The 72089-nt window shown below is 38.1% G+C and overlaps 1 pseudogene; it reads left to right on the top strand.

Moving 5' to 3' along the window:
- Nucleotides 1–21350: 21350 nt before the first annotated feature.
- On the top strand, nucleotides 21351–52671 carry LOC132430299 (suppressor of SWI4 1 homolog pseudogene; annotated as a pseudogene).
- Nucleotides 52672–72089: the final 19418 nt, after the last annotated feature.

The following is a 72089-nucleotide window of genomic DNA, read 5'->3' on the forward strand; positions in this document are numbered from 1 at the left end:
CCATGGCTGGGTATGAAAGTAAACTGACAGACTACCAGGAGAAAACCATACATATTTATTTAGATAAGTTTTATGGGACAAGGATCCTTCATAAGGAAATGAAGAACCAAAGAGACAGACTTTGTATTTTTGTGCTAGGTTTGACGAGGAGTGGATAGTCATGGAAGAATATGATAGGTTAAGGAGTATTAGGTCATTGTAATAAACTGGGGGAACCTTAGAAAGACTTATTTGTTAGGATTCTTCTTTTATGTCCCTACTCCCTTCCTCTGGGTATAGGGAGGGTCCCTCTCACATGAGGATTTTATGATCCATTTCAGAGAAATAGGGTAAGGGAGGGATAGGAGAACAAAGAGACCTTTCTGCTTCTACCATTTCCCCAAACTCCTTCAGCTTAAGACATTCAGTATGCCAAGCTGCCCTATTTTGGGGTTGTATATCCTGAGCCCCAACTGCCTCTTCATTCTTTGAGTCTCCTCCCTCTGTGTTGCCCAGTTGGGACTACTGCTATAACTCCTAGGGAGTATTCTGGTGCTTAACTGGGAAGGCAGTGGAAGTATTCTTTACACCATGGACATATTAAAGGGCTTACTGGATGGATTGAATTTAACAGTGGTTAATAGCTGGATAGGAAAAAAGTCTCAGTAGGTTCACTGTAATTAAATGCATTAGGAAAAACTGTAAACTAGGTATCCACTTGGTGCATGGCTAAGGGACACAAGTGGTTATTAGATCATCGTTAATTTCCATCCCTCACCGAGATCCTAAGAGTCTACCTTGGGCTTTTAGTGACTCACTATTAGTTCTTCAACTCTCCTGTCCTTTACCCTGCTATGCCTGCTCCCCCAACCCAGAAACCTACTTAAGTCGACTTTTCAACATAGTTTCCCTCCTGGCTAGCAGACGTGTTTAGACAGTTAAATGAAACCTACCCCTGCAAAAGTATCCTCTAAAGAAGATACTGACAATTTAAAAGTTTTAGTAATTAAGACTGTTTTAAGATCCGAAGGAATAACTCCTAAAGGGCACTTTGGGTACTGTGGAAGAGGGAGGAAGGGGTTTTGAGGGGACTTCATGGCATACCTCATCCCGCATGTAGCCATCTTCCTGTCTAGAAGGTTAACTGTACAGCGGAGAATGAAACTGAGCCATGATTTCTTTTCGGTGCGGTGCCTCGTTACATATTTTTCCCTTAGGCTGAGTCTTCAATTTTATGCAGAGCCAGGTGTTTTCCAGCGGGTTGAAGTAACAAATCAACCCATTTGAGCTTTTGAAAATACTAATTTGCCTTCGGATATCTTTAATCCGGCTGTATATATCCCCCTTTCACAGCATTTCTGAATTTAAACACTATCCAAAACAACATGTGGCAGTTTCTCTAATTACTTATGATTAACAAAAAAAGCCAAGTCGGCCCCTCAAGGCATCAACACTTTGCCATTTTCCTGGAGAAATGAATGCTGCAGAGCAAAGCAGCTTGAAAATGAACGCGCGGCACAACACAGGACAGCAGTGCAGGATCGCATTTCTTTCCCGCACTGTATTTCAGAAATGTTTCACACAACAGGAAAAGGGGGGAACAAACAGCAGATGGAATCAGTTATAACAGCCATTGAAAACAATGGTGCAAAGACATTTCTGGGCGGTAAAAACCTCATCAAAATTGTCAGTCACTGAGTCTGTGGCAGAGTGAATGAGAGAATAGATGAAGAGCAGAAATAAAAATAGAGCTGTTTTGATATGGACCCTAGAAAATGACAGAAACATGGTTGAAAAAATTGAGAAGGGTGTGTCAACTGTTAGAAGTACCATGTGGAGTTTCTCCTTAACAAAAAACCATAGTAGAGAAACACATTTATTTTGAAAACCTATGGTAATATTTTTTCAGGTCTTTCCTTAAGAAGTGATTTGTAATTTGTTTTCCCCTTAATGAGTAATTTATTCTTACTGAATTTGGGGGAAAATATTTCTCCTACTTGGTGGAAAAAAGTTTACCCTATTTGTCTATCAAAAGCTGAAGGTACAGAAGTGAATGCCAAAGATCAGCCTGGCAGCTGACTCAGGGCAAAATGTAGCAAAAGGCTTAAAGTGGATAATTAGCAGTTTTATAATTCCTGGAATAAGGACTCTTGGTATATTTTACTGTATAATTTTTCAAGTTCAGCAAGGTTGCTCTTGTAATTCTAGAAATGATCTCTACTGACCAGCAAGTCTTTCCCCTTACCTTTGAATAGACCTGGTTTCTTTAACATTTGCCACACTCCCCAATCACTTAGTAAAATTCTATTCTTGCATCTACAAAGGACCACACTCCATCTTCAAGGTGCATAAGGGTTTATGGGGTACCCAGGGGAAGAAATACCCCGTGAAACTCTGTTCTCTAAAATATTATTTATTTGCCTTGCAAATACTTCCATGGTCATCATAAGTGATGCGCTGTCATAAACTTGTCTTGTCAGAGACGAGAATCTTTGACATGTTTAGCGACATTTCATAGGATTAAAGGAAACAAAGCTTAGAGAGTTCTCATAGCATAGCCTCATAAATGATAAGGATAAACAGAAATGCCATCAGTAGCAGCTATAGAGGACGTTGAGCTGTATGACTTAGGCACTGTAATGGCTTCCTTGCTTTCGTGCAATGTTTATATCCTTTTTTTTGAACAGGGGGGTTGAGCCCCCAAAGTGAAATAAATGTGACACAGGAAATGGTGTGGATTAAAATCTGACAAGTATCAAAGAACGCTGATTGAGGTGAAGAGGAGCCTCAGGCAAAGTGTAAATACTGCTAAGAACTTTAAGACCAAACAAAATAAACTTAACCGTTCTTAAGTTACAAAGTGAAGCAGACAGAACATCTAAGATCTGAAAGAAACTCATTAAAGTAGCACTTAAAGTTAACTTTGAGTCAGGGCAAGTGTAAAGATTAAATTTTTTCTGCAAACAGAGTATACTCTGCAATAAGGAAGTGACCAATCCGAACATGGATGCCTTGAGACAAGTATGGAATAGGACCACTGTCCATTCTGGTGTGGGATATGGCAGAGGATCACACTTGGAAGAAGAGGATCTCCATGGAGACCAGAAGTTTTCCTTTCACCATCCTGAATGCGAGACTATTACCTGGGCCGTATTGAATTGTGCTTGTGGCACGTTCAAATATAGAACTAACTGTAGAATTGGTTTCTTTTATTGAGTCGGTTGAGCAGTTTTTAAACATCCCTTGCAGGCTTCAAAAAGCCCTAAATTATTCATTATGTTATGGTACTAGTGTACCTAATATGAATAATGTTACCTGACATTTATTTTGCACTTATTTGGCATCACTTCAGGCACCCTGCAATCGTCAACTTTTACTCCTCACGGAAACCTTTTTGGGATATGATTAGCCTTGTTTTAAAGATGGGAAAACTCAGGTACAAAGAATGTAAGAAATTTTGCTCAGTAGCAGAGAGAGAATCTGAGCGCCCGCAGTGGCTGCTAGATTTTACTGTCGGAACCTCTACGCTGTAGTGCCTCAAGGTGTGTAGTGATCTGATGGGTTGTCCCTTTTATTCTCACTCTTTTTAATTCTTTCTCCCTTTCTTATTGCTCCCTCAGTATACTTAACTCCTTTTCAGAAATCTGCTGGTTCTGAAAAGCATTATGACTAGAAACAGCTGGGCTGGTACACATGTCATTCTCTTCAAGCCAGGATCTTCTCTCATGACTGGTTAAGAACACTTTTCTCTAAAATGTGATAAATGTACCAGGTGGGATAAATGAACATGATTTTAGTGGCAATGGAGTAATTTTTAAATTTAGTTTCATATTTATCTTAATGTGTATTAGAAACTTATAACCAGCACATATATACCTTTTGAATTCACTGACACTATTACCGAAGATGAGACATCATAGTATTAAACGTAAACAAAGAAAAATGCTTAAGTAATATTTGTACCAATGGTGCAGAGACATTGCAAAATAAGTGTAGGTGTTACAAGAAATGACTAAAAAGTAGAAAAGGCCTAACTTAACCTTTGGTCCCATGTTCATTCCAGTGTGTCCCTCCCTCATTACCAGGACCACTTACCTTTAGACATCTCTTGTCCTGACTCTCAGCTGGCTGTCAAACAACTCCCACAAAGGTGCTAAGGGTTAAGCACTGCTGTCTAAAAGCATCTGTTTTTATACCTCACATTCTTGCAAAAAGGATTTAGAGTAGCTTAAGATAAAAACCGAAAACACAAGACAGAAACAGCTAAAGACCACACACACACACACACACACACACACAAGTACGTGTCAAACTACCATTGGTTAATTAATTTTCCAGATTCTGTTCGTGATCCCTTCTCCTTATACTTTAAGCCTACGCTCTTAGAACTCCATGATTTTGCTATTCCTCTTGCCAGGAATTTCCTTGTCCACCTACTAAGACTTAAATTTTAGATTTCGGCTCAAATCTTGCTTCCTCTGGTTCCCTTGGCCAAGATTAAATTCTCCTTCCTTCATGCTTGCATACCTTTCTACCTATAGCCATCATAAAAATCAACACACTGCACTGCAATAATCCGTGTGTGTCCCTTCCTCCCCTGTGAGGATCCTGAAAGCAAGAGGGAAGAGATATGGGAACATATGTATATGTATAACTGATTCACTTTGTTATGAAGCAGAATTATATTCCAATAAAAATGTAAAAAAAAAAAAAAACATGCTCTATTAGGAGCTTCTGCAGTCTGCCACATTGGGGGAAATAGTGATAATAACTAACTTATTGTACAAAATTTTTAATATATTAACTTACTTAATATTTCCAGTGACCTCAAAATGTATGTTCCAGTATAATCCCCATGTTATACTGAGGCACTGTGATTATCTAAATTGCTTAAGTTTGAGACATAAGAAAATGGCACAGTTTAGATTTTTAAATCTAAACAAACACTAGGGTCAACTTGCTTAATTCTACTTTGACCCTCAATAACTATAATGACAGAATTGTTAAAGAGTCCTATAATAACATTTAAAGAAGTGACTCATAGTTAAAAAACTTAATATACAATAAAAATTGACCATGATATTTGCGGGGCCACGAGCCTATTTCCCAAGCCAGGGAGTAAAATGAAGATGTTTCTCTTTGAAGACAGGCCCAGAAACTGGTCACTGCCATGTACCTTTCAGTAGATGGGTGACAGAACAGATTTTCTTCGGAACTTTAAATCTCTTCCTACCCCATCCCTACTTTAGGGCGATGATTTCCATTGAACATCAAAGACTTGAGAGAACTGCAAAGGAGGTATTCAGAAGAGCTGAGAAAATTATGCCATGAAATTAAAGAGGTGAGCAGGAATTGAAACGAACTGTACAACTAGAGCAGCAAGGAACTGTATTTTCAGGGGGAAATGAAGAACAGAGACTGTAATGAGAGCGGAGAAAGGACCCTAAGTTCTTAATAGAAAATGAAGATATACCAGTCAGGACATTATAGGTTATATGCTAGTAGCAAACAACCCCCATATCTCGGTATCCTAATAAAAGTTTATTTCTCTCTCCTGTCCAAAGTGGGTGGACAGGGTGTTCTACTCATTATGGTCACTTAGGATTCAGGCCAACAGAAAGGCCTAATATCAAAGGGGGCAGGGAATTTGGGGGAGTGGAATAATATCAATTGCCCAGGAGGTGGATGGCAAGAAACATCTGGTGAATAGCACTAATTACTACTCCAGGAGTTAATGATAGTTTCTAGTCCCTGGGGTTTCTGTGTGTATTTAATGAGATCATGCTTAGAGAGTACCAGTCACATAGCAAGTGTTAGCTATTAATGACAGTAATAAGCAGACCTATTTTCTCACAAGTTTTTTTTCCCCTAACGAGGAAAAATATAATAGAACACATTATACACAGCATGTCAAATTGGCACTCAGGCCGATCAAATTTAATTTGTGATTGGAAGTATTATCCCTAGGCCTTTTAACACAATTATAAATTGACTCTTGGCCACTGAGGACTAAGTTTTTTAAAGGCCTAAAGAATATCATAATAAATGTACCATATTTGCTAGGTTTAAGGTACTTTTTACTTCTTAACATTTTAATATTTCTTAGTCTGTGTTGTATTTTATAATCAATAGAATGTAAATACAATACACCTTTTCCATTTAAAAATTTTTGTTCCTGAAAACCTGCTAATAAATGATCGGTATATCTTAAAAATTTTGGTGTTCTTGAACTAAGAAAAAAAAGAGTTGAAAAAATGAGTTAATGTCAAAAGAAATGAAGTAGCTTTCACTACAATGCTCCTTATGAAATGATAAGCCCATGCAGGATTTGGACTTCAGATGTGTAACTATGTGCATTCGATCATTCTTTCCCTTCTTGTTATTATACCAAGTTTCTTTGCTTCACAAGAAATGCGATGCAAAAATGGTTATTTTTGCCATACTGAGAAATGTCTCCCAGTGGAATTTTTTTAAAAGGTAGCTATTGTGTTCTGAATCATCAGCTGACAGCAGCAAAGAAACTTAGAGTGCAGCAAAGAAACAGCTTCCTCTCACTGGTGTGCAAAAGGGAAACAGCAGGGATTTCCACATGCAGCGTCAGTCTAAGTAAATGACACCTGTTATAAAATTGTATCTGTGACCAAGACATCCATTAATGGATTCAGGCACACCTCAACTACAGAAGGCAGCTGCCTGATATAGCAGCAGGGTTCGCCAGCTACAACAGAATCAGTAACAGCAGTAATTTCTGAATTACATCAAATTAAAACTGCAAACCTTGTGGCTGACTTAGAAGCTTCTTTAACATGCCCTAGCCTAAGTTTTCTCACTGTTAGTTGATTGAGGAAACACTGAAGGGGCTGGCTTGTCCAAAGAAAATCCAAATGCATAACAATTGACTGTGCTAGGGGAGCACACCTAACCTGGAAGATACCAAAGCAACTGCTCTGCTCTGTGGGTAAGATGAAGGCCAGGCAGCTCCACATCACGGTGGGTTAGTGAACAGGGAGACATCGCCAGCACTTTTGTCTGTGACTTTTCTGTTGCCTCACTGGGAAAGAAACTTTTCGGACCATTTAAGTCTTAACCTAGGACAATGAATCTCAAATGTTGTTGTGCAAAACATTAGTCTGGGGAATTTATTAAATTTCCTAGGGCCTACCCTTGGACATTCCAATTCACTGGCACTAAAGTTGAGTCTCAGGTAGAAAGTAAGTGAGCTCTTCTGTGATGAACAAGGCCCCCCAGTCAGATTTATTGGTTCTTCAGCAGGAAATCAACTGTGAAGCTAACTAAAATTACTCTTGGTTTTGTTCCACCCTTAGAAGGTCACAAGACTCAGTGGCCATAGGCATTTGTGTTTAAAAAAAATGCAAAGATGATTCTGATGCATACTTTATAAGGGATGGTTATAAATGAACAATCCATATTATAGAACCAAGTTATATAATCCATGAAAGATCATGGGTTACGTGACGTGAATCATCATAGAACAAATCAGAAGACCAGCTAGTATTACCGAAGCTCTGCTATTTAACTCTTTCTTGGTTTGCAGTGTAGTGTCATAATTAAGAGCCCTAGTTTTAGGGAAACAGATTGCCTGGGTTTGAATGCTGGCCCAATTATTTTCTAGATATGTGAAACTGAGCAGGAAACTTCTGCTTTATTTTCCTTATGTATAAAGTGGATAACATAGGGTCATTGTATTAAGAGTGTCAACCAAGAAAAATAATTAGAACACACCTATCACAGAGCAGATGTTCAATGATTCTTAGCTGTTGATACTACTATGTGACAGACACTTGATTGTATCATTGAATTCTTAACAATTTAATAATGTAGAAACTGGAGATCAGTCAAGATGGTGGAGTAGAAAGACCCTGAGCTCACCTTCCTCTCATGAGCACACCAAAATCACAATGATTTGCAGAACAGCCATTGATGAAAAAGACCAGAACCTACCAGAAAAGATCTTCTACAAACAAAGACAAAAAAGGGACCACAAAGAGATGGGTAGGAGGGGTGGACTCACGATATAATCAGGTTTCAGGTGGGCCACCCGCAAACTGCAGAATAATTATATTGCAGAGGCTCTCACACAGGAATGAGAGTTCTGAGCCCTACACTGGGCTCCCTGGCTTGGTGGTCCTGCACCAGGAAGACAAGCACCCAGGGTATTTGGCTTTCAAGGCCAGTGGGGCTTAATTTCTGGGGGAAATAGAGACTGCACTCTTAAAGGGCACACAAAAAATCTCACACTCTCCAGGACCCAGGACAAAAGAAATAACTTGATAGGAGACTGGGCCAAACCTACATCTTGGAGAGTCTCCTAGAGAGGTGTGTATGGGGCGGGGGGGTGCCGTGGCTCACTCTGGGAACACAGACACTGGCAGCAGCCATTCTGGGGAGCTTATTCGACCACATGGACAATGGTGCTGGAGGCTGCCATTGTGGAATTCTCCTTCTAGCTCATTAGTGCCTAGACCTGGTCCTACCCAACAACCTGTAGGCACCAGTTTGGGGACGCTTCAAGCCAAGCAACTAACTGGGCAGGGATGTAGCCCCACCATCAGCAGACAGGCTGCTAAGACCTCCTGAGCCCACAGCTTTGTCTAGACACAGCCCTGCCCACCAGAGGGCCAGGACCCAGCTCCATCCACCAGTGGAGAGGAACTGGCTCTGCCCTCCACAAAACCTCCTCTAGCCTCTGGACCAGCTTCACCCACAAGGGGGCAGATGCCAGATGCAAGAAAACCACACTCCCACAGCTTGAGGACCCAGCCTGTGCACAGCAGGCCAGACACTGCCCTGGGACCAACTGGCTCACAGCCTTGCCCACTTGCAGGCCAACACAAGCTCCAGGACACCCCGGACCTCTGCATCACCTGTGTCAAGAACCAACCCCCCCCCCAGCAATCTGACAGCTCTGGGATGCCCGGGTCCTGCAGCCAGACTCCAGGTGCCAGCTCTGCCTGCAGTAGTCTGGCACCAACCACCCCAGGACCTGGATTCACCCAACAGTGGGCGGGCAACAGCCCCAGAGTCTTCTGGACCCAACTCTGCCCAAACAATGAGCCAGCACTAGTCCCAGAGCCTCCAGGGGTTCTGCAGTAATCTGCACCCTGGCTAGGTCTTACCAACCAACAGCCGGCAGCCTCTGCACAAGGCAGGGTCTGGCAACCAACCGGACCAGGGTCCAACCAAGTCTACCAGACTGTACACGTAGTCAGCCTACCAAAACAGAAGGACGCACTCAGCCCTCACAGGGGTAACACCTAGAGCATATAGCTTGGGTTAGGAGAGGGCAGTACACTGCTGGGACACATAAGATATCTCTTATAAAAAGCACTTCTTCAAGTGGAGAAATATAACTAACCTATCACATATATAAAAATAAAAATAGCAACTTAGGCAAAATGAGGTGAAAGAGGAACATGTTTCAGACGAGGAATGAAATAAAACCCCAGAAGAACAACTAAGTGAAATGGAGACAACCTACCCAAGAAAGAGCTTGGGGTAATGATCATAAAGATGATCAAAGAACTCGTGACCACCTAGAGGGGTGGGAGGGGGGAGGGAGAGAGAAGCAAGAGGGAGGAGATATGGAGATGTATGTATATGTATAGCTGATTCACTTTGTTATAAAGCAGAAAATAACACACCACTGTAAAGCAATTATACTCCAATAAAGATGTTAAAATTTTTTTTTTTTTTAAATAAAATAAAGGATAGCTAAACAGACAGCAGAATCACACCGTCAAGCCTAATACTGGTCCACTTTGGCATTATTAACCCTGGGAAATGCATCACTGCTTTGAAAAAATAGAGAAGACATATTTATTAAAGTCTAAAAATAAACTCTTAAGAAGTGACCACTTAAAAAAGTTAAAAAAAAAAAAAAGAACTCAGAAGAATAGATGCACAGATCGAGAAGTCAGAATTTTTTAACAGAGAGTTAGAAAATATAAAGAACAGCCAAACAGAGATGAAGAATACAATAACTGAAATAAAAAATATACTAGAAGGAATCAACAGTGTACGAAAAGATACAGAGAAATGGATCAGTGAGCTGGAAGACAGAGTAGTGGAAATCACTGACACTGAAAATAAAAGAAAAAAGAATAAAAAGAAATGAGGACAATTTAAGAGACGTCTTAAATTGATCAAGTGCACTAATATTTGCATTACATGGTCTCAGAAGGAGAACAGAGAGAAAGGGACTGAGAACATACTAGAAGAGATAATAGCTGAAAACTTCCCTAACATGGGAAAGGAAACTTTCACCCAAGTCCAGGAAGCACAGAGTCCCATACAGGATTAACCCAAGGAGGAGCACAACAAGATACACTGAAATTAAAATGATGAAAATTAAAGATAAAGAGAGAGTATTAAATGCAGCAAGTGAAAGGCAACAAGTAACATACAAGGGAACTCCCATAAGGCTATTAGCTGATTTTTCAACAGAAACTCTGCAGGCCAGAAGGGAGTAGCATGATATGTTTAAAGTCATAATAGGGAAAAACCTACAACCAAGAATACTCTACCCATCAATGCTCTCATTCAGATTTTATAGAGAAATCAAAAGCTTTACAGATAAGCAAAAGATAAAAGAGCTCAGCACCACAAATCAGTTTTATAACAAGTGTTAAAGGAACTTCTCTAAGTGAAAAAGAAAAGGCCACAACTAGAAATAAGAAAATTATGAAATGAAAAAGCTCACCAGTAAAGGCAAACATATAGTAAACATAGGAAAACATCCACACACAAAGCTAGTAGGAGGGTTAAAGTAAAAGTAGTGAAATCATCTATATCCACAATCAGCAGCTAAGGGATACAAAAAGCAATTCAATGTAAAATATGAGAGCAAAAGCAGTAATCATGAGGAGAGGAGAGTATGAATGGAGGGTTTTTAAAATGCATTTGGAATTAAGGGATCAGCAACTTAAAACTACCACATTTATATACAGAGTGCTATGTAAAACCTCATGGTAATGACAAACCAAAAATCAATGATATACCCACAAAAAAGAAAAAGGAATCCAAACATAAAACTAAATAATAAAATAAGAATGGAAAAGACCTACAAAAACAAGCCCAAAACAATTAACAAAATGGCAACAGGAACATACATATCTATAATTACCTTAAATGGAGATGGACCAAGTGCTACAATCAAAAGACAGAGTGGCTGAATAGATACAAAAACAAGACCCATATATATGCTGTCTACAAGAGATTCACTTCAGATCTAAAGACACAAAAAGACTGGAAGTGAGAGAATGGAAAAAGGTATTCTACACAAATGGAAATCAAAAGAAAGCTGGAGTAGCAATACTTATATCACACAAAATAGACTTAAAAATAAATACTGTTATAAGAGACAAAGAAGGACCCTATTAAATGATAAAGGCATCATTCGAAGAAGGTATAATAATTGTAAATGTGTACCTAACACAGAAGCACCTCAATATATAAGGCAAATACTAACAGCCATAAAAGGAGAAACTGACAGTAACAGAATAACAGTTGCAGACCCTTAACACCCCATTTACATCAATGGACAGATAATTCAGACAGAAAATCAATAAGGAAACACAGGCCTTACATAACACATTAAATCAAAAAGACTTAATTGACATATATAGAGCATTCTATCTGAAAACAGCAGAATACACATTCTTTTCAAGTGTACATGGAACATTCTCCAGGATAGACCACATGCTAGGCCACAAAGGAAGCCTCAGTAAATTTATGAAAATTGAAATCATATCAAGCACCTTTTCCAAACACAATGCTATAAGACTAGAAATCAACTACATGAAAAAACTGCAAAAAACACAAACACATGGACACTAAAAATATTCTACTAAACAAACAAGGGGTCCCTAAGAAATCAAATAGAAAATAAGAAAATACCAAGAGACAAATGAAAACAAAAACATGACAATACAAAATCTATGGGATGCAGCAAAAGAAGTTCTAAGAGGGGAGTTTATAGAGATGCATGCTAACCTCTGGAAACAAGAAAAATCTCAAACAACCTAACCTTACACCTAAAGGAACCAGAGAAAGAAGAAACAAAACACAAAGTTAGAAGGAAAGAGATCATAAATATCATAGCAGAAATAGAGACTAAAAAAATAGAAAAGATCAATGAAAGTGAAAAGATAAACAAAACTTATAAACCTTTAGCCAGACTAATCAAGAAAATATGTAAGAGGGTTCATATCTACAAAATCAGAAATGAAAAAGGAGAAATTACAACCCACACCAAAGAAACACAAAAGATAACAGACTACTATGAACAACTATACGCCAATAAAATGGACAACCTAGAAACAATGGACAAATTCTTAGTAATGTACAATCTCCCAAGACAAAATTAGGAAGAAATAGATAATATGAACAGATCAATTACCAGTAATGAAATTGAAACAATGTTAAATAACTTCCAACAAACAAAGGTCCAGGAGCAGATGGCTTCACAGGTGAATTCTACCAAACATTTAGACAAGAATAAAAAACATATCCTTCTCAAACTATCTGAAAAAACTGCTGAGGAAGGAACACTTCTGAACTCTTTCTATGAGGCCAGCATCACCCTGATACCAAAACCAGTCAAGGTTATCACAAAAGAAGAAAATTACAGGCCAATATCACTGATGAACATAGATGCAAAAATCCTCAACAAAAGATTAGCAAACAAATCCAACAATACATTTAAAATGATCATACACCATGATCAAGTGGGATTTACCAACCAGGAGTGTAAGGATTTTTCAATATCTGCTAAGCAATCAATGTGATAGACCACCTTAACAAACTGAAGAGTAAAAACCATCTGATTCATTTGTCAATGGACACTTAGGCTGCTTCCATGTCCTGACTATTGTAAATAGTGCTGCAATGAATATTGTGGTACATGTCTCTTTTTGAATTATGGTTTTCATAATTCAAAAAGAGACATGCCCAGTAGTGGGACTGCTGGATCATATGGTAGTTCTATTTTTAATTTTTTAAGGAATCTCCATACTGTTCTCCATAGTGGCTGTATCAATTTATATGCAAGAAATATGACTCAGCCATAAAAAGAAACAAAATCGAGTTATTTGTAGTGAGGTGGATGGACCTAGAGTCTGTCACAGAGTGAAGTAAGTCAGAAAGAGAAAAACAAATACCGTATGCTAACACATATATATGGAATCTAAAAAAAAAAAAATTGTTCTGATGAACCTAGGGTCAGGACAGGAATAAAGATGCAGACATAGAGAATGGACTTGAGGATATGGGGAGGGGGAAGGGTAAGCTGGGACGAAGTGAGAGAGTAGCATTGACATATATACAATACCAAATGTAAAACAGCTAGTGGGAAGCAGCTGCATAGCACAGGGAGATCAGCTCAGTGCTTTGTGACTACCTAGAGGGGTGGGATAGGGAAGGTGGGAGGGAGGTGCAAAAGGGAGGGGATATGGGGATATATGTATGCATATAGATGATTCACTTTGTTATACAGCAGAAACTAACACAATATTGTAAAGCAATTATACTCCAATGAAGATGTAGAGGGGTGGGTTAGGGAGGGTGGGAGGGAGACACAAGAGGGAGGAGATATGGGGATATATGTGTATGTATAGCTGATTCACTTTGTTATAAAGCAGAAACTAACACACCATTGTGAGGCAATTATACTCCAATAAAGATGTTAAAAAAAAACATGATTATCTCAGTAGATGCAGAAAAAGCTTTTGATAAAATTCAGCATCCATTCATGATAAAAACTCTCCAGGAGTGAGCATAGAGGGAACATACCTTAACATAATAAAGGCCATATGTGACAAACCCACAGCTTACAGCCTATTCAATGGTCAGAAGCTGAAAGCATTTTCTCTAAGATCAGGAAAAATACAAGGATGCCCACTCTCACCACTTTTGTTTGACAGTATTTGAAGCCCTAGCCAAAGCCTTCAGAGAAGAAAAAAGAATTAAAAGGAATCCAAACTGGGAAGGAAGAAGTAAAACTGTCACTGTCTGCAGATGACATGATGCTATACATAGAAAATCCTAAGGACGCCACCAGAAAACTACTGGAGCTCAATGAATTTGGCATAGTTGTAGGATATAAAATTAATATACAGAAATCTTTTGCATTTCTCAACACTAAATATGAAGTATCATGAAGAGAAATTAAGGAAACAATCCCATTTACCATCGCATCAAAAAGAGTGAAAGACCTAGGAATAAACCTAACTAAGGAGGAAAAATACCTGTACTCAGAAAATAATAAGACACTGATGAAAGAAACTGAAGATGACACAGGTAGAAAGATATATCATATTCTTGGATCAGAGGAATTAATATTGTTAAAATGACCATACTACCCAAGGCAAACTACAAATTCAATGCAATCTCTATCAAAATACCAATAGCATTTTTCACAGAACTGGAACAAATAATTTGAAAATTTGTATGGAAATGCAAATGACCACGAATAGCCAAAACGCTCTTAAGAAAGAAGAACAGAGATGAAGAAATCAGACTCCCTGACTTCAGACTATACTAAAGAGCTACAGTAATAAAAACAGTATGGTACTGGACCCAAAGCAGACACATAGATAAACTGAGCAGAATAGGGAGCCCAGAAATAAAACCCACACACTTATGGTCAATCAATCTATAGTGAAAGAGGCAAGAATATACAATGGAGAAAAGACAGTCTCTTCAGTAAGTGATGATGGGAAAACTGGACAGCTACATGTAAAAGAATGAAAGGAAAACAGTCTCCAACACTGTATACAAAAATAAACTCAAAATGGATTAAAGACCTAAAAGTAAGACTGGAAACCATAAAACTCCTAGAGGAAACCATAGGCAGAACACTCTGACATTAATTGTAGCAATCTCTCATTGGATCTGTCTCCTAAAGCAAAGGAAATAAAAGCTAAAATAAACAAATGGGACGTAATTAAACTTAAAATCTTTTGCACAGCAAAGGAAACCACTGACTAAATGAAAAGGCAACCTACTGAATAGGAGAAAATACTTGCAAATGACATAAATGATAAGGGGTTAATACCCAAAGTATATAAACAGCTCACACAACTCAACATCAAAAAAACAAACAACCCAATTGAAAATGGGCAGACACTTGAATAGACATTTTTTCAAAGATGACATGCAGCTGGCCAACATGCACATGAAAAGATGCTCAACATCGGTATCATCAGGGAAATGGAAATCAAGACCACAATGAAATATCACCTCACACCTGTCAGAATGTCTGTCATCAAAATGAACACAAATAACAAATGTTGGCAAGGATGTGGAGAAAAAGGAACTCTCATACACTGTGGGTGGGAAGGTAAATCGGTGCATCCACTGTGGAAAACAGTATGGCAGTGTCTCAAAAAACTAAAAATAGAAGTATCATATGACCCAGCAATTTCACTCCTGGATATACACCTGAAAAAACCCCACTAATTAAAAAAGATACAGGCACCCCAATATTCATAGAAGCATTATTTACAATTGCCAAGACATGGAAGCCACCTACGTGTCTATCAACAGATGAATGGACAAAGAAGATGTGGTATATATGTACAATGGTATACTACTCAGCCATAAGAAAGAATGAAATTTTGCCATTTTCAACAACATGGATGGACTTGGAGGGTATTGTGCTAAGTGAAATAAGTCAGACAAAAACAAATACTGTATGATATCACTTACATGTGGAATCTAAAAAATACAACAAACTAGTGAATGTAACAAAAAAGAAGCAGACTCACAGATATAGAGAACAAACTAGTGGTTACCAGTGAGGGGGCAATATAGGGGTGGGGGAGTGGGAGGTACAAACTATTATGCATAAAATAAGCTACAAAGCTATACTGTATAACACAGGAAATATAGCCAATGTTTCATAATCACTATAATTGTAAATATAACCTTTAAAAATTGTAAATGTACTTTGTAAATGTTTTTCTTTTTTATTAAAGTATAGTTGATGTACAATATAGTGATACTGTACATCAACTATACTTTAATAAAAAAAGAAAAACAATGCAGTAAGTACATTTCAATTTCCTCATCTCATTTCCTCATCTCCCTTTCACAGATGAGGAAACTGAAACACAGAGATCACCAATCCAAAATCACAATATGAGTTCCATACACTTAGCTACTACACTAATGTAGAGCTGAAGAGAATTATAGGGTTTCTTAAATCTACCCCACATTTTTCTCAACGTCCTTCGATGGGTTAGTGGCAGTGTGGGCAATGGTTGACAGTAGAAGGTGACTGCATGTGGTTTTGGGGTAAGACCGAGGAGGCTCCTCTAGTATCTTCTTGTAGTGTGATTGTGGGCAAGTCACTTAGTATTTCTGTGACTCAGTATTTAAATAACCAACATTATCAGGATACTAATATTTGCTCCATGAGTATTTTCTGTGGAATAAATGGCAATGTGTGAATTTCCTAGTAGGTACTCAATAAATATTCATTGACTTCTGATTCTGATTGGCAGGATTAGAAAAAAATCGTTCATTATGTACATAGTTCTACACTAGGTGAAGTAGATAATATAAAAATAAAAGATGATGAACACTTATAAAATATAATATCAAACACAGTTCCTGCTTTAAGCTCATCATTTTGCACTGATAAGCACATGGGTAGACTCCTGGTACCTCTAATACTTCATGTGAAACTATGTCCCCAAAATGGACAACTGGATCAGTGCCAGGCTACTGACACAACTGGAGCCAATCAGATTCTCTACCCTAGAATCTGGAGTCAGATTAAAGGTATGGATTTTGAGACTATATTAATTACAAAATTTGGGCTAGCCACATACACAGAAAAGCTTACAAATCAGATCGACCAATAAAAGCAAAATGAGGTAGAAGAGATCAAGATGGTGGAGTAGAAGGACATGGAGCTCATCTCCCCTGACAAACACATCAAAAATATATCTACATATGGAACAATTCTCACCAAAAACCAACTGAAAACTGTTAGAGGTTTCTTATACAACCAAAGCTGTAAGAAAGGTCTCCATGTAACTGGGTAAGAACAACAACAATAAAAAAAAGTCATTGGGACAGGACTAGTGCCGCTGGGAGGAAGCTGAGAAAGAGGAAATGTTCCCATCTGTGCCCTGGGAACTCCCTTTGCCAGTTGGGAGACCTGTGGTGCAGACAGGTAGCTGAAGAGGCCTGGCCTCCTTTGTGTGAATGTGATGGTTTGGTAGCAATCAGAGTGGAGAGATACCAGTGCTGATGGCTGCCAGGCTGCTGCATTTCACAGCCCAAAACATGCTGGGAGGGGCTGCTGGTACATGTAGAGGCTAGACGCTGAAAATTGGACTTCAGCGGACAGATCCTGGGAAAGGACTCAGTCTAGCTGTGCAGGGATAGCACAAAGGGCTTAGAGTGCGGTCCAGGCCACCATTGTTAGCATATGCAGGGAAAGGCATAGGTCTTCCATAGGATCCCCAGTATCAGCGCAGGCAGGATGGGGTGTGGGTCCACAGTAGGAGCCACATTGACAGCTGCACATGACAGTGTGTGGCTCTGCTAGTGGGCGACTTTGTGAGCAAGCACATGGCAGAGGGCAGGGCTGACATCACTGAAGCCTGTTATCAATGCTCTCAGAGTGGGGGCGGGTCCAGCAGCAGTGGACCCATCGGTGTGTGCAGGTGGCATCACACAATGGCACATTCCCAGCAGACTGCCTCTAGGGAGGAGTACACAGTGGGTTTATCTCCCAGTGGGAGTGCTCCAGTCCCACATACTTCACACCAGAGCCTAAAGCCAGACATGGGGTGGACAGGCGCTGGGAGAGTCCTACCATAGAGGCAGCCCAAGTTTTAGGTGGCGGCACAACCTCCTCGATTCCTGAATCCATATCATCACCACCCACAGTGCCAAGCTAACACTAGGTCTGGGAGGAACACAACAAAGAACGGGATGCAAACTTGGGCTACTTCCGAACAAAATGGAGGATGCCTGCACGGATGGCACATAGGTTCACTGTGACCACATGGGCCTCGCTTGCTTCAGCACTCACTTCCTTGGGGATAGAGAACACACTTAAGGGCAACAGAGCCTTACTGAACTGGAACCTCAGAGTTTTTACTTCAAGAACTGAGGAGCAGACCCTGCCCCTGACAGAGCTGTGACAGCCACAGAACAAAGAGGAGACCCCACCCAACATCCAGTGCAGGCTCTGGTCACCACAACATAAACCACACCTCCTCATCAAGGGGATAATGGCCAGTACACTCTGAGGAAAGATGTGGCAGGCATCCACACCAAAATCAGCCCTCTCACCAAAAATACTGGGCTCTCACAGTGATGTTCCCACATAAAAACAGCCCTTCAAGACCACAGGAGATAACTGATTCTCCTAAATTCAAAGAGACAGAGAAATTTAAAATGAAAAAGTAGAGGAACTACTCCCTATTAAAAGAAAAAGGGAAATCCCCTGAAAGAACAAACAATGAAATAGACCTCTTCAGTCTACTAGATGCCAAGTTCAAAAAAGAGGGAATAAAAATGTTAAAAGCATTATGAAAGTTTATGGATATACCATTTTAACAAAGATCTAGAAACTATAAAGAGGAACCAATCAAAATTAGATAACTCAATTGCTGAGATAAAAACTGAGCTAAAAGCAGTGAATAGCAGACAAAACAATGCAGAACAAATAAGTAATCTGCAAGATAGAATAATGGAAGTCACTCAATCAAAACAGCAGACAGAAAGACAAAAGAAAAAGATGAAAGCAACATATGAGATGTACAGGATAATATGAAATTAGCCTATGCATAAGAGAAGTTCCAGAAGGAGAAGAAAGAAAAAAGGGAATCAAAAATGTATTCAAGGAAATTATGGCTGAAAACTTCCCAAACCTAAAGAAGGAAACATATATCCAGGTACAGGAAGCACAGAGGGTCTCAAACAAGATGAACCCAAACAGACTCACACCAAGACATATAATAATTAAAATGACAAAAGGTAAAGATAAAGAGAGGATTCTAAAGGTGAGAAGATAAAACTAAGTCAGTTACAAGGGAACCCCCATAAGGCTCTCAGCTGATTTTTCTACAGAAACTTTGCAGGCCAGAAGGGAGTGGCATGATATATTTAAAATCCTGAAAGGGAAAAACGTACAACCTAGAATACTCTATCCAGCAAGATTATAATTTAGAATAGGAGAAAATAATAATTTCTCAGACAAGCAAAAACTAAAAGAATACAGTGACACTAAAGCTAACCTAAAAGAAATATTGAAAGATCTTCTCTAAATAGAAAGAAGAATCTATAGGAAAGGGGAAAACACAATAGGAGAGGCAAATATATAAAGTATTGAAGATCGCTTAAATAAGCTAGTATATAGATTAAAAACAAATTTTTTGTACAAGCAATTATAACTACAATTAACAACAAAAGGATAAACATAAAGATGCAAAATAGGACATCAAAACCACAAAATCTGGGGGAGCGAAGTAAAAAATGTAGATCGTTTAGAGTGTGTTTGAACTTATACAACTATTCGTCTAAAGCAAATAGGTATAGTTATGGGTAAACATACTTGAAAACCAGGGTAACCACAAATCAAAAACACAATAGATTCACAAAAACCAAAAATAAAGGAACTCAAGCATAATACAAAAGAAAACTATCAAACTACAAAAGGAAAAACAAAAAGAAGAAGGAACAAAGAAGAACTAGAAAATCAACTGGAAAACAAGGCTTAAAATGGCAATAAATACATACTTATTAATAATTACTTTAAAAGTTAATGGACTAAATGTTCTGATTGAAAGAAGCAGAGTGACAGGTTGGATAAAAAAGCAAGAACCTATAATATGCTGCCTACAAGAGACTCACTGTAGTGCAAAAGACACACACAGATTGAAAGTGAGGGAAGGGAAAAAGATATTTCAGGCAAATGGAAATGACAAGAGAGCAGGGGTAGCAATACTCATATCAGACAAAAGAGGTGTTAAAACAAAGTTCATAAAGAAAGATAAAGAAGGAAACCATATAATAAAGGGATCAATACAAGAAGAGGACATTATACTCATTAACATATATGCACCCAATATAGGAGCACCTAAATATATAAAAACATACAAACATACATAAAGGAAAAAATTAACAGTAATATATTAATAGTAGGAGACTTTAACACCCCACTAACATCAGTGGACAGATCTTCCAGACAGAAAATTCATAAGTCAACAGATCCTAAATAGCACAATGGAATACCTGAACTTAATTGATACCTGCAGGACAAAACATCCAAAAACCCCCAAGAATACAGTCTTTTCAAGCATGCATGGAACATTCTTTAGGATAGGCCGCACACTAGGACGCAAAACAAGCCTCAGCAAATTTAAAAGGACAGAATTATTTCAAGCATCCTTTCTGACCACCCTATTATGAAACTAGAAATCAATCACAGAAAGAAAAATGGGGTAAAAAACGATTACACAGAGACTAAACAACATGCTACTGAAAAAACAATGGGTCAGTGATGAAATCAAAGAGAAATACAGAAACTACCTCAAGACTAATGACAATGAAAAGCACAACGTTAGATCTACACGTGGAACAACTCCTACAGAACACCTACTGAACACTGGCAGAAGACCTCAGACCTCCAAAAAGGCAAGAAACCCCCCACGTACCTGGGTAGGGAAAAAGAAAAAAGAATAAACAGAGACAAAACGATAGGGACGGAACCTGCACCAGTGGGAGGGAGCTGTGAAGGAGGAAAGGTTTCCACACACTAGAAAGCCCCTTACGCGGGTGGCGGAGGGGGAAAGCTCCAGAGCCGCAGAGGAGAGCACAGCAACAGGGGTGCGGAGAGCAAAGCGAGAGATTCCCGCACAGAGGATCGGTGCTGACCAGCACTCACCAGCCCGAGAGGCTTGTCTGCTCCCTCGCTGGGGTGGGCGGGGCTGGGAGCTGAGGCTCGGGCTTCGGTCGCAGTGCAGGGAGAGGACTAGGGTTGGCGGCATGAACACAGCTGGCAGGGGGTTAGTGCGCCACAGCTGGCTAGGAGGGAGTCCAGGGAAAAGTCTGGAGCTGCCAAAGAGGCAAGAGACTTTTTCTTCCCTCTTTGCTTCCTGGTGCGCGAGGAGAGGGGATTAAGAACGCTGCTTAAAGGAGCTTCAGAGACGGGCGAGAGCCGCGGTTAAAAGCGCGGAACCCAGAGACAGGCATGAGACGCTAAGGCTGCTGCTGCTGCCACCAAGAAGCCTGTGTGCGAGCACAGGTCACTATCCACACCCCCCTTCCGGGGAGACTGTGCAGCCCGCCACTGCCAGGGTCCCGCGATCCAGGAACAACACCCCGGAAGAATGCATGGCATGCCTCAGGCTGGTGCAATGTCACGCCAGCCTCTGCCGCCGCAGGTTCGCCCCGCACTCCGTGCCACTCCCTACCCCCGGCCTGAGTGTGCCAGAGCCCCCGAATCAGCGGCTCCTTTAACCCCGTCCTGTTTGAGCAATGAACAGACGCCCTCCGGCATCTACACGCAAAGGCGGGGCCAAATCCAAAGCTGAGCCCTTGGGAGCTGTGAGAACAAAGAAGAGAAAGGGAAATCTCTCCCAGCAGCCTCAGAAGCAGAGGATTAAAGCTCCGCAATCAACTTGATGTACCCTGCATCTGTGGAATACATGAATAGACAATGAATCATCCCAAATTAAGGAGCCATGTGGATGAAAGGCTCTTGGTGCTGCAGCCAGGAGTTAGTGCTGTGCCTCTGAGGTGGGAGAGCCAACTTCAGGACACTGGTCCACAAGAGACCTCCCAGCTCCACATGATAACAAACGGCGAAAAACTCCCAGAGATCTCCATCTCAACACCAGCACCCAGCTTCACTCAATGACCAGCAAGCTACAGTGCTGGACATCCTATGCCAAACAACTAGCAAGAAAGGAACAGGGCCCCATACATTAACAGAGAGGCTGCCCAAAATCATAGTAAGTCCACAGACACCCCAAAACACACCACCAGACGTGGACCTGCCCACCAGAAAGACAAGAGCCAGCCTCATCTACAAGAACACAGCCACTAGTCCCTCCACCAGGAAGCCTACACAACCCACTGAACCAACCTTAGCCACTGTGGACAGACACCAAAAACAAAGGGAACTACGAACCTGCAGCCTGCAAAAAGGAGACCCCAAACACAGTAAGATAAGCAAAATGAGACGACAGAAAAATACACAGCAGATGAAGGAGCAAGATAAAAACCCACCAGACCTAACAAATGAAGAGGAAATAGGCAGTCAAAGAATTCAGAATAATGATAGTAAAGATGATCCAAAATCTTGGAAATAGAATGGACAAAATGCAAGAGACATTTAACAAAGACCTAGAAGAACTAAAGATGAAACAAACAATGATGAACAACACAATAAATGAAATGAAAAGTACCCTAGATGGGATCAATAATAGAATAACTGAGGCAGAAGAACGGATAAGTGACCTGGAAGATAAAATAGTGGAAATAACTACTGCAGAGCAGAATAAAGAAAAAAGAATGAAAAGAACTGAGGACAGTCTCAGAGACCTCTGGGACAACATTAAATGCATCAACATTCGAATTATAGGGGTTCCAGAAGAAGAAGAGAAAAAGAAAGGGACTGAGAAAATATTTGAAGAGATTACAGTTGAAAACTTCCCTAATATGGGAAAGGAAATAGTTAATCAAGTCCAGGAAGCACAGACAGTCCCATACAGGACAAATCCAAGGAGAAATATGCCAAGACACATATTAATGAAACTGTCAAAAATTAAATACAAAGAAAACATATTAAAAGCAGCAAGGGAAAAACAACAAATAACACACAAGGGAATTCCTATAAGGTTAACAGCTGATCTTTCAGCAGAAACTCTGCAAGCCAGAAGGGTGTAGCAGGACATATTTAAAGTGATGAAGGAGAAAAACCTGCAACCAAGATGACTCTACCCAGCAAGGATCTCATTCAGATTTGATGGAGAAATTAAAACCTTTACAGACAAGCAGAAGCTGAGAGAGTTCAGCACCACCAAACCAGCTCTGTAACAACTGCTAAAGGAACTTCTCTAGGCAAGAAACACAAGAGAAGGAAAGACCTACAAAAAGGAATCCAAAACAATTAAGAAAATGGGAATAGGAACATACATATTGATAATTACCTTAAATGTAAATGTACTAAATTCTCCCACCAAAAGACACAGATTGGCTCAATGGATACAAAAACAAGACCCATATATTTGTTGTCTACGAGAGACCCACTTCAGACCTAGAGACACATACAGACTGAAAGTAAGGGGATGGAAAAAGATATTCCATGCAAATGGAAACCAAAACAAATCTGGAGTAGCAATTCTCATATCAGATAAAATAGACTTTAAAGTAAAGACTATTACAAGAGACAAAGAAGGACACTACATAATGATCAAGGGATCGATCCAAGAAGAAGATATAACAATTGTAAATATTTATGCACCCAACATAGGAGCACCTCAATACATAAGGCAAATACTAACAGCCATAAAAGGGGAAATCGACAGTAACACATTCATAGTAGGGGACTTTAACACCCCACTTTCACCCATGGACAGATCATTCAAAATGAAAATAAATAAGGAAGCACAAGCTTTAAATGATACATTAAACAAGGTGGACTTAATTGATATTTATAGGACACTCCATCCAAAAACAACAGAATACCCATTTTTCTCTAGTCCTCATGGAAAATTCTCAAGGATAGATCATATCTTGGGTCACAAATCAAGCCTGGGCAAATTTAAGAAAATTGAAATTGTATCAAGTATCTTTTCCGACCACAACGCTATGAGACTAGACATCAATTACAGGAAAAGATCTGTAAAAAATACAAACACATGGAGGCTAAACAATACACTACTTAATAACGAAGTGATCACTGAAGAAATCAAAAAGGAAATAAAAAAATACCTAGAAACAAATGATAATGGAGACACGATGATGCAAAATGTATGGGATGCAGCAAAAGCAGTTCTAAGAGGGAAGTTTATAGCAACACAATCCTACCTTAAGAAACAGGAAACATCTCGAATAAACAACCTAACCTTGCCCCTAAAGCAGTTAGAGAAAGAAGAACAAAAAAATCCCAAAGTTAGCAGAAGGAAAGAAATCATAAAAATCAGATCAGAAATAAATGAAAAAGAAATGAAGGAAACTATAGCAAAGATCAATAAAACTAAAAGCTGGTTCTTTGAGAAGATAAACAAATTAGATAAACCATTAGCCAGACTCATCAAGAAAAAAAGGGAGAAGACTCAAATCAATAGAATTAGAAATGAAAAAGGAGAAGTAACAACTGACACTGCAGAAATACAAAAGATCATAAGAGATTACTACAAGCAACTCTATGCCAATAAAATAGACAATCTGGAAGAAATGGACAAATTCTTAAATAGGCATAACCTGCCAAGAATGAATCAGGAAGAAATAGAAAATATAAACAGACAAATCACAAGCACTGAAATTGAAACTGTGATTAAAAATCTTCCAACAAACAGAAGCCCAAGACCAGATGGCTTCACAGGCGACTTCTATCAAACATTTAGAGAAGAGCTAACACCTATCCTTCTCAAACTCTTCCAAAATATAGCAGAGGAAGAAACACTCCCATATTCCTTCTACGAGGCCACCATCACCTTGATACCAAAAGCAGACAAGGATGTCACAAAGAAAGAAAACTACAGGACAATATCACTGATGAACATAGATGCAAAAATCCTCAACAAAATACTAGCAAACAGAATCCAACAGCACATTAAACAGATCATACATCATGATCAAGTGGGGTTTATTCCAGGAATGCAAGGATTCCTCAATATACGCAAATCAATCAACGTGATACACCATATTAACAAATTGAAGGAGAAAAAACATATGATCATCTCAATAGATGCAGAGTAAGCTTTCAACAAAATTCAACACCGATTTATGGTAAAAACCCTGCAGAAAGTAGGCATAGAGGGAACTTTCCTCAACATAATAAAGGCCACATATGACAAACCCACAGCAAAGATCGTCCTCAATGGTGAAAAACTGAAAGCATTTCCACTAAGATCAGGAACAAGACAAGCTTGCCCACTCTCACCACTCTTATTCAACATAGTTTTGTAAGTGTTAGCCACAGCAATCAGAGAAAAAAAGGAAATAAAAGGAATCCAAATTGGAAAAGAAGAAGTAAAGCTGTATTTGCAGATGACATGATACTATACATAGAGAACCCTAAAGATGCTACCAGAAAACTACTAGAGCTAATCAATGAATTTGGTAAAGTAGCAGGATACAAAATTAATGCACAGAAATCTCTGGCATTCTTATACACTAATGATGAAAAATCTGAAAGTGAAATCAAGAAAACACTCCCATTTACCATTGCAACAAAAAGAAGAAAATATCTAGGAATAAACCTACCTAAGGAGACAAAAGACCTGTATGCAGAAAATTATAAGACACTGATGAAAGAAATTAAAGATGATACAAATAGATGGAGAGATATACCATGTTCTTGGATTGGTAGAATCAACATTGTGAAAATGACTCTACTACCCAAAGCAATCTACAGATTCAATGCAATCCCTATCAAACTACCATTGGCATTTTTCACAAAACTGGAACAAAAAATTTCACAATTTGTATGGAAACACAAAAGACTCCGAATAGCCAAAGCAATCTTGAGAACGAAAAACAGAGCTGGAGGAATCAGGCTCCTGACTTCAGACTATACTACAAAGCTACAGTAATCAAGAGGGTATGGTACTGGCACAAAACCAGAAAGATAGATCAATGGAACAGGATAGAAAGCCCAGAGATAAACCCACGCACATATGGTCACCTTATCATTGATAAAGGAGGCAGGAATGTACAGTGGAGAAAGGACGGCCTCTTCAATAAGTGGTGCTGGGAAAACTGGACAGATACATGTAAAAGTATGAGATTAGACCTCTCCCTAACCCCATACACAAAAATAAGCTCAAAATGGATTAAAGACCTAAATGTAAGGCCAGAAACTATCAAACTCTTAGAGGAAAACATAGGCAGGACACTCCATGACATAAATCACAGCAAGATCCTTTTTGACCCACCTCCTAGAGAAATCGAAATAAAAACAAAAATAAACAAATGGGACCTAACGAAACTTCAAAGCTTTTGCACAGCAAAGGAAACCATAAACAAGAGCAAAAGACAACCCTCAGAATGGGAGAAAGTATTTGCAAATGAAGCAACTGACAAAGGATTAATCTCCAAAATTTATAAGCAGCTCATGCAGCTCAATAACAAAAAAAACAAACAACCCAATCCAAAAATGGGCAGAAGACCTAAATAGACATTTCTCCAAAGAAGATATACAGACTGCCAACAAACACATGAAAGAATGCTCAACATCACTAATCATTAGAGAAATGCAAATCAAAACTACAATGAAATATCATCTCACACCGGTCAGAATGGCCATCATCAAAAAAATCTAGAAACAATAAATGCTGGAGAGTGTGTGGAGAAAAGGGATCCCTCTTGCACTGTTGGTGGGAATGTAAATGGATACAGCCACTATGGAGAACAGTATGGAGGTTCCTTAAAAAACTACAAATAGAACTACCATATGACCCAGCAATCCCACTACTGGGCATGTACCCTGAGAAAACCATAATTCAAAAAGAGTCATGTACCAAAATGTTCATTGCAGCTTTATTTACAATAGCCCAGAGATGGAAACAACCTAAGTGTCCATCATCAGATGAATGGATAGAGAAGATGTGGCACATATATACAATGGAATATTACTCAGCCATAAAAAGAAATGAAATTGAGCTATTTGTAATGAGGTGGATAGAACTAGAGTCTGTCATACAGGGTGAAGTAAGTCAGAAAGAGAAAGACAAATACCATATGCTGACACATATATATGGAATTTAAGAAAAAAAAATGTCATGAAGAACCTAGGGGCAAAACAGGAATAAAGACACAAACCTACTAGAGAATGGACTTGAGGATATGGGGAGGGGCAAGGGTAAGCTGTGCCAAAGCAAGAGAGAGGCATGTACATATACATACTACCAAACGTAAGGCAGATAGGTAGTGGTAAGCAGCCGCATAGCACAGGGATATCAGTTCGGTGCTTTGTGACCGACTGGAGGCGTGGGATAGGGAGGGTGCGAGGGAGGGCGACACAAGAGGGAAGCGATATGGGAACATATGTATATATATTACTGATTCATTTTGTTGTAAAGCAGAAACTAACACACCATTGTAAAGCAATTATACTCCAATAAAGATGTTAAAAAAAAAAGCACAACCTTAAAAATTATCTTTGTGATGCAGCAAAAGCAGTTTTAAGAGGGAAGTCCACAGCGATACAGGCTCTCCTCAAGTAATAAGAAAAATCTTAAATAAACAACCTAACCTACCACGTAAAAGAATTAGAAAAAGAACAACAAACAAAACCTAAAGTCAGCAGAAGAAAGGAAATAATAAAGATCAGAGAGGAAATAAGTAAAATACAGATCAAAATAACAACATAAAAGATCAATAAAACCAAGAGGTAGTTTTTTGAAAGGATAAACAAAATTGACAAACCTCTAAGCAGGTTCACAAACAAAAGAGAGAGGACCCAATAAACGAAATAAGAAATGAAAGAGGAGAAATAACAACTGATACTGCGGAAATACAAAAAAATCAGAAATACAATGAACAGTTTACATGCTAACAAACTGGGCAATGTAGAGGAAACGGACAAGTTTCCAGAAACATATAACCTGCCAAAATTGAGTCAAGAAGCAGCAGATAATTTGAACACACCAATCACTAGAATTGAAATAGAATCCGTAATTTAAGAAACAAAACAAACAAACCAAAAACACCCTGCAAACGAAAGTCCAGGACTGGAAGTCCTCACTGGGGAATTCTACCAAACATACAAAGAACTTATACCTATCTTTCCCAAACTGTTCCATAAGATTGAAGAGGCAGGCACACTCCCAGAATCTTTACAAGAAGCCACCATCACCTTGATACCAAAACCAGACAAAGGTACTACAAAAAAGAAAATTACAGGCCAATATCTTTAGTGAATATAAATGAAAAATTCTCAACAAAAATTTAACCAACCGAATCCAACAATACATAAAAAGGATCACACACCATGATCAAGTTGGATTTATTCCTAGGTCTCAAGGATGGTTGAACATAAGCAAAATCAATGGGATGCATCACATTAATGAAAGAAAAGACCAAAACCCACATGATCATCTCAACAGATGCAGAAAAAGCATTTGATAAAATTCAACATCCATTCAAGTAAAAACTCTCACCAAAGTGGGTAAAGAGGGAACATATCTCAACATAATAAAAGCCATTTATGACAAACCCACAGCCAACATAATACTCAATGGTAAAAAGGTTAAAAGCCTTCCTGCCAAGTTCTGGAACAAGACAAGTATGCCCACTCTCACCACTTCTATTTGACATAGTATTGGAAGTCCTAGTGACAGCAATGAGACAAGAAGAAAAAAATAAAAGGTATCCAAAGTGGAAGGGAACATGAAACATTGTCATTATATGCAGATGATATGATACACTATATAGAAAACCCTTAAGACTCCACATAAAAACTATCCAAACTAATAAATGAACTCAGCAAGGCAGTAGGATACAAGATTAACATACAGAAATCTGTTGCATTTCTTTATACCAACAATGAAATATCAGAAAGTAAAAAAAAAAAAAGTCCCATTTAAAATCACATTAAAAAAATAACCAAGGAGGTGAAAGACCTATACATTGAGAAGTATAAAACATTTATGAGGAAACTGAAGAAGATTCAAAGAAATAGAAAGATATGTCATACTCTTCAATTAAAAGAATTACTACTGTTAAAATGGCCATACTACCCAAAGCAATCTATAGATTTAATGGGATCCCTGTCAAATTACTAACGACATTTTTCACAGAACCAGAACAAATAATCCTAAAATTCATATGGAACCATACAAGACCCAGAATTGCCAAAGTAATTCTGAAGAAAAAGAACAAAGCAGGAAGCATAATCCTCCCAGATTCAGACAATACTACAAAGCTAGAGTCATCAAAACAGTGTGGTATTGGTACAAAAACAGACATATGGATCAATGGAACAGAATAGAGATCCCAGAAAGAAATCCACACATCTATGGTCAATTAATCTTTGATAAAGGATGCAAGAACACAGAATGGAGAAAAGACAGTCTCTTCAGGAAGTGGTGCTGGGAAAGCTGGAGAGCCACATACAAATGGATGAAGTTAGAACATTTCCTCACACCATACACAAAAATAAACTCAAAATGGTTCAAAGACTTAAATATAAGACCTGATACCATAAAACTCCTAGAAAGAACATAGGCAAAATGATCTCTGACATAAATTGTAGCAATATTTTCTTAGATCAGTCTCCAAAAGGCAAAAGAAATAAAAGCAAAAATAAACAAATGGTACCTACTCAAATTTAAAAGATTTAGCACAGCAAAGGAGACTGTCAACAAAATTGAAAGATAACCTAAAGACTGGAGAAAATATTTGCCAATGATGTGACTGACAATGGATTAATTTTCAAAATATACAAACAGCTCATACAACTCAATATCGAAAAACAAAAAACCCAATCAAAAATGGACAGAAGAGGACTTCCCTGGTGGTCCAGTGGTTAAGAATCCATCTAGCAATGCAGAGGATGCCAGTTCAATCCCTGGTCAGGGAACTTAGATCCCACATACCATGGGGCAACTAAGCCTGTGCACCGCAACTACTGAGCCCACATGCCACAACTAGAGAGCCCGTGTGCCACAACTACAGAGCTCACATGCTCTGGAGCCCATGGGTCACAACTAGAGAGCCTGCGTGCCACAACTAGAGAGAAGCCCATGTGCCGCAATGAAAGATCCAGCATGCCACAACTAAGACCCGATGCAGCCAAAACATTTAAAAAAAACAAGAAGAACTAAAGAGACATTTCTCCATAGAAAATATACAGATGGCCAACAGGCACAAGAAAAGATACTTAACACTGCTAATTGTTAGAGAAATACATATTAAAACTACGATGAGGTATTACCTCACACTGGTCAAAATGGCTATCATCAAAAAGTACAAATAATATATGCTGGAGAAGTTGTGGAGAAAAAGGAACCCTCCTACATTGCTGGTGGGAATGTAAATTGGTGCAACCACTATGGAAAACAGTATGGAGTTTCCTTAAAAATCTAAAAATAGAGTTACCATATGATCCAGCAATCCCACTCCTGGGCATAAATCTGGAAAAGATGAAAACTCTAATTCAAAATGATACATGTACTCCAATGTTCACAGCATCACTATTTACAATAGCCAAGAAATAGAACAACCTAAGTGTCTGTTGACAGATGACTGGATAAAGAAGATGTGGTACATATACATGATGGAATATTACTCTGCCATAAAAAGAGTGAAATATTGTCATTTGCAGCAACATGGATGGACCTAGAGAATATTATACTAAGTGAAATAACTCAGAGAGACAAATATTATATATCACTTATATGTGGACTGTAAAATATAATACAAATGAATCTATTTACAAAACAGAAATAGACTCACACACATAGAAAATAAAATTATGGTTACCAAAGGGGAAAGGGAGGGGGAATAAATTAGGAATATGAATTAACAGATACACACTACTACATATAAAATAGATAAGCAAAAAGGATTTATTGTATAATGCAGGGAACAATATTCAGTATCTTTTAATAACCTATACTGGAAAATAATCTGAAAAATATAATTGAATCACTTTGTTGCATGTCTGAAACTAACATAACATTGTAAATCAACTACATTTGAATTAAAAAAATGAGGTAGACAGACAGAAAGCAGCAGGTTGAGAAGCCATTTGTCAGTAGAGAGAGACAATTTAAAAATAACTGTTTAGGTTCCTGACAGCTTACTGTTTGCTCTTCCCACCTGTCTTGAGACCTTCTCTTTTACTTGGATTGTCTGAGTTTGCAGAATGTCTTTTCAACAACTTTCATTTTATACATAAACTAGTTTAAATGAGTTTCTATACTTTGACACAAAATAACCTTGACTAAAATACTGAGGTAGGAAAAAGAGGAAGAAACTAATACCTGTTAAACACTTCATTTAATCCTAAAACAGCCATGAAATATAGGCATTATTATCCACATTTTAATGGCAAAGAAACTGAGATTGAGAACATAGAACTTGCTTAAGGTCGAATTTTTATATATGATAGAAACATAAGTCTTTTGACACCATATTCCATTTTCATCACCACCTTACTATACAGAAAATATCCTTATACCACATAATGATGTGCTAAAATGAATAATTCAAGGTCATCTGGGGGAACTGAGAGGGGGCAAAGCTCATTGTATGTAGAAATGGTCTAATAGGGATATTATTATACAATAAAGAATATTTTATAATATGAGGTTTCTAATTAAAGAACAATTCTAAAAATACAAATAAACTCACTTAACAAGTATATGAAGATAGTCTAGAAATTTAGAATAAAAAGTTCCTGGTCTCCACGTTGTCCCCAGCAAATTTTGCTTTGCTTACTTTTCCTGTGAGGAATATTAAAACTTGAAGATTTAACTATATATTTTGGCAACTTAAAAGTCCTTTAGGGCCTTCCCTGGTGGCGCAGTGGTTGAGAGTCTGCCTGCCGATGCAGGGGACACGGGTTCGTGCCCCGGTCCGGGAAGATCCCACATACCGCGGAGCGGCTGGGCCCGTGAGCCATGGCTGCTGAACCTGCGCGTCTGGAGCCTGTGCTCTGCAACACGAGAGGCCACAACAGTGAGAGGCCCAAATACCAAAAAAAAAAAAAAAAAAGTCCTTTACATTTTCTTTTTAAATTTATTTATTTTATTTATTTATTTTTGGCTGTGCTGGGTCTTCATTTCTGTGCGCAGGCTTTCTCTAGTTGCGGCAAGAGGGGGCTACTCTTCGTTGCAGTGCGTGGGCTTCTCATTGAAGTGGCTTCTCTCGTTGTGGAGCATGGGCTCTAGGCACGCGGGCTTCAGTAGTTGCAGCATGTGGGCTCAGTAGTTGTGGCTCACGGGCTCTACAGCACGGGCTCAGTAGTTGTGGCACACGGGCTTAGTTGTTCCGCGGCACGTGGGATCTTCCTGGACTAGGGATCGAACCCATGTCCCCTGCACTGGCAGGTGGATTCTCAACCACTGCGCAACAGAGAGGCCCTTCTTTTCTTTTTAAAAGATAAATAATTACAAAACGCTATCTAGTTTTTGTTTTTGTTTTGGGGTGTGTGTGTGTGTGTGTGTGTGTGTGTGTGTGTGTGTGTGTGTGTGTTTAAGTTAGAAGATATTTCTTTAAAACAAGCTGTTTTGCACTCTGGAATTGTAGGTTGATTCAAAATATTTACTGCCATGTAATAGTAATGAACATTTTCCTGTGAGAACATATTGCTCATCCTCTAGAAGAGAGGTTTAAATATAATGCATAACACACACTGCTAGGGTGTTAGCATGATCAGGAGAGAACACAAGATCAAAAATAAAACAGAGTCTAGTCTCAATCTTCATTCTACTACTCAATAACTGAATTTAGACAAAGAACCTGAGGTTCAGTTTTTATCTGTACAATACAGAAGAAATACAACTAGGAATTGTTCTTACATCACTGGACGTATTAATCGCCTAATAGATTATTCAGATAAAGTAGCTGCTATGCAATGCCTGCTAGATGATGTAATGGCTAAGTATCCAGGGCTTGCAGCCAGAATAACTGGATTCAAACCCTAGCTCTGCTACTTACTAAAATGTGAGACCTTGAGCAAGCTATGTAACCTTGCTAGCTATATAACCTTGACTTCCTGAAATGCAGGTAATCTTAAAACCAACATTCAATGTTGTTTTGAAGATTAACTGATTACATCCATGAAGGGCATTTAAAATAATGCCTAGCACATAGTAAGTACTCAATAGATAAAGGCTATTTTTATTAGAACAGTGTATTTGCAATCTTCATTGCAAATGAACTTAGATACGTATCTGGTGCCATACAGGAGCCTACAGATATGATGACGTCTACGTGACATAATGATTCACTTAGCAGGAGCAGGGGAGTGAAGAGAGGGGAAGGATGTTAAAGGATAAAGACTGTGGTAGAACTAAGAGAACGTGTAGGTCAGCCCTTGCAAATGGAAAGCAACAAGCAGAGGAAGACGATCTTTGAGTAGAAGGAGATGCCAAGTATATTAAAAGCCGTTGTTGATGTTAACTTCTGCAAGGGTATGTAGAATCTCTAGCGACGGTATTCCTCAGATTATCACAAGAATGACCCCTGCCCTGATGCTCTGCTGCCCTTCTAGAACATAAAGAATAAAGTTTTAGGAGAGCAGACAGATCAACTTATCTCTAAATATCATTACCTCTACTTACCTTAAAAGCAAAAAGAGGAAACTACTTGGAAAATACTGAATGTGAAATACAGCCAAATTATAGAAAATTACTGGGGGCTTCCCTGGTGGCGCAATGGTTGAGATTCCGCCTGCTGATGCAGGGGACACGGGTTCGTGCCCCGGTCCGGGAGGATCCCACATGCCGCGGAGCGGCTAGGCCCGTGAGCCATGGCCGCTGAGCCTGCGCGTCCGGAGCCTGTGCTCCGCAACGGGAGAGGCCACGACAGTGATAGGCCCGCACACCGCAAAAAAAAAAAAAAAAAAAAGATGATTACTTAGTTTACATTTCTTTTCAAAGTTGGTCATATTTCCAAAACATGGTGAGAAAATTATCTCAGCTTCTACGAGGTAGTGGGAAATAGATAATCGAGGAGACTCAGGCAGATAAAACAAAGAACAACAAATAATTGGGGAAAATGTAATTTTTCATCATGAGGTGGAGTGATGTAGTAGAAAAAACAAATTGAAGAGAGATAGCTCAGGTTCAAATTTTGGGTAACCTAACTCAAATTACCTCAGCTTTCTGATCTGCAGTTTCTTCACCTGCAAACTGTGGATTTAAGTACATATAAAATGTGGATTTCAGTATATCAGAGAGTAGATATATGGTTAAATGAATTAATATGTATAAAGTACTGAGCCTATTGCCTGAAACACAGGAGGTTTTAAATACACTAGCTTCTTTCATCCCTCTCAAAGGCATTAGACACTGAAATATTAAATGAAGGCAAAGAAAAATCTCATTAACTGAAAGAGGGAAAATACCAATCTCTCTCTGGTCTCAGGAGTCTATCTTCATGTCCCTGACTCGATACCATGAAGCAGCCCTGCAAGTCTGCTCATGTCAGGATAAGAGACAGTGGTGTCTGTGGTGCTTGGCTGTGATATATGTCTGCCAGCTTGGATTGCCAAGGTCTCTGTCAGCTCTGGCGTGGCAGCTAAAAGAAGCCTTTTCTTCTCACCTGAGTTCTTTCAACACATTTGCTATGGAGAAAAATTCTCCCTTTCCACCACTTGACTAAAGGTTTCTTATTTGCCTTAACTCGTTATTCACATTTCCATAATGTTGGATAATCGCAAACCACATAAAAACATTTTGATGTGCAGCCATATATATATGGTAATCTCACTGAATGACATTTGCTCAGCAGCACTGCATTGCTGTTGATGAATAATACATGGTATTACATTTTATACATGGAGGAAGAGGAATTAGAAATCGGGAAAGAAAAAGCTCTCTTCAGTTATTCCAATCACTCCTTGCTATGATGTGCTGCTGAGTGTCACACGTTTTAAAATGAACATACAAAATGTACGAATTTTGTATTTATTTCAGATTATTGTACAAAATGTAATCACAAAAATGCCAAGATAGACTGTAGGGTATCTCTTGACACATGGATATAATGATGAGAATAGTTATTAGGCAGCACATCTGCTTATCCTCATACATGAATGGAAGACACGTAGCATAAACGTCATCACTTTTCATTGCAGTACCTATGGCAGCATCACTAACTGACCATGAAATGCTTTTGACTGAATCCAGAGGTGGAAAAATGCCATCTTAACACAGTGCCCAGGCAGTCCCTACCAAACGTTGTTGGCAAAGTAAAACTTCTTTGCTATAACTGACCCACAAATTTGGAGGCTGTGGAGGAGTGCAGGAGCCTGCAGCTCTGGCTGAGGTCAGACAGCAACAGTCTGACCGCACTGGAAATTTCTTCAGTGTCAAAACAGTATACAGACTTTTAAAATCCAGTGAGATATTATCCATATCTCCTCATTCTGTCATATTGTGATCAATTTCCCAATGGTTCTCCTCTGTCACCTAATTTAGTTAACGATTTTATAGAGTGCCCATAATATTAGGTATGTCAGTCAAACACCTGCCCTGCCAACCTCCCCTTCAAAACCTACAAATTAAGTTTATTTCTGCATTAAATGATTCATGGCAGTAGGTTCCTGTTTGGGATGCCATACTAAACTTCTCAAGATGCTGAGATCTTAACTTGTAGGTACGTCTATGGAAATTTGTACCAGAGTAAATTACTGTGTGTTTAAATCAACTCTCACAATTGATTATTACATTAAATCATTCTCTAGAGTCTAGGAAGAGTTAAACATGCACATATGGGCAGAAGTTTGGAGGCGGGAGTTGGTAAGAGAAAGACAAAGACTGGTGTCAATAGTTGAGCAGATGAAATCATTTTTGCCTTTGCTCTGAATACTTTGCAAATATATCCCTCTAGAAAAAGGCAAAACAAGACTTTGGGAACTTCAATCTTACATAATTTGGGGGACATCTCCAAGAAAAAAGACCAAAAAATTACAAATTCACAGTTAGGTATAGAGCTTTAGAAGGGGCACATGCAAGTAAAGAGACCTGAAACTTAAGCATTATTAACTTCATGGTCGATCTGGTAAACCAGAAACAAAAATAGACTCTAGTAAACTAGAAACAAAAATAGTAATTTGCACAAATATGTGTAATAGAGTGAGAGGTGGGACCTTTATAGTCATCCTGGGGATTTGACGACTGCCCCCAAGTTTGAGTAAATTATGGAGACTGTTCCTACATTTTAACAAGTGTGGCTACACACATCTCTGTTGGGCTAATTGAAGAGGAGACCAAATTCACTTTACAGAAAATATCCATCTTCTACATATACATGAGTAAAACAGAAGCGTATTCCACAGAGACTTCCTTGAAGAGAATATGTGAAAGACAGAGTTTTTGTGCACTTCCCTCCCCTTCCAGTAAGTGAAGAGCTGTGTTTTACCTTATCTCAAGCCAAGTGATTGGGGCAAATGGAAAACATTCATAGAGATAAGACGAGAGTGAGAGAGTGAAAGAGAGATTCTCCTGTAGGCTCAGTAGCTGAGACTGTTGTATGGATAGGACTCTGGGCGTCGAGGTGAGAGTAACATGGGGGAAGAGACCAAGAAGTTTGAATGACGTCAGCCATATAGTGCATTACCATGTCAGAATGGTTTAGAGTGAAGGCTCCTGTGACTAGTCTCCTAAAATCCTTCAATGTACATCCGATAAAAGACCCAACATTTGGATCTCTGACTCAGCAATCACCAGAGGACTATAGCCAGCATTAACCAAGTAAAAGGACTTTGCTAATTTCTTTCTCATCCTTTCTCTCCTCTCCCTTACCTCACAAAGTCTGTGGAGTGGAGAGGAACCATGCCAAAAGCCTTTCTTCCCCTTGCTGGTTCCCAAACATTTAGTCAATCTTGAACAGGGGTAGGGAGAAAATGCTTGAATTGTGTGAGAGGTGGGTTTTGATTTAGATTATACTAGATATTTTTATCCTGAAAATGACACTCTTCTAAAACCTAGAAGTTATCAGAAAAGCAATCTATCTGTTAAAAATATCCAGGGAGAGGGGATGGAGATCTCACGGAGGATATGTGAAGGCCCTGGTGGTAGGAAAACAAAATTATTTTCTGACTGTATCCTACCAAGTTTAGGGTGTTTATTAAACCTGTTAGACATCCTTATTTACTTTTATTAAATGTTTTGCCACATAGCATTCAATTGTGTCCAATTTTCTTCTCCACTGGAGCTATGTTCTATTGTTAGCCTGCTATGATGAAAATTCATTATTTTAATAAAGCCATATAAGAGCTATATTTGAAGTAAAATACATGAACTTTTAGAGTGTTTTATTCACTAGGTGAAACAAATCCTCTAAAAAGCCCTCCACAAAAGCACTGAAGAATTACATTAAGAAATAATTAAATTTGCTGATGACACCAAGTTTTAATCCATTCCCTCACCCTGGCTGGTGCAATGTTTGTCATTTCACTGGAATTATACTGCTGTGCACCACCAGATGTTACAAGCATACCTTTGGGTAGTTTTATTACACATAAAAGCTTGTGTAGAAAGGGGTTATGTTAACAAAGACTGTTTCATGACAAAGATCCAAAAAATGTCATTTACAACTGTTTATTGCGCTTGTATATGAGCAGTGCTAAAGAAATATAGCCATTTGTTAGTTGATATATCTGACTCTTCATTGATTCAAGGAAACCCAGTTATTTAACACTGTGGTGTTCTATATTCTTCAAGTTTTAATTTAATTTAATTTATTTATTTATTTTGTGGTACGCGGGCCTCTCACTGCCGTGGCCTCTCCAGTTGCGGAGCACGGGCTCCAGACGCGCAGGCTCAGCGGCCATGGCCCACGGGCCCAGCCGCTCCGCGGCACGCGGGATCCTCCCGGACCGGGGCATGAACCCGCGTCCCCTGCATCGGCAGGCGGACTCCCAACCACTGCCCCATCAGGGAAGCCCTAGGTTTAATTCTTTAAATGTAAAAAGTTACATAGAATTTATTTCAGTAGTAAACATTACCCTTCAGGGCCATGAATTCTGTGTGCACTTAAATATTCCAAGGTGAGATTTTTATCACTACCATTAAAAAAATTAACATAAAATTTTACCTTATGAGGTATTAGGATGATTATGAATATAAAGATGATGTTGACCTGCTCACAGTGCTTTAACTGATACTTTTATGAGCCCTTTATTGGTTAAAATTTCACTTGTGTATATTATTTCACTTTATCCTCATGACAATTTGATCTATAACTAGTTGGTCACAGATACCATAAACTTGAGATTTGACATCCAGAGAGGTCAGATAAATTTCTAAGACCATGTAAGTTAGAACCAGAAAACGGTAGAGCCATTTCTAATTCTAAACCTCATGAGCTCCTAAAACTGAATCCCACGCTCACTCCCTTTCACCATCACAAATATACCTGCCCTTAAGGAACTTGGTCTAAACAAGGGATATTAAGCAAGAACATATTTATCCTCAAGGCCAGCTACTAACTAAAGGTTATTGAGATCTGTACAAAGAGAATATCTGGGTAACTACTGGTGATTCCTGGTAGTAGGGATGAGGAAAAGTTTAGTAGCATTTAAAATAAGCCTTGGGCTTCCCTGGTGGCGCAGTGGTTGAAAGTCCACCTGCCGATGCAGGGGACATGGGTTCGTGCCCCGTCTGGGAGGATCCCACATGCCGTGGAGTGGCTGGGCCCGTGAGCCATGGCCGCTGGGCCTACGCATCTGGAGCCTGTGCTCCACAACGGGAGAGGCCACGACAGTGAGAGGCCCGCGTACTGGAAAAAAATAAAAATAATAAAAAAATAAAATAAAATAAAATAAGCCTTGAAGGATATTTTAATTCCTTAAAAGTGGAGGACCAACTACTAACATTTTCCTGCCATAGAATAGTAGGTGGAGGCTGAGCAACCCTGTTTTCCAAGTTGAGGATAAAAAATGAGAGCCGTGGAGTGCTTACGTAGCTGGAATTTGCAGGGCATACATTGTAAAAGAGAGAGCTGTACAGAGGGAACGCTTCAGAAGTCTGTGTGGTCATTCATTGTGGATCCTTGGCCAAGAGCTGGGCTGCACACGTGCAAGGTGAGATTCTCTGAGGCCCAGCAGAGATTCCCTGCTGTGAGGCTGAAAGCTGAATGATACCAGAAGTTGTGCAGTGCTGGGACTGTAGGTTGTGTAGTTCTGAGAGACACTGGCCTTCCAGTCCAACCATAATGGAAAGACCATGCTGAGCACCTTTTGTATACAATGTTAAGTCCTAGAAAGGTCACACCGCAGTGGTGAGGATGCCTTACTACAGTGAGGAACTTCTCTAAGGCCAAGTTCTGAATGGCAATAAATCTACCCTAACAAAGGATATAACTAAGCCTGGAAGGACCAAAAAGACCTGTCAGCAATTTAACTGCCTGCTAAAAGTCAAAATACTTTTTAAAAGGTGGCATAAGTTAGGCTCCCTTCACTATATGACACAATGTGAATATTACGTTTGTTAAAAATTCATGGATAGCCAAAAATTATGAAAACATGATCCACTTCCAATTTTTTTAAAAAAGGTGATAAACACAAATGTTGGTATTAGCATACAAAGAGTTTAAAAGCAGTTATTATTAATATGTTTTAAAACAAAGGAAAAAAGTAATTGGTGATAAAGAGTAAACAAATGGCAAATCTCAGAATAGTAACAGAAGCTATATAAAGAACCAAATAGAAATTCTAGAATTGCAAAATACAATATCTGAAAATAAATTACAGGATAAACTTATTAGAACCAGAGTCAGGAAATGAAAGGGACATTAGACTTGAGACATTCAATAGAAATTATTCAGTCTGAAGAATACAGGGGAAAATGTTGGAAAAATGAACTAACAAAACATTAACTCAGTGACCTGTAGTTAATCTCAAAAAATGTAACCTAATGTAATTTAAGTCCCAGTAGGAGATGAGAGAGGGGATGGTCAATGAGAATATTTGAAACATAATTGCCAAAACTTTGCTAAATTCATAAGAAACATCAATTTATATACTAAGACTTGTTGATTTCCCATCTCAAGAAGGTTAAATATTAAAAAAAAAAATCATGACATGGTACACCATACCTAAGTATGCTGAAAACTGAAAATAAAGAGAAAATCTTAAAATCAGGCAGAGAAAAAGAAACATTAGATATAGAACAACAAGATTATGAAGGATTGGTGACTTCTCATTGGAAACAAGGCAGGCAAAGGAAAATGGATCAACATATTTAAAGTTCTGGATATAAAACAGTGCTGAATGGTCAACCTAAAATTCTGAAAGTAATGACAATATCCCTTAAAAAGACAGAAATAAAGGTATTTCAGATAATGACAGCTGAGAAAAACTGTCAGCAGCACACCTGAATTTCAGGAAAGAGGAACTTTTGAGATTGAAGACAAATTACAGCAGATGGAAACTTAGATCGTCCATAAGGAATGAAAAACAGAGGAAATGGTAAATATGTAGATAAATATAAAATACATTTTTTCTTTTAATTTTTCTAAAGATGATTAAAATAAAACGTATAACATTATATTGCCAGATTTCATAAGCAGATGTAAAATATATGAAAACAATAACACTAAGGATGGGAGGTAAATGGAATTTCACTACTGTTTTGACATTTTACTTGTAATTTTATAATACTGAACCTAGGTAAACTTGGGTAAGATGCATATCATTACCCCTAGGAAAACTAATAAAATTATAATTTAAAGAAATACGGCTAAAAAGTCTATAAAGAAGATAGAATAATAAAATGTATTTGATCAACTCCAAAGCTGTCAGGAAAGGAGAAGAAGAAAGCCAAAAGCAGATAGTATCACTAAAGAACACATTGCAAATAACTGAATTAAACCAAACTATACAATTAATGATATTAAATATAAATGTACTAAGCATTGTAATTAAAAAGCAGAGATGGTCAGACTGGATAAAAAAGACCCAACTATTTTGTGGTATCAAGAGCAAGCACTTTACATACAAAGATAGAAGTAGGCTGAATGTAAAAGGATGGAACTACACACTAGGAAAACACTAAGCATAAGAAATATGGTGTGGTTATATTAATATCAGACAAAGTTAACTTAAAATAAAAAAGATAAATAGGAACAACTCAGAATCATAAAATAACTAATTCATCAAGAAGATATATAAATCCTAAATGTCTATGAATCTAATAACAGAACTATAAGACACATTAAGAAAACAAAACTAGATAGAAAAATAGACAAATGCACATTCATAGTTGCATAGTTAACACCCTATTTTCAGTAATGGGTAGACAATTGAGACAAAAGTATCAATAGCGATATATAGATACAGAAGTAGTGATGGGATATATAGTGACATAGAAGAACTGAACATGCAATTACATAACTTGATTACATTTAATTTATAAAACATTAAACCTAATAATTGTAAAATGCATGCTCTTTTCAAGTGTACATGCAGTGTATACCAAGATGGACCATATACTGGGCCATAACATGAGTTAAAATACAGTGCAGAGGTATCTGGTCTGCCTGGATAATTCCATGCACACCACATTAGTCCACTATATAAAGATATCACGTTGATCAGACTAAGCAAAAAGTGGCAAGTGTGCTGGATGTCTTGGTAAGGCATGTACAATCTTTAGGAAAGAAGATAAACTATGAAGATTCAAGAGCTTACCACATCAGTGAATTTTTCTAAATGCCCAGTGGTATGGTGCATGCTAGGATCTCTCTCCAGAGGGGCACCTTTTACCTGCCTACAAAGTAGGGTCTAAATTCACAAGTAAGCAAAATGACCTGGCCAGTTGACATTAACTAGTTTCTTCATTGGTCACCTCGCTGCTGGGATAGTGGGCACATGGGAGGAGGAGCCATGATGGCAAGAATGGATGCTATACATAGGCTCAATAACATGGGCTCCAAGGCTGAGGTGGCTATTGCTGCTGCCATATGTCCAACTGCCGTTGACCAAAACCTACACTGGGTTCCCAATATAGCACCATCTTTTAAGGGATGGTCATTTAATTGCTTCAGAAAGGACAGTAATTCACCTTGAATGGAATCAACACGTATTCTGGGATTGAGTTTTTCTTTCCTCCTTACAGGGTTTTAGCCAGTACCATTCCCAAGGATTTACTGTTTGGTTCGCATATGGGATTACACATAAAACTGCATTATACTAAGGGATACATTTTATAGCTACTTTAGTTATCTATGGTGGCATAAAAATGCACCCAAATTTAGTGGCTTAAAAAAATAAACATGTATTTATTACACAGTTTTTTTGGGTCAGGAGTCTGGGAGTTGCTTAGCTAGATGGTTATAGTAGCTAAGGTTGTACTCAACATGTCACCTGAGGCTTTAGTCATCTGAAGGATTAATTGCATGTGGAGATCTATTTCCACGATATCTCACTCACGTACCTGGTCAGTAAGCACTGGTTTTTGTAGGGATCTCAATTCCTTGTGACATGGAACCTGTATAAGGTTGTCTGGACTTCTTTGGACGCTGATAAGTGCTTCTGCCTGAGCAAATGATCTATTAGGGAGCAAGGTGGAAGGAGCATGTTAGTGGAATAGCTCTGGAAGTCACATAGCATCATTTCCACAATATCCTATTGGTTATATTGGTTAACTCCATTCAGTGTGAGAGAAGACTATAGAAGAGGATGAATACATGGAAGTAAAACTCAACAGGTACCATCTTGGAGGTTGGCCTTCATAAGAACCAGTAATGGTGAGGCAGTGGGTACATGACTCTACTTTTCTTTGGGGGGGAGGGCGGATAATTTTAATGCATTTTCCAAATTAAATGAAAGGACAAGACCATACTGTAGATACAAACTTAAGACAATTTTATGATTCTAAGACAATTTAGAATCATAAAATGTGAGGTGGACTAGTGAAATTCCATGTTTGGATTAGGAAAATTTTACAGTAATAATGTAGGTGCTTCCTTTTCTAAAACTAAAAAAAAGAAAAGCTATTGCATAAATTAAAGCATGTGGTCATGGGATTCACTGGTCTTATCACTTACAATACTCCACAGAAGTACAGATTCACACTGATAGAGTGATGGAATGGTCTTTTGAAGGCAAAGATGAGGTTCCCACTTTGAGATGTTATGCTACAAGAATGATGCTCCATCCAACCAGGACGCAATGGCCTTATATGATGCTGTTTCCCAAACAAGTAGAATACCTGGGTTCAGTAGTCAAAGTATAGTAGTAGTAGCCCTACTTGTCATCATTCTCAGTGACCTGTTCGGGGAATCTGTACTTCATGTTTCCATGAATCTAGCCTCTATGGGTCCAGACTCTCTTTGTTACAATGACTTTTTCCTCTGAATTGCTCTGGTCAAAAAATCAATTCACTCTATGTATGGTTCTATTTCTAGTCTCTCAACCCCAATCAATTGACCATGTGTTTATCCTTCCACCAATACCATCCTATCCTGATAACTGTGGCTTATAGAGTAAAACTTGAAATCAAGTAGTGTAACTTGTAACTTTTTCTTCCCAAAGAAAAAAAGGCTATTCTAGATCCAATGCATTTTTATGCACATTTTTAGAATCAACTTGTCATTATCATGAGAAATCTATTTCGATTTTACTAGAATTGCACTGAATCTACGGATGAACTTGGAGAAAATGGACATCCAACTTAGCTTGGGTTCTGTGTGATATGGGTTCTGACACATTGATATTTACACCGATGAGATTTATTGGTGAGTCCTCTTGAGAACAATTCTTCAGGGGCAGAGATGCAGGTCTGGGCAACAGAACAGGTTGACCCATGATACATCTCCTACAGAGGCCACAGTCAATTGCTTTGAGAGCTCTGGAATGGGACCATATATTCAGAATTTGCTTGTGATAGTCACCACATCATACTAAGTCCACATTGTTGCCAAACAGACACTGATGAAGTTGTCAGAAAAAATAAATACAAAAGAAAATATAAAACAAATTAAAGTTAATACCGAGCAGATATTTGTAACTACAAATATTTTTAAAATCCTAGCTTCCACACTGATAAGACAATAAGCTAGCTGTGAAGGAATAAGCATTATTTAACCAGGTTTGTGAAGCATATCTTTCTCAAGCCTCTATTTCTTCTGTTTTTTTTTTCAGACATCAATTCTCCTTTTAGTAATTTAAGAATTGACTAGAGACAATTAAGCTTGCAGCTGTTTATAAGAACTTGCATCTTGATTTTCAATGTAAAAAACTTATGTCATTTTATTTTCTCAAATTCCAAGAGAATAAAACATACTGTTACTGTTCCAAACTGGATTACAATGTGTCAAGTTCAAAGGTTTAGAAGGAATTTATTGAGGAGGTGATCACATAGTGTGTTTTATGATTTGCTACAAATTCTGTGGTCACAACATATTAGGGTAAAGTGCTTACTGAGCATTATTAAAAGTTTGATATTGTCACTTTGCCCATTGTTATAGAATCTGGTAGATAGAATGGTAATTCCCCAGAGAGCGATCTATCCCAAGGACTGCATCACTGCTGATTTATTTCCATTTAAGATGGTGTTGGTTGTACCCGGGGCCTGCTTATTTTCAATTATTGCTGTTGGAGGGAGACACGTTCTCTGCTCCCTCTAACTGGAAAATACGCTGTCACTTGGCATATCCCATTCTTAAATTCTGAACTCAGATATCATACCCTTCATGAAGCTGTCACTTTATCTCTTTTCCTCCAGTCCTTTTCTCTTCTGAATTCCAATATATTTATTTGTAGATGACTTTATTCCCTACAAACTGATTGCAGGCATCATATGCTAGGAATGTTGTTTTCTAATTAGTATCCTCCACAGTGTCTAGGAAAATACCATACATGAGACATTTAGTGACTCAATGAATTAATCTTATCCAAGGTAGGTAAACAGAGATAATATATAAAAAAAAGAAAAAGAAATGTAAATTGGTTTATTAGAGTACAGTTTTTTTCTATCCAAACAATATGTCAAAAATATTTGGGTTTAATATTTTTAAAGTGAATTAAGGTATTAAAGTGGATTATAAATATGTGAAACAGGTGGCAGAGAATTTTGGTTACTAAAGACTGCAGAAGGAGAAATTTGTATTTTATGAAATAACAAATCCAGTATGTATTTCAATTACCAAAACAGCATACAATGTGTATTTATCACAATATGTTCAGATGTACTCTAATCAAATGAAGTAAATCGCTCGGTTAAAATATTTTCAGATATCTGAAGTGCAACATTAGCCAATATTTTACAGGCAAAGATGTGTCTATAGCCATTTTGTTAAATGCCTAAGAACTGTTAGGTCTTCTCCAATTAGAAGACTTTTTCTGTAAGGCCAGACCTCTAGCAGTAGCTGTGCCTTCCACATTTGGAGCTTGGGGACCCTGACCCTCCTTCTTAGCCTCAGGTCTCACTGAATTCTGGAAACTATTCTGTCCACTTGCCCCTTCAGTCCTCAGCATAAAACTAATACAGGTTAGTCTCCTTTCAAAAAGTTCATTTCTAATGGAAAGCCGGGTCTCCTACTTCTGCCACCTACTTAAGCATCTGTAACCTGCTCCTACACTAACCTGTCTATAGTGGCTCTTCTATCAGAGATCATTGTCAACCTACTCAGATGTTAAATGAAGCCATGAATTTTTCTTTGTCCACTTGGATGTTATTAGCCCTGCTCCTTTTTCATGAAACTATCTCCTTCCCTATTTCCCATGAATTTGTTCATTTTCATTCTACCCTTTTCACCGATACCTCCATACACATCACATCCTCTTGTTACTTTCTCCCCTCCCACTGCATAGTTCTGGCTATATCCAAAGTCACATTTTCAATACTATTTCAGCTTGAGTTATAACCTCATGGGAATGACTTCTAAATACTTACCATTACTAACTTTTAAACTTTGGCTTGCACTTTTGTCTGGTTGCTGGCTATCTATTTTTGATGCCATAAAAATCACTCCACCTACATCCTTAAGGCAAAATGATCTCACTGCAGCATCTCACAGCAGAACACAAACTTCAGCCCTTTTCTGACTGCCTAAGTTTAACACAGTTCTGTGCAGATGTTGAAAAATTAAAGACCATGGGTCAAATCCAGGCTGCCACCTGTTTGTATACAGCACGTAAGCAAACAATTTGTTAGACTTCAAACAGTTGAAAAAACTGAGGGGAGAATAATATTTCATGATGTAAAAATTTTATGAAATTAAAATTGTCTGTAAACAGCACTTTATTGGAATACAGCCATGCTTATTTGTTTATATGTTGTCTATAGCTCCTTCTGTCCTATAATGACAGTAGTTGCAACAGACACAATATGGGTTGCAAAGCTTATTTACATCTGGCCCTTTTGAGAAAAAGTCAGCAGACTCCTGGTTTAATGCATGAAGCCTGAGTTTAAGAGTAGAGGGACAGAGCTATATATAAATCTTAGATAATCTTTTCACTAAATGAAATCTCAGAGAAAGTTACTTAGCACTAATAAGCCTTTGTTTTCTTATCTGTAAATCAGAAGTACCAACAGTCACTTCCTTCTATAAGGCTTATTTCATCTCAAGCCTGAGACTATTACCATAGACTTTTAATTATTTTCTCAGTTTCTTCTTCCTAATAGGTGTGGTGAAGCAATGGCAGACAAAATATATTTTAATATGGTATCATCTCAGAAATATTTCATAATACCTCTGTTGTTCAAGCCTGCTTCAGATTCAAGTGAAACAATCTAACCTTGAATTAATTTAACCAAGTAAACATATTAAACAACTGTATTTAATTTTAGAATTTGCTTTTTTCTTTTTATACACATAGTACATATAAGCATATATGGTATATACTATCTATATAAAGTGTATTACACATATGGTGTTATAAAAATGGCTCCTTTAAAGTGATGTTGGAAAAACTGCCTTACCATCTTATAGTACTTACAAAAATAGAATCCAGTTTTATTTAAAGACCTAAGTGCGAAAGTTACAACTCCCTGACAATAGAAAAATGTAGGAAAACCTCTATGACCTCCAGTCTTGTAATTTATGAAACAATTTTATTCTAACTCTCTACAACATCAGGTCATTGGCAACACAGAAGCCCCTTTTTGTTCCCTCCAACAGTTTTTAGGGCACGGTAATTTTGTTTTCCTTGAAGTTGTTTTAAGATGCAACACTTTTTATGACAAGCCATAAGTACCCAATTATCTAAGATGAAGATTATATTTTAATTAATCCTCTATTTAAAAAAAACTTTGCACTCCCTTAAACTTCAAAGTATCTTTTGTTTTATTTTGTTAGTTTTTCTATATTCCTCATCCCCTTGACTATCTGTGCTGGGCTACACCCTGCAGGCCTGCAAGCCCTGTAGCTGCCCAGGCTCAAGACAGAAGAAAGAGCAGAGAGACAGCGACAGAGACATCAACAGCTTATTGGACATGGGATATTACATATCCAAACCCAAGGTTCTGGAGCGACAGCTCACCGTGGGCAGCAGAGGACAGGCAGGACACAGTAGCAATCTTTGCTACTTGGGGGAGAAGGAGGCTATCATTTATAGGGGGAATTGATTTCAGGTTGGCTCATCAGTTACCAGGGAAACAAGCAGCTGGGCCAAGCAGGTAGGTGGTTACTAATTAAGCCCCATAATTAAGAGGAGTCATGTGAGTGAAGCAGACACTGGTTGAGCAGGGAATGTACAGAGCAAGAGAACAACCATCTCAAGTGGCATATATACTGATATCTCTCTATACATGCTGATCTCTCTAAATTATATATATGCACATAGTATACATAAATATACCTATAAGTAATAGATGCATATATTGGACACATATTACGGATTCCTTATAGTAGCAAGAAGCAATCAATTAGATTTATAATTCACAACAGGGATAGATCCTAAAACAACATTTTTTGAATTAAAAAAAAAGACACCTCTCTCTCTCTCTCTATATATATATATATATACACATATCACTCAGTATATACGAGTTGATAACTTGATAACTCACTCTCTTGGTCCTCAAAGTCTACAGTCAAATAAGGGGAAATGGGAGTAAAAAACCAAAGCAAAATTAATGTATGTGTGTATATCTATCATATACAGTATATATGAGGATAGCAATAGGTTCATATTCGTAGGTACTATGGATCACAACCAAAAGGAAGTTTTAAGTACTTTGTAAAAGAGCTACAGATCATAAGACAAACTTCTGCCATGATGTTATGGTAGAAATTAACATAAATATGGAGCTTACATAGTTCACATCGAGTACCTAACTTGTATAGCTTAAGGTTAGTGCTAAGTGTTCCCCTATCATTTTATCAGTATAAATTCTAACAAGGACTATGGTGTGCATGCATTCAAGGGATACAGAATTATTCTTTGGAAAATTTGGCTAAGGTAATGAGATTTCAGGAAAAAATATTTAACCTTTAAATTGACTTAGTTATTTATTTATAGGTTACTTAGGTTTTCTTTTTATTACTGTGCTTACCTTTTTCCCTTTAATTTCATTTTAAGAAATGACCACTCTGCCCCTCCCCCAAGGCTATTTCCACCTGTGCCCGTTTTAATTAAATCTATTATTGACTCAACTTGCACTTGTGTTATATAATTTCTCCTGTGTAATTGGAAATTGTTTTATTCAATAATTATCAAAAGGATGATTCAGAGATGCTGGCTTTACTGAAATGTGTGTGGAGGAGTGTTTCATGTAAAGCAGAGCAATCTTTTTATTTCAGGCTCCTTTCATTATATTAAGTTCCAGGAGCTGTTATTTAAACGAAGTTGAAAGAGAACCTATTTACTGGCTGGCAATCATAGACTGAGCATTTGGAGTTCTTGTGGTTTGATCTCACTGTGTATTATTTGAATAGAATGCATCAAGTGAAATATGGGGAAGTACAAGATAAATAATTGGCAAACATAAAGGTAAAATACAAAGATGCTGTCTGCATATTTTGCCTTTGCATCATGGTCCTGATATATTACAAATGTATTCAAGCATGTGTTCAAAGTATTCAGTAGTTCACAAATAATTTAGTGAGTCAGAATTAAAGCAATGTTCCCCTCCAAAGTACTCTTGCTGACTTCATAAGGGAAAATTTCAATGTTGATAAATATAGAACTTTTAATAATAAAGTGTTGTTTCAACTATATATCTTTGGATTATGTGCATTTTCTTGATGAATGTAACCAGTACTTTTCTGTGCATTATGAAGCGAAGAGTGGGGGTGGGTAATAGTATTAAAATCCTTTTACGTTTTACAAAGTTCTATTATATATATTTACCAATAATCTTATGTGGGTGTCTGGGCAGGTATTATTACTCTTCTGACTCCAGTTAAAATTTCTTGCATACATTACACTGCCATTCTTTTGCTTTTTGAAAATATAACCAAATAAATTTGCAATTATTGGAGTTATCAAACAGTCTGTAAATATAGGCCCATGTGAACCTCTAGTTTGTGATTAAATATATTTCAAAGGGAAAACTGAACAAATTATGCTACTTGGCAGCCAAATCTATTTATTGAAAAAATGGGTTATACAGAATGCTCAGGTGAACATTTCTGATATTAACACAGTTGCTGATTATACAAGGTCTGACAAGGAAAATAACTCTTGTCATATTCTAAGATGCTGGGTGGGAAGATCAGTTGTCATATAGGCGTTCCCACAAAGAAACTTCCTGGATAAAGAATATGAAAGGAAGGAGAAGAGATATTATGTTAGTGGGTTCTTTAAAGTTAGTATATAAGAGCTGGAATACATTCTCCTTCAGAAATCAAACTAAAGTTTTCCAAGAGAGTGTGGCAAGAACGCCACTTTCTTAGGGCATTTAAAGAGGTCAAAGAGGCAAGATGATATTGATAGAGATGGGGAGGGGTGAGACACAGTGGAATTGTGTCTGGGGACATCTTATGGAGTAGGTGCTTTCGAGTCAGGTTGACCTAGGTTTAAATCCTGGACCCATTACTTTTCAGTGATATGAATATAATAGCACGATCAAACCAAACATAAAATTCCAAGTGATAGGCCAGAGCAATATGAAGTTTGCAAAGGAAATATTTGAAAACAAGTGCATGATTCTAGAAGGCCCCCCAAGGACATAAAAACATTGAAAGAAAGGCCTGAGAGAGGATATGTGAGGGCTCCATCTTTGGAGAGAGTTATATGTGTGCTGTGACTCCCACCCCAAAGCAGAGGGATGAGGGTGCCTGTGGCCAACCTCAGTTCTAATGAGAAGGGCTTCCATGGGATCCCGTGTAGAGCCCGGTGTTTTCTATAATTGTAGAGGAGTAACACAGTGAACTCTTTTGAGGAATATAAAGGCTATAGCTCTCATATCAGCTTGAGCCAACAAGGTGGGGACAGGAAGGAGACAGGGGGCAAAAGGAGAAAGTGGGGGTGGGGAGAGATAGCCACTTGTGCGTTGAGCCACAGAAACACTTAGTGATGCCAGAACAAGGAGGTGGAAATGGTTCACCAGTACCAGGTGTCTGTGATTTGAACAAAGAGCCAGTCTGAAGTTGTAAACAAGCAGGACCCTGCGGGGCCTTCCCCGAACAGACTCCCCTCCCCCATGGCCTCTGCCCGCCTCTTCTTTGTAGAAAAACTTTAGCCTCCTAGGCCTTCCCGAAGTTCCAAAGAATGAATTTAATAAGAGAAGTGATAAAATGCAGAAACAAAGGAAAACAGTCAAGGAATGCAAAATAATAACAGTTTAGTCATAAAACAAAATCAAGGAACTTTAGTTCCTTCTCAAAGACTATAGATAATATTCTGAGCCACATGCTTTGAGCCGTTTTGCTGATACGGAAATCCCCACCAGGTGAAAGAAGTTACCTGTGCGCCGCCCACAAGCAGGTAGATCCCAGACCGGTTGGAACCAGCAGGTTGACAATGTTGACTCCCAGGTACCTCATCACCAACCAATCAGAAGAATGTCCAGGAGCTGATCACACACCCCACAACCCCCAACCCCTCCCGCACCCCGTCTTTAAGAACCTTTCCCTGAAGGCCATCAGGGAATTTGGGCCTTTTAAGCACTAGCTGCCTGGACTCTTTGCTCGATGCCCTGCAATAAACACTGCAACTTTCTTTCCTCACAACCTGGTGTCAGTACATTGGCTTTACTCTGGGCAGGTGAGCAGAACCGAGTTTAGTTCAGTAACAAAGCCATTTTAAACACTGATCAAAAGAACACCTAAAAACAACAAAAAACAAAAAACACCTGGAGGGGTGATGGAACCCACCCCCTGCCCCCAGCTGTGTAGAGCAGAATGGGGATGGGTGGATCCTGAATAAACCACAAAGGTGATCAGAGACGAAAACATGTGCTCTGAGCATTTGTCAAGGTGAACGGATTTCAAGCCTCCCCACAGCAATGCCTAATTTAACAAGAACTATATTTTACTCTTATCTGTTCTCCCCAACATAGCCCATCTTGTACCTCTGTCGGAAACCAGAAACCTCAGTTTTCTCGTATTTTGAAAGCCCTATGTGTATATAGCACAGTGGATTACCGGTTACTCTTCACAGTGGTGCAGGAGGTGAGCAGAGCGTGCTGGAAGCGGCAGACACAGGCAACTTCGTGGGAGAGACTGCGGGTGGCGGCACTCAAGGCGGCCGCTGGAGCCTAAGAGCACGCGCATGCGCCTGGGGGCACGCAGCTCAGCTATCGCGAGGCTCACGCTGCGCAGCCGCACTCCTTCGTGTTTAGCCGAGCTGCGGAGAGGCGGCAACCCACAGCTGCTCCGGCTGTTTGCACGGACTCGTGGAGCTGCTCACAGCCACCGCCTGCCTGCGGGGACGAAAGACAAACTCTTTGCAGGATTCTGTGGTACTGGCTGGGTCCTGTCGAGTCACATATTTACTGGTCTTGAGCAAAATGGAGACCAGTATTTACATTAAGCTGATGCACCTCCCTGGAGGCCCCACCTTGATCTTCCAGACGAACACGTACAAGCTGGTGGATGCTGTGGTTTCCTCGCTGTACCCGTGTGCTTGAGTGGCAGTTTGCCCATCCTTCCCTTCTGGTGCTGAGCAGCCTTGGCCCCCATGATGTGCACGTGAAGCTCATGGCCACCGTGTACCAGAACCTGTTTTTCCATCTATGTGCACAAGGCGAACGTGAACGCCGTCAAGCGCCAAATTCTCATCAACTACGGTCCCTACTCCCAGGAGCTGGAATCCCGCTATTATAGCATGAAAGTTGTTGTGGGAGCATGTTGCGGAATGATGAAGCTTCTCAGGAGATGAGCTCCCTGCAGGACATGGGTGAGTTCTGGCCATAGGCGTGCGCCTTTGAGGCAGAGCTGGATTGCGAGCGCAGTGTTACCGAGCTGCCCCAGGCGGCTGCCCGGCGCTACCAGTACTGGGCCTCGCATAACCTGCAGCACATTAGGACCCAGGAGGGTGTTGGGGAGGGGAACATGCTGTCCTGCAGTTTCCTTCACAAGACTTTGGGCGAACTGCAGGCCACCCTCGTAGCCAAGAAGGAGAAGCTGCAGCTCAAGGCCCAGAGGGAGGACAGGCAGGCCCAGAACTTCCAGAACAAGTAGGAGCAGTGAGAGACCCGTTAGAAGAAAATCCTGGGGGCATGAAGAGGGCACGGGCAGAGGCTAGTGGAGACTGTGATGCTGAGGACCCCGGGGGAACCCCTGGAAGCAGAGGGAGCCAGCCAGCAGGAGGAGGGGCAAGGTGAAACCCAGTATTCCCGTCAGGCGGTGGGCAAGGAGCCTGACACCAGTCCCGAAGGTGCACAGACAGCCCGCCGGGCCCTCAGGCTATAAGTAACCGTGAAGGAGCTGAGGGCAGACCGAGGCAGGGGCCTACATGGTGACTGGAGGCTTCCAAAGACCACTACTAAGAGCATTTTTACTCTTGTGAGTTGTTTTTTTTAATTGGTGTCTTTTTATCTCAGTTTGGTGATGATGTACTTTCCAGTGGGAGGTAAAATGACAGATATATAGGCAAAGTTAACTTTTCTACAAACTCTACGGCTCCAAAAGTTTGATTAGATTCAAAATGATTTCAGCAAAACCTTATTATAAACTTAGACATTGTTCGGTTGGCTGTTGTCTCCCATTCTCTTCTTTAAACAAGGTTCTTAAGGATGGGTGGAGGACAGTGGGAAGAGAAAGGTGGAAAGGATGCCACGGCCAGGTGGAAACAAATGTAACCCATTTGGGGGCACACAGAGGTCAATCCTGGGTCCTAATGGCCCACTCTTTTCCCAGTAAATTCTCCTGGGACAAATAAAAAAGACAACTTCCTAGGAGATTCTAACCATGGAATAACACTATGGGTATTTAAGTTATCAACCCTCACTAAATGGCTCCTGAAGGCAACTGGATTGAAAAAGTTTTAAATCCTGTAGCCAAAACGAGGATCTATGTCAAACAGCAGCTTGTTTCTCGTTCCCATAGCATTTCATGGCATTGAGTTTTTGGATCACATGTAGTGTTTTATGGAAGGGTTTTATTGTTGTTACAAAGTAAATATGAAATATAATAGAAAACTCAGGTTGCAGACAGTTAAACTGTGTAATGAGGCAATTTATAGGGAAGGAGATAAATAGCTATGGGAAGACTGGGTCTGTAAAACATTTCTAGGACGCCATGATTGTTAGTAGGGATAAATTCCTTTTCTCTTAAGAGAGTAGTATTGTGTGTAGAGGTCTTAAAATATCTGTGAGGCTCCGTAAGGGAGAGAGATTATATTAAGTTTAATGGTGAAACAGAAATAGAAAAATAGTAGTAAATTAGTAAAGAATTTAGATAGAAAGGTATCGAATTTATTTTCCATTTAATTTTCACGCACGTACTTGTGTGATCTGTAAACATGTTATCCATTTGAAATGGAAAGTGCCTTTTTTTGTTTTGTTTTGTTTTTTTAATGAGCATTAAGAGATGTGAGGATTTTGATGTAGTCAATTACAATTAGGAAATTGATTGTGATGCTCTGTGTTTTAGCTGATGTTGAGTCAAATCACCTAAAGTCTTGTTCAATTATAGTGTTTAAATACTAAAAGGAGTTACTGTTTATCATTCATTCACCCATTTATTAGACAAATATTTATTGAGAGCCTACTATGTGCTTGGCAGTGTTGTAGGTCCTAAAAATACAGCCATACAATAAATATTCAGAGGACCTCCCTTCATGATGCTTGTATTCTAGAAGGGACAAAAACTACAAGCAGCTAGAAAATTAATGTATATTATTCAGTAGTAAGAATAAAGTTAGTGGGGCTGGGCTTCCCTGGTGGCGCAGTGGTTGAGAATCCGCCTGCTAATGCAGGAGACAGGGGGTCGGGCCCTGGTCTGGGAGGATCCCACATGCCGCAGAGCAACTAGGCCCGTGAGCCACAACTACTGAGCCTGCGCGTCTGGAGCTTGTGCTCTGCAACAAGAGAGGCCATGATGGTGAGAGGCCCGCGCACCGCGATGAAGAGTGGCCCCCGCTCGCCACAACTAGAGAAAGCCCTCTCACAGAAACCAAGACCCAACACAGCAAAAATTAATTAATTAATTAATAAAAGGTGTTGTTAAAAAAAAAAGTTAGTGGGGCTTCCCTGGTGGCGCAGTGGTTGGGAGTCCGCCTGACGATGCAGGGGACACGGGTTCGTGCCCCGGTCCGGGAGGATCCCGCGTGCCGCGGAGTGGCTGGGTCCGTGGGCCGTGGCCGCTGGGCCTGCGCGTTCGGAGCCTGTGCGCCACAGTGGGAGAGGCTGCAGCAGTGAGAGGCCCGCATACCGCAAAAAAAAAAAAAAGATAGTTAAAGGGACATAGAGTGACAGAGTTTGCTATGTTAGAGGGCTCAGGAAAGGCATCCTTGAGGGTGTGTCATTTGTCTTGAGTGAAGTGAGGGAATAAGTTATTTGACTATCTATGTGAAGAATATTTCAAAAAGGAAGACGGGGGGGCACATACTTTAAGTTGCAATATATTCTCTGAGTTTGAGAAATTGTAAGATCAGGTTGATCAGTTATCAAGGAGAATATTGGTAGGAATGAGGCCAGAGAGGTAGAGGGGAGCCAGATAATATACGGATTTGTAGGAGACTGCTGAAGGATTTTAGAGCAGGAGAGTGACATAATCTGATTTACATTTTAGAAATATTTTCTGTGTGAACAATCGTTAATAGGAGGAAAAAAGCAGAAGTGAAGAGACCAATTCAATAGCTATTTTAGTTGTACGGGAGAGAATGTTGTTCCCATGGGCTAGGGAGATTGCCTGGGAAGAGGTGAAAAGTGGTCATATTTCAGATATATTCTGAAGTGTCAAAAACTTTTGATAAGTTCTTATATATAATACCTAATTTAATCTTCAAAATAACTGTATGAGGAAAACAGATATTATCATCACCTCCATTTCTAGAGGAGGAGTGTGTGGGTGAAAGATATCAAGTAACTTTCTCAATGTCCTTGCATTGGTAAATGATAGAATTAAACATGATTAAACCTGGATTTGGCCATCTCCATTACTTGAGATTTTGCCCATAACATTACATTGCCTTTTTTTTTTTTAAACCTAATCCATAAAGTAGACCATGACAGGACAACAATAGAAAAATGGCCTCAAATGTTAGGCATAGTTGCAGTGAAATGGAACTCATTTGTTGTATTGTTTACTTTGTTGCTGTCAAAGATGGATTCCCTGCACCACCTTTGAATAAAACCTTTAATCCCAGAACTGGAAAAGGAAAGATACTAGGAATTGCAGATAGTAGGCCTGTAGATAGAGGAGGAAAAGGAATGTCACATCCTTCCTGCCCCCGACAATCCACCATGAGAACAAGGACAAATTATGTTTTATTTATTTATTCTTTTTTAGGCTGAAGAATTTATTTTCTCAGCAAATTATCTCAATTAATGATCAATTTGTAAGGTAAATGAACCAAATTTAACAATGGTTTCTGTCAACAAACTTTTAAAATATTTTATAATTTAAACAAATGTACAGTTGTACAACCTTCACCATAATGCAGACTTAGAGCATTCCACTGTTCCTCAGAGTTAATCCACACTCCCACACTCAACTCTAGGAAGCCACTAGTTTTCTTTCATTACCTATAAATCTACCTTTTCTAAATTATTCATATAAATAAAACCATGCATTGTAGTTTTTTTACGTTTGGCTCCTATCTCTTAGCCTACTGTTTTTGAGGTTATCCAAGTTGTGGTGTGAATTGGTAGTTCATTCCTTTTTATGGCTGAGTAATATTCCATAATATGGGTGTACCACATTACTCATTTGTCAGTTGATGGACAATTGGGTTGTTCCTAATTTTGGACAGTTAGGACTAATGAAGTGTGAACATTCATACACGTGTTTTTATGTGGACCTGTGTTTTCATTTTTCTTGGATAGATTCCTACAAGTGACATGGCTGAGTTGTATGGTAAATAACTGTTTAATTTTTTAAGAAACATTTTCCAAAGTGTCTGTACCACTTTTATCTTCCCACTAGCAGTGCATGATGGTTCTAATTTTTCAGTATCTTCTCTGACAGTATTGTTTGACATTTTGATTAGAGCCATTCTAATGGGTGTGTAGTTGTGTCTCTTTATGAACTTAGCATTTTCCTACTGATTAATAATGTGAGCATATTTCAAGTGCTTATTAGCCGTTCATATATCTTTTTTTGTTAAATGTTCAAATGTTTCGCTGATTTTTAAGTTGGGTTGTTTGTCTTATTGAGTTGTAAGGATTATATATTATGCATACAAATCTTTATTATTAGATATATGATTTTCAAATATTTTTCTCCTAGTTTATGGCTTGACTTTACATTTTCATAATGATATTTTTTGAAACACAAAAAATAATTTTGATGAGGTTCAGTTTATCAATTAATTATTTTATGGATCATGTTTAAAGTCTAAGAATATTTTGCCAAACTCAAGATCATAATGATATTCTGTTATTTTCTATAAGTTTTGTAGTTTAATTCTTACATTTAGGTCTATGAGATTACTTGATCCATTAACATGGTTATTTTCCCATTTATTTAGAACTTCCTAGATTTCTTTCAACAATGCTTTGTAGTTTTAAGTATAAGATGCACTTCTTTGAATATTAAGTGTATTCCTAGGTATTTTATTCTTTGATCTTATTGTAAATGAAATTGTTTTCTTAATTTCATTTTTGTATTGTTCACTGCTAGTATATGGAAATACAATTGGTTTAAATATGTTTGTCTTCTATCTTGCAATCTTGATGAACTCCTTAATTAATTCTAACAGTATTTTAGTGACTTCCATAGGATTTTCTATATAGAAAATCATGTCATCTGCAAATAAGATAATTTTTCTATATCTTTTTCTTGTTACATAGCCATGGCAAGAATATCCAGTACAAGGTTGAACAGATGTGGCAAGAATGCACATAGTTGAGTCATTCCTCATCTTTGGAGGAAAGCATTCATTTTCACCATTAAGGGTTATGTTAGGTGTGGATATTTCATAAGGGTGTAGCCCTCATGATGAGATTAGTGCCCCTATAAGAAGAAAGCTATTTCTTTCTGTTTTCCATCGTGTCAGAATACAATGAGAAGGATGCCATCTACAAACCTGGAAAAGGGCTCTCACTAGGAACCAAATCAACCAGCACCTTGATTTTGGACTTCCCAGCCTACAGAACTGTAATAAATTTCTGTTGTTTAAGCCACCTAGTCTATGATATCTTGTCAGAGCACCCTGAACCAACTAAGACAGTTGTGGTATATAATATACTTTTTCGTGGTATATATATATATATATAATTTTGTGATATATATAGCATATATAATTTTTCCTTCTTGTTTTGGTAATTTGCATTTCTTGAATTTTTCAAACAAAAAGCAATGAGTTCCATTGATTTTCTCAATTGTTTATGTACTTTTTATTTCATTGATGTCTCTACTAATATATTTTATTTCCTTCTGTTTGTTTTATTTTGTTTAGTTTGCTCATGGTTATCTAGTTTCTTAAGGTGGAAGCTCAGGTTATTATTTTGAGATCTCTTTTTCTGATATTGGTCATATAGGTATAAATTTCCGTCTAAGCACTGTTTCAGGTATGTTGCATAAATCATATGCTGTATTTTCCTTTTCATTCATTTCAGAATATGTTCTAGTTTGCCTGTGATGTCTTTTTTGATCAATGAGTTATTTGGAATGGTGTTTTTAAAATTAATAATATCAGGGGATTTTTCATATTTTTTGTTGTTGATTTCTAATGTATTTCCATTGTGGTCACATCACATACTATGTATGAGTTCCTTACTTTTAAATGTATTATGACTTGTTTTATTGCCTAGCATATGATCTGATCTATTCTGGAGAATGATGCATGTAAAGAATGTGGATTCCACTGTTGTTGGGTAGAAATTACTATAGCTCTTTGTTAGGTTGATACTGTTCAAGTCTTGTATATAGTTCAGGACTTTTTTGATTAGTTCTACCAATTATTGAGAGCAGTGTATCAAACTTTCTCACTCATTTCTCTGTTCAGTTTTGTTCATTTTTTGTTTCATATATTTTGGGCCTGTAAGTTACATATATGTTTATAATTATTGCATCTTCCTGATGCATTGACCCTTTTATCATTATCAAATTCATTGTTCGTCTCTAATAATATTTTTTGCCTTAAAGTGTATTTTGTCTTATATTGATATAGCATTCCAGCTGTCTTAACGCTTACTGTTTGCACGATAAATCTTTTCATATCCAGTCTAATTTTGTCTTAGTCTAAGGTGGATATATATAACAGCTTGTAGTTGGTTTTGGTTTTTTATTTGTTTACAGCCTGAGAGTCTTTGCCTATTGATTGGGGTATTTAGACCATTTGCACTCAAAGTAATTATTGGTATGGTTGGATTTGTCTTTGTCATTTGTAATTTGTTTTCTAGATGTTCGATCACTTATTGTATCTCACTGGTTCTCCCTGACTGCACTTTTTGGTGATGAATTAGTATTTTTTAATGTACCATTTTCACTCCTCTGTTGATTTTTAAGTGCATTTTTGCATTTTTGGTTGTTTTCCAAGTGGTTGTTTTAAGAATTATAATATGCTTATTAATTTGTCACAAGGCACTTCATATTAATACTAACTCAATTTTGGTTAAGGTATCAAATTTTGTTCCAGGATACTTTTATTCCTTCTCCCTTTCCTTTTGCTGTTATGGTTATGTATGTTATATTGATATGTATCAGGAACCCAAACAATAGATTGTTATAATTATCACTTTATATAGGTTTTTGCTTTACATAAAAGTTAAGAAAGAAGGGAAAATATATTTATATAAATCTATAGAAAATGGATTTGGATTTATATTGTTTGTATTAACTCATATATTTGCAACTTCCCATGATCCTGTGAATTTCAGTTGCAATCTAGTGTCATTTTTTTGTCAGCCTGGAGAAATTCCATTACTATCTCTGGTAAGGTACTTCTGCTAGCAATAAATTTTCTCAGTTTTTATTTAACATTTATTTTTGTATAATTATTTTGCAATGTATAGAACTTTCTGTTATCCTACTTAGGTTTGTTGAGTTTCTTGGTTGTGTAGATTTTTGTTTTCATCAAATTTGGAAGTTTTTAGTTATTATTTTATCAAATATTTTGTCAGCTTCTTCTTTTTATTCCTGTTAACAGTAATCAGTCTCAGTTAGGAATATGCTTGTCTTCTAACCACATTATATCAAGCTAGTAGACATATGTTGACCTCCCCCATTCACCTGCCTCTGAGAAGTCATATCTCTGCTGTGTTGCTGGGCATGGGTGATAACTGTCACTCCAATTAAAGTTAGCCCATTTTGCCCACTGCAGAGAATCTTATAGTCCTTGTGACTTGACCCATCCTGGCAGAACTGCCATGGTGAGCTGGGGTGGGGGTGGGGAAAAGATGGGAGGCCAGGCCAGAATGCATAGATCTCCACTTTTCTTACTCAACGTCCAGCAGTTTTGAAACCATAAATACTTTTCAGATTGATTCTGCCTTTGGGTGATTTTTGAGAAGTGGAATTGTTTTCTTGGTTTTTGTTTTGTTGTGTTTTTGGTCTATTTGTTTGGCTTTTCAGTTGTTTTTTTTTTTTTTTTTTTTCTTTTTTTTTTTTCTTTTCAGTTGTTTTTGAGGAGAGGATTTGCCATTCTTTTCAATCAGCCATAGCCATAATTCCTGCCACTCTTAAACAACAACTTTGTTTTGACTGATGAATGAATTGGGTTAGAGTTTGGGCCTGTAGATCGAAACAATTTCCCACCAAACTGCATGACACACTGCTTTCTGATGTGGAGGGGCTATTAATTAGGACACTTTGAGATGAAAAGTTGATTTCTCCCTCAATTCTTTGTTCAAATACGATGCAAAGCTTTTTAAAAATATCAAAAAAGTCAAAGCTTGCACCACAGACTGTGGAGGCATAGATTGTGAGAAAATTTGCCATTTAGGAGATTTTAAAATTTATCTTTGAAGTATATTAGTTCAAAAAGTTATTTACTGTTTTTTGTTTTGTTTTGTTTTCCTTTCCATCTCTTGCAAGAAAGGAGGTTCATGCCAGGCCACATCGTACTTTCAGCTGTTCAAAACTTTCCGGTGCTTTCTTGCTACCCCATCAGGGGATATCATTTGCTAAAGCAATTCAGTTATCATGCTCTTTATTTTACTCAAACCCTGTGAGAACTCAGAAGTGTGCTAAATTGGGAAATTTGATGAAGGAAGAATATCTTAGAGATAATCATCTTGCTTCAACAAAATGCCTCTTTATTTTAATGGGGCAGGATAAAAACGAACATGCATTTTAAATGCCCTCACCCATGTCACTAATTGCACCATAAGTTGCTTAAAAGAAACAATTACTACAATTCTGGTTGACTCAAGTATTTCACTAAACTTGGCAAGGCTTCCTCTTTCAACTAGAGTATTATGATTATGAAGCAGTAACAAAAAACAAGTTATTTCTGTCTGAAAATTTATAAGAGAACTAAAAAAAAATATTTACAGTAAGTAATTATACCCTTAAAGTATTTGCATTTATATGTTTCATTTTTATTTAAATAGAAGTCAATTTTTGTAGCTTTCTATGACAGAAACTGATACTTATACCCCAATATCAATTTTTATCACCCTCCTTTTAATAATAGTATTACCTCCATTTTACCTGGGTTTATACCTGCTCAATTATAGGCTACATTTTCCTATCTATATTGCATATAGGAGTGGTCATGAAACTCAGCCTCAGCCTCAGAGAGGTTAATTGACATGCCAAATGTCACAAAGTAGTTTCTTGTGGAATTGGGACATGAAACCATATATTCAACACTGATAAAAACTTTGATGCTAAAATAATCTAAACTTTGGGGATACGTTAACTCAAAATTAGCCACAGTTTCCTTCTACTATGGATTTCATTCTTAACAGACAACAGTTATATTATTCACATTAATAGTTTTTCTTTTTTGATCTTTAGGAACAAAATGAAAACTATTCTCAGTGGAGAGAGTTTATTCATATTCATTTTAAACCTAATCATGTTTAGATAATGTAATAATAATGAACTAAAAACGGTCAAAGAGGGCTCACTATTCAAATGGTTATAGAATTTCCATCAATCATAAGATAAAATACCAGACAATGAAGATGCAACTGTAGTATAATAAGTCATTCTAAATGCTGTGCATGCAATAGAATCAACAGACCATTAGTTCAGTTTTATCCACAAAAGAAAGGAAGAAAATTAAGAGATCATAATCTTCTGGTCAACCTCTGAAGCAGAGAAGATGTTGACTTTAGGTTGCATGTGGCCCATTTAAAATGATCCAATATCAGGGATCCATATGAAAGCAGACATTTTTATTTGGAAGTAATTTAGCCATTTTATTATTTTTGTTATTGTGAGTTTAGGTTTCTAGCTCTGTCCTCTACCTCCTCATACTTTAGAATGGAGGGAGCTGTTTTGGTGGATGAAGAATGATGAGTTAGAAGATACAGAAGCAGAGGTTTCCTTATTGACTGTTGACTAGCTTAGTCAAGTTCAGTGAAGTAGCTGAGTCGAATCTTTTTACTATACCCAGTTGGGTTCCTTTACCTGAAAATGAGAATAGTTTCATATTTCATCAATTCTAAGACCTATTTTTCTGTTTCCAATTTTATCTTCTTTTAAATTGGAACGCATATAACAATAAATAGCATCTTATAAGTGACAGCATGTTTTCATTCTTAGTTGTACTTAAGATGGTGGTGCATCTTTTAGTTGATGGTGCCATTGATTTGATTAGATCACTTTGGATCTTGTAGAGAAAATCTAGGAAAAAGTTAAAAGTGGGATGCCATTTTAAGACATCAGAAATATTAGAGATATTGAAATTACTTCAGCTTTTTAAAAAAGTGCCTAAACAATTGCTTAAAAGCAAGGCTGATTGGAAGGGAAATGAAGTTCTTCCTCATCTTTCATAGCAGAGTCACTTGATACAGTTTCAGCTTAATTAAACTTGTAAAGTGTAGTTAAAAATGAATTATTTCAACCTCAATATTTCTCATGGTTTTTAATTAAATTTTGTATTGAATTATTTTAGCAATACCTTTACTGTTAAGAAATAATTCTTTAAATTTAGTAACTATAGTTTAGCTATAAGCCAACATTTTTGTTAAATATATTAATTTTCATTGAATAATCTCAATATTTTATTTTTAAAATATAAGGAATATGAATCCATGTTTAATAATGTCTTTATAAATAACCATCTTGTGATTCATCCTATCTATACTGATAGAATGACTGACAAGATCACAAGATATGTATAATGTCTCAGTATCCTGAATGAAGTGCCCTGAATGTTGATAATTGTTATTTCTCAGTGGCAGGATTTGGGGTGATTTTATACCTTCTTCTTTATCCCTTTATTATTTTTTTAAAACTAAGAACATATCTATTTATAAATCTAGAAATGACAATAAAATTAAATAAACTTCTGTATGTACACATATCTAACTAAATCCTATCCGTCACCCACATACCCCACTACACTTGTTGCAATCTGCTTCTATCTTGTGTGGCTATACTCTTGAACTCTGCTGGTTGTAGCTGCATTTTGCAGTTATTCCTTCATCGGTCTTGTATAGTTCATCCCAAGATGTGGACAGCTATCTTACATTGTGTTCTTTAATAAACTACCCCTAAAGAGCAATTGAAAATGCCTTTGTAAAAAAATCTGGCATTGGCTTATCAACTAGAAAGTCAGTTTTGCATAATGGTTAAGATGATGTCCATTGAGGTCACGTAACCATTAGGGCACTGCCAATTACAAAGTACGTGACCTTGAGCAAGCTACCTAACATCTCTCAAGACACATTTTTCATTTCTAAAATACTGACTTAATGAACATACGAAGCTCAGAGAGTTATTGTAAAGATTACATTGTAAAACATTTGCAAAGGGCTTCCCTGGTGGCGCAGTGGTTGAGAGTCCGCCTGCCGATGCAGGGGACACGGGTTAGTGCCCCGGTCCGGGAAGATCCCACATGCCGCGGAGCGGCTGGGCCCGTGAGCCATGGCCGCTGAGCCTGCGCGTCCGGAGCCTGTGCTCCGCAACGGGAGAGGCCACAACAGTGAGAGGCCTGCGTACCGCAAAAAACAAAAAACAAAAAAACAAACATTTGCAAAGCACTTGGCATAATGACACACATGTAGAGCTTAGTCAGCAAAAGCCACAAAATAATCAGTTGCCACTGTCCTGAGTTCTGCAAAGGAGCTGTACTGGACAATGTGGGAGCACATGGCAGAAGGTCCAGACTATCAGGGGGGTCAGCGATGTTTCTAGTACGCTGTGAATCATCCAGCCGCACCAGCATTTCCAGATTATCTAGAGTTGTAGGAGACCTCTGTGAGATTCTGATGATGGTGAGGAAAAATAATTTCAATAATTAGAAATTGGTTTTTTGTGATTATTTTTAAAAATTCGGGAGATGTCATGTAAGTCTGTAGGAATCACTTGCCTGAGAGTAGCTCATTAAGTAATGAGAGGTCAAGGAATCTTACCCATATCGTAACTTATGATAACTTTAAGCTTAAAAGTGTTTTTCTCCTTTTTTAAAAAAATTTTTAACAAAAGGTAAAGGAAGTTGAAAGAAAACTGAGCTATACCCTGAAAAGTAGAGTTCATTACTCAAAGGAAAAGGATTACCAAAAAAAAAAATCCCAAACCAACCAAACACCACCACACACAGCTAAAGATATTGGCATTTTCAAATACATATCCTGATGGCTTTTCAGTTATCAGTGAGTTTAATTGTTCTGACTCAGACACCTGCGTTTGATATATTTTCATAACCATGCCTTAAATATTACAGACAGCTTCCCAACAACTGACATATTAGGAGATATACTGACAGGTGTATTGATAACACTAAATGGATCCTGCCCAGCCCAGTGCTAAAATGCCTGCTGGTTCTTCTTGCTGGAAAAAATATCTTCACTCTGCATATTCTACAGAGGGTCAGAATAGTATTTGAGAGGTGGTGCAGCTACCTTCCTTGAAGACTGTCTGGGAATGGCTGTAAGGTGGACACAGCAAACACAGCATTCAAGCTTTGGGATGATTGTTTCAAGCACCATGCTTTAGAAAGTCTAAACTGACTGTTGCAAAGTCACAAAGCATTGACTTAGGAAGTGAAGCAGTTGGGGAAAGGTAGTGAAATGAACAAAAGAGCTGCTTCAACAATTTGAAAAACCTCGAAGTCCTTTCCACCAAAGCACCAATAAATCTACAGGGCAAACAGAATTACTCCAGCACCTTCACAAACATGTTCCCAAAGCTACATTTTACTTTGTTTGTTTTTGTTTTCAATCTTTAATCATAGCTTTCACATAACTTCCTGGATAGACATATGTTGGGGGAAATGAGGGACCATAGTGGTCACTGCTCAGTGCTCTTACATAAGTAACTACACCGGGAATGATACCCATTTCTTGCAATCCCCACCCCCCAGGTTGGTAGGTACAACAACTGAGCATATGTATTTGAGATTTTCAAAGCTAAGTTGATAAATCTAATAAATATGTTGAAAGCAAAAAGTCATCAAGAGTCAGTTTATATCCATCCTCTACCCGCCCCCGATGAGACAATTGCTATAATTGCTTCTCTTGCAGAACGTTATCTAAGTGCCAAGTTATGCAGGGAATGAAGCGTTACCTAGCAATATGGCCAACTTTCAATTATCCATGGCAATGGGAGTCAGGGATAGTAGAGATAATTAAAATTCACAGACTGTCTTCAAACTTAAGTTTAATCACTTATATCCTGCTCCCCTTGCACGAAGCACACTAGAAGTGCTACCTGGAGATGATATCTTTTGATTCAGGTTTTATCTCTTTCCATGTTCCTTGTCCTCCAAACAGGGGAAACAATAGAAAGCCTTATTTCATCTTTATATCTTCAGGGCCTAATAAAAAATTTGGATCATAGTGGATGTTCAAAAAATATTGAACTGTTAGAATGGAATGGAATGGAAGGAAAGGATCTTTGCTATTCCTGAACTGGAAACTGGATGTGAGCCTCACTTATTTTTGCAGGTGAGACCAACCCGACTTTTATAGTATCCAAAGAATACAACTAGCTTTCCCTTTAAAGTTATTATATTTACACCCATACATTCATTCATTCATTTATTCATTCACAGATGTTTATTAAATGTTTAAAATGTGCCAGTCTTTGAGTACTGGATATTTAGCAGAAAAAAGATAAATAAGATTCCTTCCTTCATGGAGCTTAGAATTCTAGTTGGAGGAGTCAGATTAAAAAAAAGCAAATAAAAAAAATGTTAGTGGCATGCATTAGTGTTATGAGGAAAATGCATGGAGACAAATACAATGTAATTTGTGTCATGAGAGGCACTAATATAGCAAGATTAGGAATTCCTGTCTGTTGGAAGATAGACCCTGCCATGCAAGGGGTCAGAGAAAGAGAGTTCCAGGTAAAAAACTCTTAAGCAGAGAAAGAATTTTGAATCTGGGGAGCAATGTCAGGTAGTGTCAACTCTCAACTCTTACATCACTCCTCCAAAGTGGGATCAATTGTGAGCCAAAAAGTACTCTCTTTCCTCAGTTTCAAATAGGAAGCTTTAAAATCCTAATTCCTAGGTCAAAAGAACTGATTTGTCACCATATTTAGGCCATAAATCCATTTGAGACTCTAATTAAATGTATGACTCTTCTGTCAACTTGTAATATACACACACAAAGCACACACATCCTGTGTGTGTTTTAAATAATGATGGACTTCAACGAAAACAGATCATTTTGTCATTGGAAGTTCAGAATACTTTATTCAGTCATTTATTGAAGGCTGCTTTGTGTTAGGTACTGCTCTACATACTGAGGCTGAACACAGAAAAGACCTAGTTCTCATGGAGCTCTGTCTAGGGCATAATTTTTAGGTGGCTTTACAAATGCCTGTGACCTTGTTTTCTGCCGTCACTGCTTTTTTGGGCCACACATTCTTGTAATTGCCCGCTGCCAGGAACATGCTAATATGTCCACATAATCTCAGTTTTCTAGGTCTGAGTGTCTCCTCCCAGTTGATGGTTTACTCACCACCAATAGGTTCAGTATGTATTTTTCCTTAATAATTTTTAAGAAATAATTGAGATATAATAAATTGCACATATAGAACATGTACAGTTTGATAAGTTTTATCACATGTATGCAACTGTAGAACCATCACCACAATCAAGATAATATATTCATCATCCCTCAAGTTTACTGCTGCCCCTTTGTAACCTCTTCCTCCTCTCATATCTCCCATCAGGCAACTACTGCTCTGTTTCCTGTCAGTACAGATTAGTTTGCATTTCCTAGAATATATTAATAGACTCTTAGAATATTACTCTTTTTTTGGTGTAGCTTCTTTCACTCAACATAATTATTTTGAGGTACCTCAATATTGTTTAATGTATCAATAGATTGTTCATTTTTTATTACTGAAATATAATTCACATACTATAAAATTCACCCCTTTAAAGTACATAATTCAGTGATTTTTAGTATATTCAAAAGATCAACGCAACTGTCTAATTCCAGAACAATTTCATCTCCCCCGAAAGAAATCCCATACCCGTTAGCAGTCAGTCCCATTTCCTCTTCCCTCAAATCCCGGGAACCACTAATATGCTTTCTGTTTCTATGAATTTGCTTATTCTGGACATTTCACGTAAATGGATCATGTAATATGGGGTCCTCTGTGGCTTCCTTCACTTAGCATAATGTTTTCAAGCTTCATCCTTGTAGCATGTATCAGTGTTTCTTTCTCTTTCATGGCTGAATCCCACTGTATGGATATATTACATTTTGTTTATCCACTCTTCACTTGATGGGCACTAGGGTTGTTTTCACTTTGGGGCTCTTATGAATAGTGCTGCTATGAACATTTTGTGTGAAAATACGTTTTCCGTTTTCCTGGGTATATACCTAGGAGTGGAATTGCTGGGTCATAAGGTAACTCTGTGTTTAACTTTTGAGGAGCTGCCGAGCTATTTTCCAGGTGGCTGCAGCATTTCACATTCCCATCATTGATGCATAAGAGTTTCAATTTCTCCACATCCTTGCCAAAACTTGTTATTGTCTGTCTTTTTGATTATAGCCATCTTAGTGGATGTGAAGTGGTATCTTGTTGATTTTACTTGCATTTCCCTAATAACCAATGATGTTAAGCATTTTTCCACGCGCTTATTGGCCATTTATGTATTCTTTGCAAAAATGTATATTCAAATCCTTTGTCCATTTTTAATTGAGTTATTATTAGTTTTTATTTTGGAGTTCTTTATATATTTTGTATACAAATCAGATATATGATTTGAAAATATTTTCTCCCATTCTTTTGTACTTCCACTTTTTTTTTTTTTTTTTTTTTGCGGTACGTGGGCCTCTCACTGTTGTGGCCTCTCCCGTTGTGGAGCACAGGCTCTGGATGCACAAGCTCAGCGGCCATGGCTCACAGGCCTAGCCACTCCGCGGCATGTGGGATCTTCCCGGACCGGGGCACAAACCCGTGTCCCCTGCATCGGCAGGCGGAGTCTCAACCACTGCGCCACCAGGGAAGCCCTGTACTTCCACTTTTGATAGTGGCCTTTGAAACAAAAAAGTTTTTAAATGTGATGCAATCCAATTTATGTACTTTTTTCCTTGGTTGCTTGTGTTTTAGGTGCCATTTCTAAGAAACCATTGCCTAATTCCTGGTCACGAACATTTATGTCTGTTTTCTTTCAAGAGTTTTAAAGTTTTATCTCTTACATTTAGCTTTTTGATTAAATTCAAATTCATTTTGACTATGTTGGGAGGAAGATGTCCAACTTAATTCATTTGCAAGTGGATATCCAGTTGTCCTAGCATCATTTGTTGAAAAGACTATTCTTTCCCCATTAATTTGTCATGGTGCCCTTGTGAAAAATAATTGAACTATAAATGTATGGGGTTATTTCTGGAATCTCAATTCTATTCCATTGATCTATATGCCTATTCTTTTGAGAGTACCCTAGTTTTGGTAATGGAGAATAAACATGGGATTTTGACCAATAGGTTGGTACAGTAGATAAAACAAATGGAGCAGCAGGAAAGGTATTAAACAAATGAATGGCAATTCAGAGTCTACAAAAACATTCTTCATTAAGGAAATACAGCACATTATTGGCTGAGAGAAAAGGGAAAGATATGAGAGTATTTGAGGTCTAATTCTGTTTACAATTTTATTTTAATATAAAATTCCAACTTTTGATGTCTAAAATTGTAACATGCTTCAAAAAAAGACATGTTAAATGTCAAAATCATTCCTGGACCTTTCACTTACTCATGGATTATAGGTTGAACACCTTAGTTACAATCTGATAGGCAAGCACAGAGATGCTTTCATCCCTGGAATTAATCAGCTCTTCAGACATAATGAATTGTATTCCATTTCCACATCCCACAGATCAAGATAAAATGATGAAGAAACACTAATTTGTTTACAGTAGTGCTCTGTTGAGGAGGACATGGCAGGGGATGGCAAGAAGCAGCAGCATCTGAAATTTTATGCATGCTCTCTTAACTATTTTTTTTAATTTTGAAATTGAGCATGATAATTAAGTTCATGGGAGCTGGCTAAGATTGGGCAGCCAATTCACAGGTGTGGGAAACATCTGAGTCAACCCCTACCACTGGTGAGGGTGCCAAAGCGAACACCTGGCTGTGCATAGGAGTTGCTTTGTCTGCCAAAATCATTGCCGTGAAATGATCGGCAGAATGAACAGCAATCCAAAGACTGAGCACAACTGAACGCTGAATGGAAAGAGGACCCTGAGGATAAGAAATCCAAGGTAGGGAGCTAAAGGTTGGAGCAAATGCTGGTTAAATGCAGCAAGCAGAGTAACTTTTTCGATTATTGTTAGGACTTTTAGCACTAAGACTGGAGAATCATTGCTACTTTATCAGAACAACATTCCAAACTCTTGTGACAACACAGTGCTTTGTGTTTAATATTAGAGTAGGAAGAAATCTTAAGATCATTTAGATTAAATGGATTGTCTGATATTTGAATATCCCTATAGCCAGGAACTAAACTAACCTTGATGTACAGCAGTGAATATACTGTGCTTACCTTCAGAGAACCCATAATGCTGATAAACGATTGGATTATAGCACATTTCTGATAATAACAATAAATGTGTTACAGTCATATACACATTCTGTTTTAAAGGGCCAATATAGTTAGCAAAGTTACATTAGGAATGAATGCTGAGCTGGGCCTCTGCTAAGGATAGTATCAATTGTGAAGGACAGAGAATTTCAGGTAGAAGGCGGGGGGCATCTGGTAGCATGGCATGTTCAGGCAACTACATGGAGATATTCCTTTTATGGGCATATCACCTTTCCATAGTTTTTTTTTAAGTCCTGCCTCCCTTCTGGCAGATCTTCCTATGTAACCTGAATAGGGCCAAGTTCCTAGAATTTCTGATGTGTAGCCGTATTTAGATCACTCCCTAGTATAATAGTGCTCAGTTTGTAGAATTAAACTTAGTGACTATGGTAGATTGTATTTTTTATTAAAAATTCTTCCTTTCCTCTCTGCCCTTGCAGTGGTTCACTATGAGTGGAATATACTCCTCCATCCCATATATTGGGCTTGACCTGTGGCTTGAACTGACCAATGGGATTTGGAAGGAAATGATAGGGTACCATTTCTGAGCCATGTCCTTAAGCAGGTTGCCACTTATCTCTCTCAAGCTTTTCTGATCCATCGTGAGATCAAAAAATCTGCCATACCATAAGTGTGAAATAAAATGTTGTTATGAGCCACTGAGATTTTGGGGTTGTTTTTTTAAGCAGCAATATTAGAGCAAAAGCTAATAAAGCAACCATGCTCATTGTTAAAAAACTACAACAAACTGGTTATTGTTGCTTCAAATGAAGAATATGAATTTGAGTTTTTGAAGCAACCTAATACTGTAAATATTTACGTGTACCTATAGGATTAAAAACCAAATAAAATGAAAACATTTAAAAGGTGGAGTAAATGCTGCAAAATAAGGTCATGATATAATCTTGTGGGATAGACTCAGTGCAATATGGTGGTAATGTGGAAGACTAAAATTAAAAAGGTAAATAAAATTAACAGGATGATGAACTCACATTATATTGGGCTTTGTAATAAAATGTTTTTGGTGATATGTGACAGAAGCCTAATTCACAATACTTTTCCTAACTACACAATATGAAATTTGAACTTCTCTTTACCTTCAACAGCACTCATATTGCTACTCTGCTTTATTTTCTTTTCCTTAGCATATATCAGTACCTAACACAATTTAAATAAATAATTACTTACATATCTTGTTCACCATTTCTCTCTCCATTAGAGTGTGAGTTCCATTAAGTTAAGGGCTTGATCTCTTTTGTTTGTAATTGTATTGCCATTATCTAAAAAGTGGCCTTGCAAATCATAAGCACTGAATAAATATTATGGGTAAAAAAGAGTAAATGTCTTGAGTAAAAAGGAAATTATTACATGTTTAGCTAAACAGGATGCAGTTCACCTAATCGAAGAAATAATTACAAAGAAATAAATTCCTCAGTGGGAAGAATAGGAAAATTATTAATGCCTCTAGAATACCCTCTCTTTGTCCATTTTTCAACACTGCATATCCCTGCTTCTTAGTTGTGTGTGTATGTATGTGTTTATGTGCACGTGTTGGCCTTGTTTGCTTCTATATAGGTGGTCATCCTCCATGCAACTGGGAAAGATGGCCACCGGCAGCTTCAGAAATATATCATCCCATAGCAACTTCACAGGGAAAGAGAATGCCTCTTCCTCCTGGATATCTTACATCTGTCCTCAGAAAGGAATATGCTTTGGGGTCGTTTGCTCACACTTTGTAAGAATTACTTAGGTGGGAGGACAGGTAACATGCTTGGAAGGCCTGGAAAACATTCGCATCAATGAGGTTGGCAGAGACAGGAGAATAGGTGTGTTTAGTAGTATGAAGATTGAAGCTGCAGCCAAATGAACATGGGAGAGGTAGTTCTCTTAAGTGAAGGGAAGCTGGGAAGAAAACATGCTGCATGTGCCCTATGGGTTCAACTTGGAGACAAAGGGGGATTCTGCATCCTGTATCATGGTTGACTAATATTAATCAATAAATATGCTATTTCTCACTGAATCTAGATGTGGCCCTGGAATCTATCTTATTGAGCTTTGATATGGCCTTTGAATCCATTTCTGTGTAGACTTCCACACATCTTTACAAATTGATTTTGGACCTTCTTATGAAATCTATTTTGTATTGTCTTAAATAATTGCAGATCAGCAGAAAGACCTACATTAACAAGTGTGGAAATAAATGGTGTGTCATGGCTAATAGATCTGTCATAGAAGAGGCAGTTCTAACCTAGTCCGAGGAATGGGGATATGGGTAATATACCAGGTGGATGCCGTTGTTTATAGTAGCCACAAGGAGTTAAACTCCTCCTGAGGATAATGTGAAAATTGAGCAAGAGGCAGACAGCAGGGGTCTCTCAACAGCCATAACTTGAACAAGAATATCTATTCAGATCAAGATCTAGAGATAGAAGAAGCCATGATAAAATTCAAGGTGAAATCAAGGAAGCCAGGAATCCACGGAAGAGAAGCAATTGGAAGGTCAATCTTGCGCAGATTCTCATGTAATTGCTCTAATTCTGATTCATCTTTTAGGAGCTGCAAGT

Source organism: Delphinus delphis, chromosome 8, assembly GCF_949987515.2.
Source record: "Delphinus delphis chromosome 8, mDelDel1.2, whole genome shotgun sequence".
NCBI lineage: Eukaryota > Metazoa > Chordata > Mammalia > Artiodactyla > Delphinidae > Delphinus > Delphinus delphis.